General features: G+C 34.8%; 1 protein-coding gene and 1 pseudogene across 1 annotated transcript; one reads left to right on the forward strand and one right to left on the reverse strand.

The window, feature by feature from the left end:
* The first annotated feature begins 23046 nt into the window (after window positions 1-23046).
* Window positions 23047-25909, forward strand: LOC149193057 (peroxidase 21-like). The gene is made up of 4 exons (XM_089404780.1): window positions 23047-23316; window positions 23416-23604; window positions 24516-24681; window positions 25293-25909. The coding sequence occupies exons 1-4, from the start codon at window positions 23098-23100 to the stop codon at window positions 25697-25699; spliced, it is 981 nt and encodes a 326-aa protein (XP_089260906.1). The 5' UTR covers window positions 23047-23097; the 3' UTR covers window positions 25700-25909.
* A 16159-nt stretch (window positions 25910-42068) lies between these two features.
* LOC149193058 (alpha-1,6-mannosyl-glycoprotein 2-beta-N-acetylglucosaminyltransferase pseudogene) lies at window positions 42069-43461 on the reverse strand (annotated as a pseudogene).
* Between the last annotated feature and the right edge of the window lie 28628 nt (window positions 43462-72089).

A 72089-nucleotide genomic window follows, 5' to 3' on the forward strand; every position in this document is an offset into this window, starting at 1 on the left:
GCAATCCTCATAATGATTATGAAGAATTGTTAAACTAGGTCTAAAGGAACACAAAGTGTAGTGTAGATTATTGTTTGCGCAAAAGGGGTACTATTCTCACATGTCGGTGCAATGCTCCATGGGATCTTTGTGATGAATCAAGATTGTTCATAGATGATTAAGGAAGAAAAAAATATGATCCAACAAAAAATGATGATAGGCTCAATGTACATAACATTGACCTTCTAACAATGTTGCATGCAAATGTTGATTCCCAACCAGTGATTTCTTGGTATGTTGTCTTGAAATATATTTCTAGGTATGCATCAAAAGCAGAGAAAAGGTTTGAAAGTTATCATCATAGGTTAACTAGAATTTCGAATTCTATTGGTTATGAGGATCACACTTTATGTACATACAGAAGGTTTCTTGTAGAAACGACTATTGACTGCGAAATTGGAGCACAAGAAACGTATCATATGTTGCTTAAGATACCTCTTGTTGCTTTTAGTTGGAAATTTGTTTCCTTAAATGTTGGAAGAAAGGTTCTTAGGAAAATCTCAAGGGATGGCCTGCAATGTTCATCTAAGAATACTGTTGTTCAACATTATCAGAAGACACCTTTTTTCCTTCAACATATATCTTTAATGGAAACAACATGATCTTGGACATTTGATAACAAGCATAAATAAGATCCATGGAAGCCTATAGATGTTCATGCTATTGTTCGGGTTGACCATGTTTTATTCTATTCCTAGTGAGGCTTAAGATGAATTTGAAACCTCTTGTTGGAAAAAATTACTCTTGTACAAGCCATTTCATGACATCCTTGCAGAAATTGGCATTTCAACTGAAATTATTATTGAAAATTGGAGGAATTTCCTATTTTGAGCATGGCATATTGATCAAAATCCATCAATTGTCGACAATATTGAAGATGAATAAGATGGTGATTTTTCTAACTAGGAAATGAATCTTGAAGATGGTTTTCAAGAATGGAAACTTTTCTCTTGCTTGGTTCCACCAAATGATGTGAATGTTTATGATCTTCACACCCTTGGTTGAAGGGACTTTGATATATCCTTTGACCAGCAAAGTACAACTATTTCTAATGATGTTGCAGAAGAAGATATTAATTTTATAAGGAATGGACAATAAAGGGGTGATATTGTTTACATTTCAAATAAAACATTTGCATCTCCAGATATATTGGAAGAAAAACAACGACTTTCTTTTGAAATTGGTTTAAGGCAATTTGCTTAATATGCGAGTAGTGAACCTCTTCTTATGATTGTTTAAGGCACTGGGAAGTATTTCCTTATCAATCGTATTTCTGAAGCTCTTTCTAATTTGTCAAGTAATGGAAGAAGTCCTTTCCTTCTTCTTTCCCCAACATGAATATATGCTTTTAAAATACATGAAAAAACAATACACTCAGATCTAAAAATTCCAATTAAAGATATGTAACCACTACAAGGGCAATCACTAGCAGTATTCCAAGAATAAATGAGATATATTTGATATATATTGATTGATGAAATGAGTTTTCTAGGATCAAGGTTATTCCTGAAAATATATGCTTGATTACGAGAAGCATTTCTAGAGAAAATGAATTGTCCTTTTGGTGGAAGATCTGTCATCCTTGTGGTTGACCTTGGCCAACAACCTCTTGTGAGAGATAATCCTTTGCATGTAGGTAATACAACATGGAAAGTCTTATGTAAAAAATTCAACATTGTTGTCACTCTTGACACAATCTTTCCCCAATAAGGGAATAATAAGAAACAATATTGTTTTTGTAGAGTCCTCAATAACATAAGAAATGCAAAACCTATTCTTGAAGATTGGGAGTTTCTTATGTCACAAGCTGATATGAGGTTTCATTCTAGAGAAAGGGATTTATTTAATGCAGTTGTTCACATGTTTCCAACAAATAATTTGGTCTCCTTCCATAACATGCATATGCTAAAATCATTGAATTCTCCAATTGTACGATGTATTGTTGAGCATTCAAGGTGTTCAGAAATCATTGGTGCTGATGATGATCAATTGGATCATGAAGTTTTATTGGATCATGGTAAGCATGTTAAGTTGACATGTAATTTGTGGGTTGAAGTTGGCTTGGTGAATGGTGCACTTCGTTATTTGAAGGATATATTTTATATGCCTACCTCTAAGCCACCTCAACTTCCAAAGTTCACAACTGTTGTTTTTGATAAGTATGTTCGCATTCCATTTGATGCAAGCAATCCAAACATTGTACCTATCACACTAGTGATAAGTGGAAATAGAAAACAAATTCCTTTGAATATGGCATGGGCTCTTACAATCCACAAGTCATAGGGATTGACTTTAGAACGTGCATCAATTTATATAAGGAACAAAGAGCAGTAAGGTCTAACCTTCATAGCCATATCAAGAGTGAAATCAATAGAGGGTTTACACTTTGCACCATCTTTCTCTTTTTAGTGTTATGCCAAGATGAAATATAGTGCATATGTTACAATTAGGAAGAAATAAGAGGAGCGATTGAAGTCCATATCGCTATGACATGCAACTAATAATATTGTGACCTATTTATAGAATGTTTTTTGAATTTCTTTTATTGTCCTCTTTATTTACTTTTAATATAATAATGATTTTCATATATTAATGAGATGAATACATTCATCATATTCATAGTAATATTTGAGAAAGTTGTTTACATCATTTTTCATGTTGTTCAATTTACTTTTTTTTAAAGTGGTTATTGTTCTTTTGTTTACAATGAACCATTCAGACATAAACAATAGTTATATGAACCAATCATTAAAAATCAATTTAATAATTGGTTCATATTGATATTAATATTGCGAATTCATATTATATCATGAAATACAAAATTATGGGCTAAATGCTATTAATATTAATATTACCAATGATATCCAATATTAATGAAAAAATTGGCCACCATACCGAAAATTACCAATATTAATATTGGTAATTAGTATGTTTATTAATATGTCTATTAATTAATATTGATATTGATATTAATATTAATGATGTTTAATATTAATATTAAACAAATATTGTGTCTATACATTAATATGAACATTAGCATTAAACATCGATATAAATATTTTGATTGAAGATTAGGTTTAATAACTTTAGGTTTATTTAGGTTCAATGACATCAGGTTTATATTTGTAGAGATTTTTATATCATTTGGTTCATGTAGCATTAGGTTATTTTATAACATGAGGTTTATAAGATTAAGTTTTTTAATATTAATAAAAATGATTTTAATGTTAATATTTATATCAAACAGAAACATTGATATTAATATTAAACAAAAATATTAATATAAACATTAACATTAATTTAAATACAAATATAGGCTTACTAACATTAATAATATTTGATTTTAAACATTAAGTTTACAAAATTGTGAAATTTTGTTGACTATTGTAATAAGGGTCATATCACTCATTTCATGTATACAATATGTATTGCTAATGAGGTTTATATTTGTAGAAATTTTTATATTATCTCATTTATGTAGCATTAAATTATTTTATAGCATGAAGTTTATAAGATAAGTTTTTTAACATTAATAAAAATGGAGTGTTATGTTTTATGTATATATATCTATATATGTGTATGCTTAGGTGTTTGTGTGTGTGTGTATTAATTCTGATTTTGCTGTTTTGTCTTTTAAATGTAGATATGGACAATAATGATGTCATCTATTATGCTAAAGAGGTGCACAATATTGCTGGAGCGATAAGTTTTCCTTCGTATCTTCGGAACAAGTTTGATATAAAACATGGCTTCCATCCTGCTTTTATTGATGAGCATCTTCCTATTCTAGATGAAATGAAAATGGGTGTAGAACACTTGTTGCATGTGCACCAAAGGGAGTCTAGGAGGAAAATAAGATGGGTTTGGTTGGGAAGCGTTAAGTATCATGATCATTATCCTGTTGATTTAAATTGGTGTTGATTTTTTCATCAGTCTGGTTGTGTTTTGGAAGAGGCTATTCGATAGATGAATTTTGATGGAGTGTTTCAAGTTCAGTTTTGTAGTGGAATTATTTGATGTAAAGAAAACAAAAAATATATGTTAATTTCAATGTTCTTTCTCTGGTTGCAATGTTGGTGAAATTGATTTTTTTTCTCATTGTTGTTGTTATGTAGAAAATTGTATATCCCTGGTCTTAAAATGTCTGATCATGTTGTTATTCTTTAAATCCAATATGTACAATTTAGATATTTTTTTTTCCTTTCTTGTTTCAACTTTGTGTTCTCTCAAAATACATATTTCTCAATTTTTTGCATTTATGTTCCTTTGCTCCAATGATGGTGTTACTATTTTATTTTTTTCTCTTGGATTTGTAATTGTTTTGGTTTTTTTGTATGGGCCCCTTTGCTTTGTTGATGTCTTTCATAAATGAAAATATTATTGAGGTTTATAATATTAATGTTGGGCCTTCATGTTCTTGCTATTTATATCAATATTCTTGAGATTTATACTATTAATATATTCATGTATTGATATTAATGTATTTATGCTTTAAAATTTATTAATTGTTTATAATGTATTGATATAAATGTGTTATTATTAATGTGTTGATGGTTTATCATGTTTTAATGGTTTATAGTGTATTATTATTAATGTATTCATATTAATTTTTTGTATTGATGTCTTAATGGTTTGCAATGTGGTTCTTATATTGATTGTGGTTTATGTTTATTATTATTGTTTTGTATTATTGCATTATTTACATTTATAATATTGATGTTAGGGATTTAGGGCTTAAGGGGTTTAAAATATTTAATATGACATATATTCTCTCATTTTGAAAACCAACCATTGTGATCCTTGTCGAACATTGCATTATAATGAGGATTGTCTTTATATGAAAACCATAATAAACCATGGTTCAACGTCCCATTGTAACAAATATTGTCTCAATATGAAATTCAATGATGATTAAGCATGGTCAATGATGTTTATTTTTTGATTTATAATATTTATCTTGGGGTTTAAACAACTTGGGTTTATAATATTAATCCATTGGGGTTAATATTATTCCCTTGTGTTTATAATCCCTTGGGTTTTGTAGTATTTATATGTTGGGATTATTACTACCTTGGGTTTATAATATCAATCCCTTGTTTTTATTGATCTAAGGATTTGTATTCCTAAGGTTTATAATCTTAATCCATGGATGTGATATAAATCCCTTGGGTTTATAATGATGGTCAACCCTTACGTTCATAAATTGTTTGGGTTTAAAATGATGGGTGCAATATCAATTTCTTGTGTTTATCTATCTAAGGGTTCAATTTACTAAGGTATAATATTATTCAAAGGGTTTATAATATTAATCCTACGGTTTAATATTAATTTGATGTGTTTATAGTCTTGTTCAACCATGGTCCAATCTCACATTGTGACAAAGATTGTCTTAATATGACAATCAACTATTGTGAACCATGGTCAAATGTCGGATTGTGACAAAGATTGTCTCAATATAAATATGAACCATGGTCCAATGTCACATTATGACAAATATTGTCTCAATATGAAAATCAACCATGACTTGGGTTTATTGATCCCTTGTATTTATACTATTAATAATCCCTTGGGTTTATAATAATAATAATCCCTTGGGGTTTATTAAACCCCAATATTAAGGGTTAAATATTAGTCTTAGGGTTTAATATTAATCCCTTGTTTTCTAATTCTTTGGGTTGGTAATATTAATCCCTTGGGTTTTTAATATTAATAATTAGTTGGGTTTATTAGACCCTAATATTAAGGGTTAAATATTAGTCCTAGGGTTTAATATTAATCCGATAGGTTTATAATGCTTATCGTTTTAGTTTATTAATTCGCTCAGTTTATAATATTAACAATCCCTATGGTTTATTGATCGCTTGGGTTTATAATATTAATAATCATGTGAGTTTATCAATCCTTTGCGTTTAAAATATTAATTCCTAGGCTTTATTAATGTCTTGTGTTTTTAATAATGATCCCTTGGGCTTGTTGATTCCTTAAGTTTTTAGTATATCCCTTGGGTTTATAATATTAAACCCTTGGGTTTATAATATTAATAATCCATTGGGTTTATCAATCCCTTGAGTTTAAAATATTGCTTCTTAGGGTTTATTAATCTTTTAGGTTTTTGATATTAGTTTGTTGGGTTTATTGATTCCTCGGGTTTATTTATTGCTTGGGTTTATTAATCATTTGTATTTATAATATTAATATGTTGGGTTTATAATATTAATAATCCCTTGGGTTTATTGATGCTTTGTGTTTATAATATTAATAATTCCCTAGGTTTGTTGATCCATTGGGTTTATAACATTGATCCCTTGAGTTTTCCAATTCTTTGGGTTGGTAATATTAATATTAGTGATTCTATATTAATATTGTACCAAGTAGAATATGTATGAATATTGTCTCAGTCAGATCTAATGGAAGGGAACATTCATCATTTGAAGGGAAAATCGATAAAGATAAATGAATATTTTTTGATGAAACATGATTTGTTTTGTTTTGTTTTTTTTTTAGTTTAGTTAAATGCGGTTTATGGTTCACTAAGATCAGTGACCACTAAGTCCACCGAATATTGAATCATTGAGATCCACTTGAAGGGATCATTTCCCGCCACTTAATATTGTACCAATCAATTCAGATCCAACCAACAGGATCACTTATCCTTTCCCCAAAGGTAAAACACATTAATGGATTGCCACTTATATTCCTCACATTAAGTGAATTATGTGAAAAAACAATGTTAGATTTATAAAGAGGACCACATTTGCTTTTGTCTTCCTGATCCTATATGAGAGCTTTCATTTCTCCATTTCTCCCTACTCCATCCCTCTTTGTTGACATAGTTATGCCTTCAGCCTCTTCACTCAGTTCTGTTGCTGCAAGCATGTTCTACATTTGATCTGTATGTGAAGATAGGCTTTCCTTCTCACCAAACAGTAATTCATCAACAATATGTTTTTCAATCATCAAATTGATCCACTCATCGTGAGGTATATAAGTCTCATCAAAATTGATTTCTACATCTGGAAAAATTTCAGGTTCTACAATAATGGATGTGTTTTCATAATCACAAGTTTCAGTTACAAATACCATTCAACACCCATCATTGCATCTTCAATTTCACAATCAAATATGGGATCATTTTTAAGAGCAATATCTTCAGGATCATTGCCCTCATTCAAACAGTATTTCATTTCTAAAACATCCCATAAGAATTTTGTACTAAGAATCTCTCCATATTCATATATTATGCTGAGTATGATGTTGTCATCTAATGCAGATGTTATAAGACTTAATGCTGATGCATCTCCACTATCATTAATAACATCTTCAACATAATCCAATAAATTTACCTTCCATAATACTGTTTTCATTTCATTTTCCCATATTTCATAATTCATACCTGAAAAAGACGGTAAATTTAACCATTTAATAATCTCACCAAATTCCAAATCTGCATCTTGATCAGCTACTGGTCCATCAACGTCAACCTAAAACACATCACTAAATTCAGCAAAACAATATTTTGCATTTCTCCTTTGATGCTTTCTCCTTAGTTTTCTACGAGACTCTTTCAGTTTACTTTGAAGACCCATTTTCTCCCCTATCAATTTCGGATCTAGAAATCGATCCACCACAGTCAAATTCTCCACCAACACTCGGATATCTCCACTGGCTCTATGGATCCACAGACAGATCAAGCAATCTCCTCTTCAGGCAAATACGTCTCTCTAGCACAAGCCAAGCATCACATAGATTCAGTGTTGCCATCAACGCCTCAATCACCACACTGGATTGATTTGGGGCTAAATTCCACTCTTAGGCCTCGTGTGATCTTGGTCTTCCTCGGGCTATTTGCAACAAGTTGCATGCAAATCTGGCCTCCTTGGTCTCCACAGAATTCACTCAGATTGCACAGGCCCAGATCTTGATTTTGCTACACCGATCTCACGCAGTCCTCTTGGCATCCTGAATGCTAATCTCCTCATAGCCTCCTCCTCTCAGATGGCAGAGAACTAAAAATAAACACGCGACCTTCAGGTTGCTTGTGGTTGCTCATGCTACCACTGCAATTTGCAGCCTGTTTTCCACTCTATGCAGCCACCAAAATCACCACTGAGAAAAAATAATAAAGTCAGTGTGAAATTTTTGATGCACTGCGCTGATCTCCGGCCTCCACCACGTGGCCTTCTCCATCCAGTGATTATGGATTCCAAGAATCCTCCACAAAGAATTCTCCACAACCACTTTACCTCGGCAATCCAGCAGACAGTGGTCCAGCTAGACAACGGCCTTCGTGGCAAGTGTGCGGCCTCCAACACAGAGCCAATCCACAGAGGCAGTGATCCACCTTGAGTCTTCGACGTCTTTCACGCGGCCTCTACCACGACCTTAGCTTTGGAGTTCTTAGCATTGAACAGACATGCACACCACCACTGAATGTAGCAAGAAATGGTGTTGATATGGTGCCACGCCAACTTACTCTCCTGCCAATAAATCACCACTCTCTGCACCGATCCCACTATTATTGAAACTAAGGAAAACTCCTTCGATGTTCGGAAAGCTCACACAGGTGATTCAACAAGCTTCCATTACACTTCTCCAGAAACACGATACATCAGCCTCCACTACTTTCTCCTCATGAGATCTCCGCTAGAATCGATCCTCACAACAACGAGAAATCTACGTAGGCCACCCCCACTGATTGCAGACTGCTACCACGGCTGCACCCGCTTAGCCTCTGTAATCAGATTGATGTCTACATTTTTTTTTAAGATGTGATTGCAAACGAACCAGCATGAACTCGACAAATTCACTATGCCACCTCCGTACTTCTGCTACAAACCACAAGCCTCTCCTCACGCAGATGGGCTCCATAAAACCAACATATTCGCCTCAACCAATCGATCAGTAATTTAGTGCCACAGAGTTTTGGGGCTGAATTTGGAAAGTCACACACAAGAATCTCGCAGCACCCAAAATACAATCCTCTTCCATGCTGACGATAGATGTTTAAGGTCTCTTCTTAATTCAACGCAGCAACAAACATACAGTTTTCACACCTTCATCGTACCAGGATCATGTATCATTTAACGACCTCCCCTATGGCCTCAAAACCAATACTTCACAGTTGCGATTATGGATTGCCACACCGCCGATGGCAGATCCCCAGAAATTTGTGATGGGATGTAGGTGGGCTTTAGATTCCCAGACAAAATGACACGAAGATTTTATGTGCGAGCTTCTTTGAAACAGTCAAGTTGACACTGCAATCTCCTAGCAGATGCACCAGTTTGGTCGAGCTCCTCGGATCTTCAGCCTCTTCCACAACTGAAGAAGTAGTAAGCAAAAACATGCCCCTCCTTCCACACTCGCAGGCTCTCCAATAAACAAAAAACACGCAGCCATTTTTTAAGTTTCCACGGTCAGTGCGATTTACCACAGCAGACTCGCAAAGTTCATCATCTGTATATAGCATGGATTCACGACATTCTAACCACACCCGCGCCAATCGTCACGTTTGTGCACCTAAAACATGTGACAATTTCGCCTCAGTCATGCCCTTCACTCAGCGTACAAGATCGACAACCCTGAAGCTCTGATACCATGATAAAAAGTGAATATATTAACTATATATTAAATGGCTCTCCAGGTGAGATACCTGGAGAGTGTACAAACACTCATACAAGCCCTATTACATTGAGTCAGATGAGCCTCAAATATATAGGCTTTCACACTAATGGGATGGTTTCAACCACTCCCTAGATATTAGGATCTGAGGTCTAAGATTAGAGTCTCAATCCTATCTTCATCATAACAATACTCTAAGTTTAGCTTTCTCCATTACTTCCAACATTGCACGTAGTTTTGTTGAAAGTTTGTAGATTTCTTGTTGAAATTGAGTTTATGCACATGTTTTCTTAGTTCCCTGATTCAACTTTGGTGAGGCAAATGGGTCAAGAGTTTCGCCTGGCATGAGAAAATACTTGGCTCATTTGTAGAATGTTGGTGTAATTTTCTCAGTGAGTCAATCTTTTTATTTCCTGTCAATGGCTTGCAAGTATTTGTCGGTTAAGGATTCCCTTGGCAATCCAACTTATTGAAGGTGAATTTGACCTATTGGTTGTTTGTAATGAAGATTTGTATTCAAGCATTGGGGCTCCATGTAGAGAAATTCATGTAATTTTATGGTTGTTTATTTCTTGAGCTATAATATGCCATGCCCAATTTGATTTCTTTTTAATTTTCTTTGAGTAGTAGTTTAGCAGTTTCTAGCCTTGAAGTTTTCAAAGGCCTGGTAATTTCTCTTTATAGCAAAGGATTGTTTTAAATGATATAGTGTAACAAGCATGCCATCTTTCAATTACACAAATGATGTACATTATCCATATCATTTCCATTGATAATTTGTTGATGCTGTTGGTGATGCGTGTAGCATGGAATCTATTTGTTGCTGATGTTTTCTTGAGGAGTGTTGCCCGTGATATGGTATAAATGGATATGAGGGCATAAATTGATTTGAACACATGCGATTATTTGCAAGAGTAAGAAATAGGCCATCTAGTTTGAATCTTTTCCTCGTTGTTCTGTTTCTTGACTCTCCCAAACAAGATTAAGAGTGAGAAGGTATTAATGTGGATAGACACATGTTGAAGTAGTATTTTCCATGTTGCTTTAGTAGTAGACTGTTTGAAATTACCATCATTAATAGTTGAAATCAGTTGGTTTTATATTGTAAAAATCTATTGTGTTATTGCTTGAAAATTGCTGCAAAGCTGAAATGTGAGTTAATTACTCTATATATTTAGTATATGTAAGATGAGCTTATGGGTTTTATTATATATTCTAGATTTGGAATGATGCCACACGATATTTATAAGACAATTTTCTTAAGGATTATGAATATCATTTCTATTTGGTGAGAACTGCCTTTTGTATAATGCATAATATTTAAATAAATGCTTTATTGGAGGCCTAAATGTGTGTTTTATCAGTTGTAAAATGTGGCAGATCTTTAAGTATTTGAATCTATTTAGTTTATGTAACATGATGCTTTTGGATTTTATTGTGCATGCTAGAATTGGAAAAATTCTATGGGATATCCTTTTACAAATTTCCTCTTAAGCATCATATATAATATTTCTATTTGGTTGATGCCTCACTATGCCGAAGATGATGTCATTTGAGTATATGCCTGATTGTTAACTTGAATGTGTGGTTTTTTAAATGTGTCTGACACCCTTTTGTTATGTTAACTTAGATGAATTAGTTGTTCAGTATGGATGTGTCATGCATCATTTAAGATGATTAGCTCTCTTGACTCCACGGATTAGATTTTTGTTATCTGTATTTCCCATTCATAATATCAATGGATTATTCAAAATATAAAATGAATTTGTGCATTTGATTGTCATGCATTGGGTGCTCAACCAAGAGTTTACTAACCATGTTTTAGAATGCCTAATTGAAATTCGAACATTATCTTGGTCAGCCAATAAGGCAGTTGAAATAATCGTTACAACTTCTCATGAATTCGTTGAGATATCATGCTTTGTATTATGATTATTTATATTCCTCAACTATAATGCAAAGGTACAAATTTATCATGACACACATTATTCATTTTGAGTACAAAGATGGATGCCCTTTTATATAGGTGTGAAGTTATTCATCCTTGATTATGATCTTGAGTGATTATGTCAATCATAGTTGAAAAAATTGTCGATTTGTTAGCTTCGTATGGAGTCTGACTCTCTGCTAATAAGTCAAACTTCCAATGACCAAGAGATTTGCATGCACTTGCGAAGTTGCTAGTCAGATATTAACCTGTGAGTAACTTGGAGATTATTTGCTACCTGGGAGTCGAACTTGTGGGTAGATTGAACAAATCTTTGGTGTCATAAATGCCAAAAAAGGTTTATGAATGGAACTTAGATCTTTCTGATTGTTTCAACATTGCTGTCAATCATGAGAAAAAAATATTCTCACATTGTAGCCTTAATAATATGGTATTTGTCTCAATATTGTATTTCTAGAATGTCATGGGGAAAATATTGTTGAACCATGATTTTAGTATGGTATTTAATTTGGGTTAGAATTGAATATAAGTAATTGTAGGGTAGACCACTCACCACCTAAGAGATACCGTTAGTATATGTTAATCCATTTAGAAGGTTGTATTTTTTATTGGCTTGGCAAGATCCTATCAAGGTCAGATTTGGTGAAATTGGTGGTGACATCAATGAGTCTCTATTGCAGGTTCTATTTGGCAATGCTATGAAGAAAATAATAGAATGTTGATATGATGATTCTCAAGGAAATGAATTTTGAAAATTTCCATTGTAGGTTAGGACCACATCCAAGTTTTATCAGGAGCATGATTTTGAAACTGGATAGATGGTCATATCCTGACAAAGAGTATACATGTAATATGAATTGGTGTGCAAGAACCAACTCTAAAAATTGTGTTTACCTAGTAGTTGTAGGTTTATCAACTCAAAATTTAGGAGAATTCATGGCAGGAAGTAGTGAATCAAATTTCAACTGAAGGCATTGTTAGTTTCTGATTGATAAAAATGCATGCATTTTCTGAGGTGTGTGCTTATTGATAGAGAATCTATTGTACATGTTGCAACATAAATAAATCAACATGATACGAGGGCACTTCTCTTAGGATTAAGAGTGAAGTCCATATTTTGTTTGGGTTATTGTGATTTTATTTTTGAGCATATTAAACGCAATATATCACATTGTTTTTGTCAATCCCTCTATGAGTGTAGAATATGGTCCTTTATGTTAACTCTTTATCTTATCTGCTTTTCCCTAGTAATAGACAACCTCAACCATTTCTTTGTATTTCACTTCTTTAGTGACAGGGATAGGTTACCCAGCCTGAAATGGGGCAAAGTCAAGTCATCATACCAAAGAGTGGTTAGTTAAGGTTGTGCGTCCAGTGCAGGATGGATAATGTCCTCATATGGTAAACATACTCAAATGTCTTGGATAATGTCCTAATATGGTGACATGCTCAAGCTTATTGTTGCCATAATTCTGTTTGCTTTCCAGTAGTGATATTGGTTCAACTTTACTATTCCTTTAAGTTTTTCATCAATTGTATTGTCATACAGGCATGCACATCCCAAACTAGCTCTTCATCGACACAAGAGAACTTGCCATCTATAGTAACTCGAATGAATATGCCCACAATTACAACTATCACATTCAACGTGCTCAATCCCTACCCAAAGTATTGGTCAATCCAAAGTACACCATCTACAAAGAGACGCTCATAAGATTGTTAAATTGGAAAAAAAAAATGTTTTTGGTTTCTATAATCAAACTAGTAATCATTGATATTAGAATAGAATTTTTGTTTTCTTTGTTTTGTATATCACTAAACATATGAGTTATCTTTGATGCTTTGAATTATGATCTCTGTTTTCAAATATGGGAAATGAGTCAATGACACTTCAACCCAATATTAAAAGGGCTAAAAATTATTTTTAAACGTTAACGATACAATTTGAATTTTTAGGAAAGTCAATGAAGGTTGGAAATGTATATAAAATCCTAAAAAAAAAATAAAAATAGAATTTCTTATCTCTGACATGAGGGTATAAATGCATCCGAGACTTGGAAAATAGTTAGAGATGCATTCTTAAGCAAACTAAAGAGGGATAAATTTTTGGGTTCCAAGAAAAACCCAAAAGAGCGTTGAAGATTACATCTGATGCATGACTTTCCATCTTCAAAGGTTGACTTTGCTACCTTCGAAAGCCACTAACCCCACCCATAACAAACACTAAACAATGGACACACCTCCAAATCAAACCCAAGATGATACACCATAATCCTTATATACAAAATGCAAAACATATGACATATATATCTACAAATAAATTCCTCATACAACTTTTCCAATTTAACAAACCTATAAAAATCTCTTTGTACCTAAAACAATTACTAATACAAAACTCATAACTAACCACTATATGAATATAGTCTCGACCATTACTTGCATTGTCCATGGATCATATCCGAATCGTATCAAATGACACGTGCAAATGAGAACCTCTTATCAATATCTTTTTACGGTTCATAAACCTCACAGACTAAACCTAATAATAGGAATAAATGGGTGACAAAGTCAACTTCCTCTTGGTGAGGTTATTTCTTTTTTGGGATGTAAACCTTTGACTCGTGAGTTTTAAAGTAATGAGTAGTCCAAATTTATCTTAAAAGGAAAGTTTCAATGATCCAGAATGGATATGTGTAATTTTTTATTTTTCTCGAAAAAGCTAAAATGTTCAAAGTATACTTGTTTTAATGTTCAGAAAAATATATTTACCTTTTTTTGTTATTGAGACGGTGAAGTGCTTTGGGATTGGAAGTTTTTGGGTTTTTTTTGTGTATATATTGAAATAAAAAATAAAATTATTTATTGGAAAAGGTATTTTAATAATAACTATAAATAAAATATTTTAATCTTTATTTTAAGTATAGTAATTTAATATCAATTTAATATATATAAAGAAATAAAATAATTGAAAATATTAAATTTTAATTATTTTTTAATATAATTGATGTGTAATTGTTCAATTTTTAATATAGAGTTGAGATGTGATATTTAACTACTATAGATCCATCTTAATCATAAATTTATCAAGTTTAAAAGAGGTATAAATTTTTTGATATTCAAAATTTTTTAGAGTGCCAAATTTGAAAAAAAGTTTATACAACAAATTTAACCCTCACGGGGCTTCATAAATCCATGGTTAAAATGGATATATATATATATATATATATATATATATATATATATATATATATATAATTTTTTTAATGCATAAATATATACAATAACTTGAAAGTCATCTTTCACACTTGTTTAGACTTCACAACTTAAACTTGCATTTCCAACAAATATTTGCAAAATTAGCCTAAAATGTATACTTGAAAAATTTGCCAAAATGTAAAATAGCAAAACTACTTCAAATGTTTTAACCATTTAACACGGTTATTAAAATATTTTATATATGATGGATCCATATTAAAATATTTTCTTTACTATTTATATATTTTTAAATACATGTCAAAATTACCTAACCTTCCATAATGGAATATTTTATTTATGATCTTGGTTGGATTTTTTTCTTTTTTTATTGTTATTAATATTTTTAAATGCTACATATCAATTTGGTATTAAAAATTGGATGAATTATACATGTCCTCATAATTGGATGAATTATATATTTCCTCATTAGAATTGAAATATATACATTTTTAAACGTTCTCTATATATACATAGGCTTTTTCTAACTTATAGATGGAACTGACTTTTTCAAGTGAAAGTGAAAAAAAATTTCAAGAAAGATTTTGATTTTTTGTTCTTTAAAATGCATGCTTGAATGCATAAATTGATTGAGCACCTTGAAAAACCCCACGGGGCACTATAATTCTATAGTTTAAACAATTTAAACTCAAGTCTTTAAAAATCTTTACCAGATTCTGATTAAAATTAGACATGAAAAAGGCAATTTCCTCTAGACTATGCCTATATACATATATATGAAATTTATTTTGAAATATATAATATAACATGGATATTCAAATGAAATTTATTTTGAAATATATAATATAACATGGATATTCAAATGATTTAAGTTCTATATTGAAATGTATAAGTTCTTTCTCTTCTTTTGATCATAGAAAGAAGATTTTGAAGAATCACAATTATATTCTTATTTTCTTAGGGTGTGATAGATTGCATTGGATGTTAATCAATCATCATCATCATTGACATCATAAAAGGAGAATATAAACTTTTTTATTTTGTATTTTTTACTTTATTTTTACTACTTTATCCTTCTAAATTGATACATCAAATATCTTATTTATGGTTGTGTGAAAATGCGTGAAAAGTGAAATATTTTTACCACATCTCCTTCATACTGGATTTGTAATATTAACAAAGAACCTAGGGCAAACAACAGAGCCAAAACACATATAATGAGAATGGGATTATTGATATTTTATTATGTTTTTAATTAAAACTAACCAAATATGTATATTCATTTCTATTTTTAATATACCTAACATATGCGTTTTTATTTAGAGTATATTTTATTTTTATTTTAAAAGGAACCAGTGTCAACTAATGAGATTATTGATATTTTATTATGGTTTTAATTAAAACTAACCAAATATATACATTCATTTCTATTTTTATTATAGCTAATATCATTTTTTTATTTATTTAGAGTATATTTTATTTTTATTTTAAAAGGAACCAATGTCAAGTAATGATTGAGCATGGAAATAATGCAACTCTAGACATACCAACAAATGAGAACAAGAACAATGAGTTTGAGATTATTGATATTTTATAATGCTTTTAATTAAAAAAAAAAAAAAAATTGTATTCGTTTTTATTTTTATCATAATCAATATTTTTCTTATTTAGAGTATATTTTATATTTATTTTTAAAAGGGACATGTGGCACTAAGGGTTGAGCACTAATACATCTCTCTCACTATAGAATGCACTTCTACGAACAAAAAATATTTCAATATGAATCATAAATGAAATATTTCAATTTCAACTAAGTGTATTATATAAAGTAAATGAAAATAAAAAAATTCTTGTTACAACATTTTATTGGTGTGTTACTGAAAATGAAGGAGATGTCCCCATCCCTGGTTGTTGTTCAAATTGCTTTGCCCAGGCTTTCCATCATTATGAAAAACAAGAAATGTGACATAGGGTCCCCTTCGCATATTCCCTGGGAGGGGAAAACTGGTTTTGTAGGAGCCCCATTTAGAAAAATCGAAAAAATGGGAGAGGAGACCAAGGCCATTATCCAATTGATCCATCTATTATTAAAACCAAGGGACGTTAAAAATGCCTCCATGTATTCCTAACTGATTTTATCAAATGCCTTTGAAAGGTTAAGCTAAATTATCATTCTTTCCTTCCCCAAGCTCTTTAGAGAATGTGCAATCTCATGGGCATGGGTCACATTATCCAAAATTTTCCTACCCTCCACAAAACCTAATTGTTCTTCTGAGATCAAAATAGGATGCACCATTTTCATCTAGTTGGCTACCACTTTTGATATAATCTTGTATAACGCATGTCAAAGAGCAATCAGTAGAAGCCTCTCAGGGGTACCTTCCTTTTCCTCTTTTGGAATAAGAGTAATAAACAAAGATTTTAGAGATTTAAGGATTGTAGCTGAGTCCTGGGAGTCAACCAACATCTTAAACACATCTGTCTTTACTATTTCCTAATAGGATTTGAAGAAATCTATGGTAAAGCCATGAGGACCTAATGCCTTAACATTAGGCATCTCATTTATCACTTGGGAAACTTATTCCATAGAGATGGTTTTATTTATATATTTTTTATGCTCATTTATTATCACTCTTAGAATATGCTTCACTATCTTCTGAATGGCATCTGATCTATCAAGCAGGGGTTCTTCAATCTTCTGAAAGTGCTGAACCAATATGTCCTCATTGTCTCAATGCAAGATTGTCGAGTTGTGTCCTTAATCATGAGAATTATTTTATAGTTTCAATGCTCAATTACATATCTATGAAATAATTTAGTATTCTTTTTACCTTCTTGGAGCCACAAGACTCTTGACTTCTGTTTCCATAATATTTCTTCATGAAGGCATCTTTCCTCCCATTGATTTAGAAGATCTATTTCCGTGCTCTTCCTCTCCTCAGTATACCCTTCTTAAATCAACAATTTATGTAATGCCTCTATCTTCAGTTCCAAATCTGTGTTTTCTTGGAAGATATTACCGAAATCTATTTTATTCCACTGCCTTAGCTAGGATTTAATATATCCCAACCTGGTCTGCACCCAAATTGGGAGTAAATATTCCCACCATTTTTTATATTCTTCATAAATGATGGGTGATTTATCCAGAAGGCCTCAAATCTAAACGTTCTATTTTTAGGTGTACCCAATATTTCAATTGTTAACATCACCAACCAATGATCTGAGCCCCCACAACAGAAAATATTAGCTTCCATTTCCAGCGCTTACATCAACAAATCCTTCGAAGTTAGGAATCTGTCCAACCTTGATGCAACTTGATGCTCCCCTCCTTGCTTGTTGCTATAGGTAAAGATTCCATAACCTATTTCCATATATATTATATTTACGTCTTCAATGAACCATTTAAAGGTCTTAAAATCTCTATCAATACGTCTTTGACCACCCTTCTTTTCTTCTAAAGAAGTGATCATATTAAAGCCTGCCCCTATATTCCAAGGGAGATGATGTTTTCTTTCTTTGAGATCCTCTACGTCCTACATGAAACTTAATATTTCATCTATCCTATGCAGACCATAAACATTTGTGAACATAATCGACCCAGGGGCTCCTCTTATCTGCATCTCCATAGATAGGAAACATCTAGTGGCTTTTGCATCTACTAGATTCATAACCTATGGGTTCCACCAGGTAACCAATCCTCCTGTAGTACTTTGGGCTTCTACATCTAAGTATATAAAAGACCTTCCTAATTTCCTATTCACTTCCTTAATCTTCTCTATTGAGCATTTCATTTCTTGTAGGATCATAAGATCTGGATTTTTCATTTTTAACTTTTTCTTTAAAAATATTTGTTTTCATAGGCTATTAAAGACTCTTGTGTTCCAAGTTGCAACTTTCGTTTTTAACTACATATATTAGGTGGTGCGCTTAAAGCTCTCATCTTGCTTGAGTTAATAAGAATTGCTCCCAATTACTCAAGGGCTATGTTGTTTGACTTCCTTTGTCATTTACTTCACGTTTTCTTTGGTACTAAGAGGGTCTGATAGTTTGAAGCCTTGAAATCCATCTCCCCAATTTCTTGATGTGATTGTTTCTTTGCTCGAAGTTTGCTTCCACTCGCATTAGGTAGAGGTATTGGATTCGATCCATCTGCCTTGCTGGGATGGCCTCCAAACCATTTTTTCACCACTATTCCATCACATTTTATAAGTTTATCCCTTCCCTTTCCACTATATCTTGAAAATCCAGGTCCTCTGTTCCCACTTCACTTGGGGCCATTTTGGAATCCACTTCAAATTCTTTACCTAGATCTAGTATTTCCATATTTTTAACAGGGTCTTTTGGGGCTTCCATCATTGCTTCCTCTTTTTCCTCCTCCTAATTATTAATTTTATCTTCTCCATTACAATTATCCTTAGGACACTGCTCCGAAAGAATCCCAAAACTATTCTTCGATGTCGCTCTCCCTCCTTGATTTCATTGCTATTGTCTCTCGTTGGTACATCCTCTTGGGTTTGGATTTACAAAACCTTATGCATCCTTCTGCTCTTGTTCTATACCTCTCTCCTCAAATCTATTCAAGGGAAAATACTTGATCAAATGTCTGTGCTTATGGAAGCATATGCATCTGAAGGGAATCTACTCATGATCAACATGTTGCAGTTATATTTCATCCTATAATTCCAATTTGATTGCTTCTCGTAGCGCTCCTCACACATCTATCTCCACACAAATCTTTGCATATGATGTGTACTTGCCCTGCATGGTCACCTCTGAAATCTTTTCAAACTTCCCTAGCATATCCCTTATAAGCTTTAAGGTTGAGGGTAGCTAATAATCCAAGGTTAGGGAATACAACCTGACCCAAACCAACACATTGGTGAATGTCTCTTTTTTTAGAAAAGTTCTCTTGCCACAACTGCATGTATGGTCTAGTAGAGGCAAAGAAATAGAGTCCTCCATCAAAGACTCACCCCTTGTCCTCCATATCATAAAATACTGTTGTAAAGAAAACTTTGGACCCTAAATGTAGCTCAATCTCACCACACGACTTCCAGTGATGCTTTATCTAGTCACTTAATGCTTTCTCTATGGGCCATGAACCCATGAACTTGCAAACAATCGCATAGGTTCACATTCATTCCTTGAAGGCTTGGGTCTGGGGATCCATGATTAATGTTGTTGGAATTACTATTGTTTTGGGCATGTATAGGCCATTCCCATTAGCCCCTTTTGACTTTTGCTACTGATCTGATTCATCGCCTGTTGTACCTCTATCCTCATCTCTTCTCTGACTATTTTCGCCTTGATGACCTACCCTTGTTGCTCCTGGACTTGTGCATGTTGACCCTTTTGCCAAAATTTTAAATCCTGCCTTGGAACCTTTACCTTTAACAACTACCACATTTCTATTGGAGGGAGCCCCACTCCCTCCCCCTCTAAAAACTATCTGAACTAGAACCTACTTGTAATTGCTCAGAAAACCCTATCTATCGCACCTCGTGTCACCCCCCAACAATAAATCAATTACTTACTGATATTCAAATTTTTAATATGATTAGTTAATTGATAAAAGTTATTGTTTAGCTTAATACTTTAACATTGAAATAAATCACACTTTAAAATTGTTTTACTTTTTGGAAAACATAAATATTTATGATAAATGCTGTTTTTTTTTTCAATACTAAGTTGAGCTTAAGCCATGACTAGTCTACATGTTGGATTGTATTAGTTAATTGATCAAAACTATTGTTTAGTTTTAATATTTCAATATTGAAATAAATCACACTTTAAAGTTGTTATACTTTTTGACAAACATAAATATTTATGATAAAAGATGTTTTTTTATTCAATACTAAGTTGAGCCTAAGCCATGACTAATCTACATGTTGGATTGTGTAAAAGTTGATTAAGTTTGGACACCCTTTAGAACATTATAATCGAATTTACACTTCTCTTATCCATTTTGTGGACGAACCATCCAGTGTGGTTCATAGTTAGGACAACATGAAAAGCAAGATCTTGGCATAAAGTTAAATAGATGAAGAGAAAAAAAAAATAGCCTTTTATATTTCACTAAATAAATAATATTTTCATATAAAGAAAACAGTTAGATTTGACTAAATAAATAATATTTTAATATAAATAAATAATTGTTAATATTAAATTAAGGAAAATAATTAATTGAGAGAAAATTTTAATGAAATGAATATCTAAAAATAAAAATAATATTTAGGTCAAACCTAAACAATAAAACAATTAATATAATTAATATAATAATAATACTATTTAGGTCAAACAATTAATTCTAAAAGCTTAAAAATAAATAAAAATAACAAATGGTCAACTTTATATCTATCTATCTATCTATCTATCCATCTATCTATATATATATTAAATTAATGATGAAAAATGAATTAATTGTTTATTAGTAATCAAGATAAAAATACAAATAAATAATAAAAATTAAGAAATTAGAAATATATATATATATATATATATATATATATATATATATATAAACTTAAGAAGAAATGGCATGATCCAACAAGCGCTATTTTCCATCTCATCTCTATTCAGATTACTTGACCTCTTTCAATCGCTATAGCTTCCCTACAGTGATGGAAATGATCAATCTTAGCAATGACTCAAGCTTCTTCAATGCATATGTAGCATGGATCCAACAACCGCTAATTTTCCATCCATCATCTCTATTCAGATTGCTTGGTCTCTTTCAATCTCTATACCTTCCCTAAAATTTACACTGATGGAAATGATCAATCTTAGCAATGACTCAGTATTCTTCAATGCATATGTAATGTTTTGTCGGCTTCCTTAATGCATATGTGATGTCGCTAAAACTTACAGTGATGGAAATGATTAATCTTAGCAATGACTCAGGATTCTTCAATGCATATGTAATGTTTTGTCGGCTTCCTCAATGCATATGTGATGTTTTGTCTTTTTCGCATATTTTAACAGGTCCTGCCATGTTAAAATTCACTATCACTATGAACCTCTTGAAATAAAATTTAAACACAAAACCTAATGAAAACTAAACTCTACATAAACCAATGCCTTTACACTTCATCAATTTTAAAATATTCCAATTAAAATTACAATACTTCACTCGTAAAATTCACTATCACTATGAACCTCTTGAAATAAAATTTAAACACAAAACCTAATGAAAACTAAACTCTACACAAACCAATGCCTTTACACTTCATCAATTTTAAAATATTCCAATTAAAATTACAATACTTCACTCGTAACCATTGCGATCTAAAAACTTTTAAACTAATAAAAGCATTTACTTACACTAATAATTTCCCAGTTAAAATTTTAACAATCTTTTACTAACTAAATACATCTTTAGATCTTATTTATTTAAATATTAACAACTTTCTACTTCTATAGATACCTTGAAAACTACTCCAAACATGATTTCTTCAATTGGGAAAAAAGCTTTCCACTTAAAACTTTAATAATTTTTCACAAACTAAATACAACGTTCCATCTTACCCATTTAATTGTATCAATTACTTTTTAAGAGTGGATGACAACTTCACTCTTACCAAGTGAGTGGATTTTGCATACTCAAAAAATGTTATTAGCAACGTTTAATTGTAAAGAAGAGTAGGGAATAACCCTTCCCAAGGTGGGTAAAGAAGAGCCCTAATTATTCTCCTATATGGGTTAGCAAATCGGTATAAAAATAATATAATCTGGATCGATTTTAGTGTCCCATTGGGCTAATGAATCCAAGTCAACATGGAAATGGATATGGTATAACAACATATTAGCTGGACGATATGCACAAAGTAGCCTCAACTGGATAAGGTGGGCATGGCCAGACTGTTTAATACGTGTAAAGTTATTATGGGCCAGCTGATGGGTAGCAGAGGGAAGGAAGTAGAAGAGGCTGCTGAAGACAAATGCCCGCAAAGAAAGGTTATTTCTCAAAGGGAACTAACTAATTTACTAAATTTCAAAAACCTTTGTTAACACAAACCAAGTGATTTACTTAGTAGATCTGAAGGAAACTTAAAAGTATGTATTACAGACCATGATTAATAGGGCTGAGTTAGAGGGGGCGGCACGCATGTTCCGAACCAGTCAATATCGGTGGCGCAGCATCTGATCTGTACGCGATATAAAATATAAGTAACCGGAAATATTACGCAACTCGTATCGTTATAAATGGTCCGTACAGGATAAGTACATTAGATATCAATATAGATTTGGCAAACTAAATCAATTCGCAGCCTCCCTCTATGGCGAAATTAGGGATACCTCTCGGCTCACTCAGCCTGCTCCTCCTTTTCTTCTTCTGCTGCGCACAAAGGAGTGTGGGACTGCAGGAAAATTACTACGCAACGTCGTGCCCGAGAGCAGAGGAAATAGTGAAGGAGCAGGTCTACAATCTCTACCAGGAGCACGGCAACACTGCCGTTTCATGGATCAGACTTATCTTCCATGACTGCATAGTTCAGGTACCCAATTTAATTTATTTTTTCTCAGAATTCCTATTGCTAACCTTGGGAGTTCGTATTTTTAAGCGGATTTTAACTATACGGGAATTCTCTGCACAGTCGTGCGATGCCTCCATTCTATTAGACAGTAGTGGAGACGTGCAGACGGAGAAACAATCGGACCGGAACTTCGGAATGCGAAACTTCAAGTATGTGGACACCATTAAGGAGGCCATCCAGGTGGAATGTCCTGGAGTGGTGTCGTGTGCTGACATTATTGTTCTCGCCGCAAAGGAGGCAGCTGCAATGGTGTGTGGTTAGCTAATGTTTTATTTTGATTGGGGAGTCTAATTTATTGATTAAATAGTTTTAGTAATACAATTTCAATAACACATTTTTGAATACATAAATGGATTCAATATTCTAAAAATTTTTAGAATATTTTAATTATATAGATTAAACAATTTCAGTTTAGATTTTTTAAAATCTAGTGAAAAAATATCATTTAGTGTATAAATTAGACTAGGCTATTATTTTTATTCAGCAGAATCAAATAATAAAGTAAATGGTGTTTTTTTTTGTTTTTTGGAATTTAGCAATATGATTTTTAAGTGAGGTTGAGATTTTGATTTATTGTTTAAAATGCACTTTTAAATACATAAATGAATTCAACATCAGATATTTATAATTTTACAAATTAAACTACTCAAACTTATAATTTTAAGAAAAATTAATAGAAAATAATACCATTTATTAATTAAATTATAATTCCCAAATTCACTTTGGTCAATTATCCTTACCCTTACCCAACAGGGCAAGCCAAAGCAACAAGCACTTTGATTCACATTATAACTAAATTTAGTACTTTTATTCTGATTACAACTAAATTTGGTAAATTTTAAAATATATAAATGAAAGTTTTTATCATTCTTATACTTTTTCTATTATTACTTCAATATAATACAATTATGCTTTTTCGTTCTAAATATTTTTGAAATATATTAATTATTTTTTCTAAATTGAGAAATATAATATCAATTCAAATCTGAACCTGGTGACCCTGAATTAAACTACACTATTTTTATTTTATCTTCTTCCTATGCATTGACCATTAAATTAATGTTGATTTCATCTTCTTCCTATGCATTGACAATTAAATTAATGTTGATCTCATCTTCTTCTTCTTCCTATGCATTGACCATTACATTAATGTTTCGCAGCTAGGAGGTCCACGCATCGCGGTGAAAACAGGGAGACGAGACAGCAGAAAAAGCAGCGCAGCAGTGGTGGACAAATACATTCCGCTGCATAATGGCAGAATCTCATCTCTTCTCTCCGCCTTTGCCTCTGTGGGCATCGATGCGGAAGGAGCTGTGGCCCTTTTAGGTTTGATATTTATCCATTCTGTATTACCTAAATAAAGAAGGGGAAAAAAATAGTAGGGTACTTTTAGATAGATGGTTTCTTGAGTTTAAGTAGATTGCAGGTTTTTTGAATATTCGGGAATTGGGTTTGGTTAAAAAAATTGAGCAAATCCATGTCGGTCTTATTTTTGAATATCAGGGGAATCTGCAATTTATTTAAAGATGTTTTAGATAGTTAATTTTGAAAATATTTTGGAATTTAATGATAAAAAATTTGGTAGAAAAATAAATTATTGATTATCTATAAATAATTAAAAGTTTACAGTCTTCATAAATTATATTTATCTAAATTGCTGATTCACTAAATATTGAGCAATAAGAGGGATATAGGATATTCGGTAATTAAAATAATTAAAAATTTATAGTTTTCATAAATTATATTTATCTAAATTACTGATTCACTAAATATTCAGCAATAAGAGGGATATAGGATATTCGGTAATTAACATAGCCCATATCACTCTGAACAAATATTGCAGGAATCAACAATCAATATAAGCTCAAAATTCTGAATCAACAATCAAGATAAGCTCAAAATTGTGAACTAGTAATTGTGATGAATTGTGGGTGCAGGAGCGCATAGTGTGGGCAGAACCCACTGTGTAAATCTGGTTGAGCGGCTTTACCCCGAGGTGGACCCGAATTTTGATCCCGACTACGCTGTATACCTGAAAGGCCGATGCCCGACCCCCAATCCGGACCCCAACGAAGTCCTCTATGCACGAAACGATCGCGTGACTCCGATGAAATTGGACAACAATTATTTCAAGAACTTGATTAAGCACAGGGGACTGCTGCTCGTCGACCAGGGCCTGCTCTCGGATTCCAGAACTACGCCCTATGTCACTCAAATGGCCCAAGATAACAACTATTTCTTTGCTCAATTCTCAAGAGCTTTCACTATCCTCTCAGAGAACAATCCTCTTACTGGCGGCGACGGAGAAATCAGAAACCATTGCCGTTTTGTGAATCGGCCCTGAAACCTGTATTCTTGGGCCAAAGCATAACTCTGGTCATTAATGGGCGCAAAGTTGTCATCAATAATAATTCATGCAGGCTTGTCTCTACTATGCCAAGATTCTTTAGAGCTAAATTTATGTCCTAATATAAGTTGCCTTCCAGCAAGTTCTGTATTTTACAAAATTCGTAACTGACCACTGTATTAATATATATCTTGGCCTTTGCTAGCATTGCCCATATCCGAAATGGGGCACCTCTCATCAATATTCTATTACTGTTCATAAACCTCACACTAGGGAATAAATGGGTTACAAAGTCAACTTATAAAGTAATTAAAGTTATCAAATTTCAACTACATTTTAATAATAACTTTTTAATAATATAAAGGGATGTGTAATAATTCAATTTTTATTATGCATTTGATCTGTGATATTCAAAAAAATATTTCAATGTTTAATGTCAACCGGGATACATTATATAAAATAATTGAAAAAAAAATTATTATAATATTTTATTGATGTGTAATTATAAATAAAATAAAAAAAATGGGTATTTTTTTCCATATATATATATATATATTCATAATTTCTCGTTATAACATTTTATTGATGCTTTGCTCAAAATGAAGGAGATGTGTAATTCTTTCCATGTTTAATATGATATGTGGTAAATTGATACATGGTATGTGTGTATAACCAATCTAGATCCCTCTTAACCCTAGATATGTCAAGCCTCTAATAGGATGCAATCATTCAAGTGCAAACCTTCTTTTATATTTTTCTTTCTAAAAGAGATTTGTACTTCTAGACGTTTGATCCTATGGGTGTTTAATAGATACATAGTTAAGACACATGCTCTATACACAAGTATGAGGGAGATGTTTAATCCTTGTATGTTCAACTTGGAGTTGATATGTATCCTTATTAAAATAAAAATATTTTTTTTAGTAAATAAAAAATTATGTCGACTATAATAAAAAACATAAATTAATTTTAATTAAAATCATTATTGATCGCTGGCAAGAATATTATATAGAACAATATGAAGGGGATGTGCAATTTAATACATGCTCAACTCATTGACATGTATACATTTTAAAATAAAAATAAAATATTCACTAAATTAAAAAACCTATTAAGGGGTGAGTTCTACAACCTAGTATTAGGGAGATGTGTACTTCCTTCCATGCTCAACATGGAGTTAACAAGTGTCAATTTTAAAATAGAATTAAAATATCTTACTAAATAAAAAACAATGTTAGTTATAGTAAAAATAAATAAATAAATGTACATAATGGTTAATTTTAAATGAAAGCAATATTTGTATTAGGAAGAGTCCAACTCATAAGAAATGATTTTCTTCACTAGAATCTACCAATACAATCTATAGTAAGCTTGTGATTTCTTCTTGTTTAAAATACATGTTTGAATGCATAAATGGATTCAACACCCAACACTTAAACTTAGTAGATTAAACAGCTAAACTTAGTAAATTAAAAAACTAGCTTATAATCCTTGGAAATATGGCTTAGATTTTTAGCAACATTGACCAAAAAATGTGCTCGGTGTCATTTAATTTATTAGTTAGATTATGCATTTATATTATAGCCCAATACTGAAGAAGAGGTGTATATATATATATATATATATATATGGGTCATAAATACAATATTTTAATATATTTTACTTCTTAAGAATATTTTAATGTAGGTCTTAAATAAAATATTTAAATATCTATGTTAACTAATATATTTCAATATCAATTATATACATAATTATATAGAGAGAAAATAGAGAAAAAGATTTTAATATTGAATATAAATAAGATATTTCAATGCTGGCTTTAAATAAAATAATTTTATATCAATTTGACATATATAAAAGGAAAAAGTAACTGAAAGTAACAAATTTCAATTTCAATTAGGATGGGGAATTCCTTAAGATTTTTACATGGAATTGATAGGTGACATTGAAAAATTATTTAGATGTGGGCAATAAATAAAATATTTCAATAAACATGGAATTGACATGTGACATTGAAAAATTATTTAGATGTGGAAAATAAATAAATTATTTCAATGTCAACTATGTATATTAAGTTGAAATTTTAAAGATGGAGAACCTCTCTTCATCCCCCACATATACAATCTCTTTAATTTGGCAATGAAGGAAGGTTTCCCTAACCCTTGGACACAAAGATTTATTGCGCCTCTCTTTAAGAGCGAGGATAAAATCATTCTCTCTAATTACAAGACCATTATGAGTAGTCACATTTTATCAAAGTTGTAGAAGCTTATTTTGGAAAAGAAGATTAGCCTTTAGTTTGAAATCCATGACAAAAGAGTTGAAGACCAAGCAAGGTTTACCATATATTGTTGATTTCAGGTAGCATCGGATGTGCTCTAAGCCTGAAAACTTGCAGGGAGGCTAAGACACATGTATTCCACTATACCCAGAAATCGGTTTGGGAAATTCCACATAGAGACAATTTTATTAAAATAATTAATTATTTTTAATGGGTGCCTAAGTCTAAACTTAGGAAATTAAAATAATTAAGGAGTATTAATCAAGCTGAGGGTGAAACTTCTAGAAGAAGATGGAGATCGAGTCCAAATGATCTAAGTCATTTATTAGAATTTAATCTAGGCTGTTGATTACTCAAATGGAGGATTATAAGGACTTCGATGGGCATTTGGAAAACACATCGGAGAGAGATCAAGAGATTGAATTTCTCAGAGAGGGTAGTGCAGAAGTTGCTAGAGAATTGGTCAAGGTGATTTACTGCAGTGAGGGGTAGGGATAGTAGACAAGGGGAAGCTTTCCAAATCCAAGGAGTGCAAGGTAGAGAGGGCAGAGAGAAATTCAGTGAGGTAGTGTAGTGCCATGCAAATGCAGCGCAGAGCTTCAGAGGGAGTTTGAATTCCAGCTAGGAGAGATGAGATTTAGTGCAAGAAGCTGGGGTACGAGACGTGAAGGCCTCGAGATCAAATTTCTAGTTAGTAGGAGGTCAACAAAGGGATTGATGCAGAGCCCAGTCAGAGTGACATAGTTCTGTGTAGGGTTGATGCAGAAGCTGCATAGAGGTAGCATGTGTCTAGTCAAGAAGGCCCTCATCAGAATCGAATCTCCCAGAACAATGTGGGATTTCTCTCATTAACATTTCCTCTAGTTTCTCTCTGTATCAGATAGCTAGTTGGACATCGAATGAATTGTACTGAGATTTACTACTGCATAATAATTAAAACCCTTCGCTGCTGCACCAACTTTCCTGCATTGGGTCTTTCCGCAGACATTTTTCCAACAATAACGGTGTCATGTGTTGTGTATTTATTTCTTTCTCAGTTTCTTGCTTCCACATTTAATTTAGTTAGTGAATATTGCAATGTATTAGTTTCATTATTTTCTATAGGATGCATGGCATAATTTGTTCAATAATTTAACAAACAGAAGATACTTAATTAGTTGTTGCAGTAGAAATTTGGGTTTCCAATTTTTCACATGGTATCAGAGCATGGGTGAAGCAAGAGAGCAGAGCTAGAAGAGCTCATCGTTGAAGAGAAGGAGGGAAGTTGAAGTGTTGCGTAGGCAACAAATCGAATCCACAGAACAATTGCACAGTCTAGGCGAGGAGGGAAATTTTTTTGAGGAAAGTCTCTCTCTAAGTGAGTCGATAGAGAGAAATATTTCGAGATTGAAGTGTTCTAGTAACAAAGGGAGTATCGTAAAGCAATTTTCTAGTGAGAGGAATTTTTCTGCAATAGTTGCTGGGGAAGAAAAATGTCAGAAGAAGGAAGGAGACACTAGAGGGAATTTCTTCCTTAGAGAATTCGTAGCTAGGGAATTTGATTTCTCTATTACTAAGTAGCAACAAAGAGGAGAATATCTAATAACTCCAACAGGGATTGCGTAGGCTAGCCTAGGGATGCATAGAGGAGAGAGGAGGTAGTTCAACATTTCTTGGCAGAGATGGCATATAGCAGGTTAAGAGATCATGATTGGTTGGATGATGCATTCAACTATGTGATATGGAAGGCAAGGATCTCATTCCTTCTGGGTGAACACGATCTCAAAACCTATGTCAACAGTGTGGTAGCTGTACCCACGGATCCCGATCTGCTTAAGTAGTACAAGGGTGAAATTGAAAAGGCAAAGCGATTCATCCTCGACGGAGTTAGATATCACATAGTATGTCACATTTCCGGCAAGGACACTGCCAAAAGGGAACACATTGATATACTCCTAACGAAGCTTCAGGAAATCTATGACTTGTTGGCAGTTTTGGGGTTAACACCTCAGGCTAGAGAGATGGTTAGGTTGGACCTGAATTCAATCTCAGAAGAATGCCATGTATTTGTCTAGATATCTTGGGCAGGGAGAGATTGCCAAATTTGAAAGGGATGTGGGCCACTCTTTAGCAGAAGGAAATGAGGAGAGAATTAGTCAAGTGCAAACTTGATGGTAGCAACAACAGTGAGATGAAGCCCAAGGAGGAGGAAGAGAATGCAACGCTTGTATCTAAGGGGCGTCAGGAATAGCGAAGAAAGAAGAAGGATGTCTCAAAGATCTAATGTTTCCGGTGTGGTGAATTTTATCACTATGCTACACAGTGTCCTCTCAAGAAGAAGGAAAATGATGCAAAACATGATCCGCAGGTTGCAACTGCAAAGATTGAGGAAGAGGATTTTTCCATGATTGTCGAGATACCTCTAGGGGAGAGGTGGGGTGATCTAGTACTGTAGTTTTAAAGAACCGTAGATGGGCAAGATCCTTGAGGAGTCCACCTCTTGGATCAATACGTTGCTACGTGAGCCCATATTAGAAGTAGCAGGATGGACTGTGTCAGTTGATGTAAAGGAGTGTTAGAGTGATAGTTGCAGTGGCTAGGATAACCAAAATTAGAGCAACACTGAGTTAGTATTGGCAGCAGTGCAGTTGGCAAAAAGTAGAGTAAGAATCAATGTAGTGGCTTCAGTAGAAGTGCAAAGAATAGTAGGAGTCAAAACTCCACCAACAGATGCATCATGTTGAACACATGTTCAATAATTTTGGATGCTTTTTTGTTGCCAATGCAGTAGCAACAACAATTGGAGAATGTTGGATTGTTGGTAGTGGAAGTGCTAGCAGCAACACAGAGGCAGAACTTATGAGGGTTTCAAGACATATCCAATGTTGGCAGTGGCAGGTTCAGTAGCCATAGAGATGCAACATTTGTGCAGTAGTTGGTGGGTAGTGATGTTAGACATCAACAACATAGAGGGAGATGTTATAGAGAAGGGTGATGCTTCAGCATGTTGCATTACTAGAGCACATTCCTCACTAAGAGCGAGTGTTGATTTATGGTAGCATAAGATGTGCTCTATGCCTCAAAATTTGCAGGGAGCCTAAGAAACATGTGTTCCATTATACTTAAAATTAGTTTTGGGAAATTTCACTCGGAGACAGTTTTATTAAGATAATTAATTATTTTTAATGGGTGCCTAAGTATAAACTTAGAAAATTAAAATAATTAAAGGGTATTAATCAAGTTGAGGGTGAAAATTCTAGAAGAATATGAAGATTGAGTCAAAATTATCTGAGCCATTGATTAGAATTTAATCTGGGTTGCTAATTACTCAACTAGAGGATTATAAGAAGGACTTCGATGGGCATTTGGAAAACACATTGGAGAGAGATCAAGAGATCAAATTTCTCAGAGAGGGCACTGCAGAAGTTGCTAGAGAATTGATCAAGGTGATTTCTTGCGGTGAGGGGCATGTATAATAGACCAGAGGAAGCTTTCCAGATCCGGAGAGTGCAAGGTAGAGAAGGCAGAGTAGTTCAGTGAGGTAGCGCAATGCCACATAGAGGTAGTGTATAGCTTCAAAAGGAAGTTTGAATTCCAACTAGGAGAGACGATATTTAGTGCAGGAAGTTGGGGTGTGAGACCAGAAGGCCTGGAGATCGAATTTGCAGTCAAGAAGAGGTCAACAGAGGGATTGACATGGAGCCTAGCCAGAGTGACACAGTTTTGTGTAGGGTTAATGCAAAAGCTGCTTAGAGGCCGGGGCCAGTCAACAAGCCCCCAATTGGAATCGAATCTCCGAGAACCGTGTGAGATTTCTCTCACTAACCTTTCTACTAGTTCACTTTGTATCAGATAGCCAGTTGGGAATCCATCAAATTGTACTCATATTCACTACTACATAACAATTAAAACTCTTAGTGGCTACACTATTTTTCCCACATTGGGTTTTTTCATGGACACTTGTCCAAAAATAACGGTGTCATGTCTTGTGTATTTATTTATTTCTCAGTTTCTTACATCCACATTTAATTTAATTGGTGAAGACTACAATGTATTAGTTTCAGTATTTTCTGTAGGACACAGTGAATAATTTGTTCAGTAATTTAACAAATAGAATATACTTAATCAGTTGTTGTAGAAGAAATTTGGGTCTCCAATTTTTCACAGACATCACTCAATTGTGGACCATCTTGTTACTCTTAGGATAATTACAGAGGAATGCCATAATAATAAAACTAATCTCTTATGTTGTTTTGTTGACTTTATAAAATATTTTGACATTGTTCATCGAACAAAGATATTGGTGCAATTCTTACTTAGCATGGGCATATAATGGCTTACCATAGTGAGACACTTTTATACATAGTCCTAAAGTACCCCACTTCTGACAAAGAAATGTATTTCATTGTGCAAGCCTATAGTTAATGGAAGCATTACATTCTAAGGAAGGAAACGGTCATCCACACATGCCACCGACCTCTACATTTCATATAGACATAGGGGAAGTTGTAGAACAATTTCCATAAGAAATGGTCTACCTATTTGCAATCATTACATTTGAACATTAAGTATAAAAAGGGAAGCACCAATAACATTGTTGATTGCCTCAACCAACCACTGGTCATGGCACTGATCACGGTGATCGACTCCTGTGGGCACGAGACATCGGGGTGGCCGCATATTTACAAGAGCGATCCAAAATTTGGTAGCATATACCAGACACTCCTGGAAGGGAAGCAAGTTCCAAATTTTCACCTTCAAGATGCACTGTTATGCCACCTGGGACACATATGTGTTCTTTCAAGTGAGCGTGCAAAAATGATTTGAGAGGCGCACTATAGTCGGGTCGCTGGACATTTCAAAGTAGTTAAAATAGTGGCGATATTGCAAAAGTATTTTTATTGGCCGAAACTTCGTTAGGGTGTTGGGAAGTACATTAGATCTTGCACTGCTTGCGCCATTGCCAGACCAACCATCAAGAAGCAAGGCCTGTATACTCCTCTACCTACTCCTAGCTGGCCTTGGGAATCTATCTCCATGGATTACATGTCAAGACTTCCTTCTACTAAGCATGACAACGATTGCATTTTTGTGGTCGTTGCCATATTCTCTAAGATGGCCATCATGGTGGCCTACAAGAAGAGTATCACAATAGGGACCACTATTAAGCTCTTCTTTGAGTGAGTACGGGCACATTTTGGGATCCCACAATCCATTGTATCAGATTGGGACAAAAGATTCCTGAGTTCATTTTGGTTAAGTCTCTGGTCGATGCTAGATACAAAACTTACTAAGTCCACGACTTTCCATCCCCAAACTTATGGAAAAATAGAGGTTGTCAACAAGATGATCATACACATTCTGTGCATGTACAAATCGAAGCATCAATACATGTGGGATGAAAGTCTCCCCTATGTCCAACATAGCTACAATAGAGCTCTCCATAGCTCAACAGGCCATCGCCCCTTTTAGGTAAAATTGGGATTTCAACCATTATGACTCATTGATGTGGCCATACCATTTTGATCCACTTAGGTAGATTTGGCTCACGTTCAATTCGAAGTTGAAAGGGCTAACAAATTCATTGAGCACATTCAACACATCCACCAGTAGGTCCATGACATATTGGATAGAGCCAATGCTAAGTACAAGTAGCACCATGATTAGCATCAAGTGCCACAAAAGTTCTAGGTGGGCGATAAAGTTTGGCTACATTTGTGGAAGGAATGCCTTGCTAGACCCCATAGCAAGCTTCACCCAGTCTGATATGGGCCATATACCATCACCAAGGACATCGGTGACAATGCCTTTGAGCTCAGAATCCCACCGTTCCTTGGTCTACACCCAGTGTTTAATGTAGATCACCTTCAGCCATACTTTCCACCATTGTTGGGCACATATGACATTGCAGAATAGCTCACACCAACAAAGCTTAACCCAGACTTTGAGCTCATCATTCCATCGTTCCTTGGTTTGCACCCAGTGTTCAATGTAGATTTCATTCGGCCATACTTTCCACCATTGTTGGACACATCTCACATTGCAAAACAGCTCACACCAACGTAGCTCAACCCGAACTGTAAGAGCCCTATCCTAGGGTCTTCTAACAGATCTATTTCTCTAGAATTTAAATGCAATAAGATACAATAATTTACATTCTTACAAGACTTTTAAACAATGAAAATTTTACCATTTACATTTTAATCCTTATAACTTATGGTGAACATTTTATTTTAATAAATTTACATGAGTAATCTATAGAGGATACCTGTACTGGTGGCTGGTGGAGATGCCTTTGAGCTGCTGCTCCTACTGAAAACTCTTGACTAACCCAACTGGATTTACCTCCCAGCCAACTAGGAAATAATTCCTAGCCCAGGAAACCTCCACAGGTGTCTTAGCCCTCCGAGCTGAAGTCCAACTAGATGTAGTGTGTGTGTCCAAGATGAATGATCCAGACCAAGGTAAACAATATTTCCCTCCTCTTAATGCCCAAGAAAACTCCATAGGTTCCTAAGGTCTCCAAAATCACAACAAATCCTAAAATCACAGCCAACCCAAATCACAGCCAATCCCTAAAATCAAGCAAGACCCCACCTCTCTTTTCTCCCTTCCTCCTTCCCTTTTATATCCTCCCTCTCTTCTCCATCTCAACCACCTCTCATTAATGTCATTAACTTCTCATCCATCCTTACAGTTGACTTCTCTTCTCCCAAATAAATCTAGGAGTACATTTGGAAATGTGATATGAATATAAAATTGGAAAATTAATGGGAGAGGACCATGTCTTCTCCCAAGTAAATTTGAAAGTACATTTGGGAATGTGAGATATATATATATATATATATATATATATATATATATATATATATATATATATATGGAGAGGACTATGTCTTCTCCCAAGTAAATGTGAGAGTACATTTGGGAATGAGATGTAATTAAATGGAGAGGACCATGTCTTCTCCCAAGTAAATGTGAGAGTACATTTGGGAGTGTGATATATATATATATATATATATATATATATATATATATATATATATATATATATATATATATATATAATTTGAAATAATGGGAGACCATATCCTACCTAAGATTAAATTTGAGAAGGCAAGTTGGGAATTTGAATAAAATAGAAATAATGAATTTTATATTAGTAAATAAATTTATAGTTTCCAAAATGGAGGTATTCACCAATATTTCTCAATATTTTTAGGTAATGTAAACATTAATAAATTTGCATGATAAGATTTAAGTGGGGAATTACATACACCCCTCCAAAAAAACTTCATCCCGAAGTTAGAATGAAAAGATACAAGGAGTTCGAAAGCATAGCAAACCAAAGAGAGTTATAGCAGTAAAATTTGATAAGCTATACAATGACATTACTTCCCATTAAGAGTCTCCAACTGATCTATATCCCCCTATCCATCCAGACCTACTTCCATTCCCCCCCTATCCATCCTCTGTTGCTTTATCAGTGGCAATTGCCATACTAACCACTGATAAAACCGACATGGTGGAAGCATCGACTATATCGACCTAACTTCCCCAGTAGGCAACTGGAAATCGTCATCACACGTCTAAGGGAGCGTGTCGACCACTGCCCCCCGCCCCCCACAATTCTAGGTTTCGAAGGATACACGGTGGCAAATGCCTCCACCCCTCCTTCACAATTAGGGTCAATGCCCTAACACAAACCACACTACAAAGCTGGTTGGACTTGTCATTGAATAATCCAGTCAGGCTGTCTTGCCACCTGTCATTTGCATTTTAATCATGTCATAAGAGTGCATATAAAGTAAATACCAAATGTAATAGAACAATGTGCATTATACCTTCCCCATGAGATGTCTCGAACTTCCCTCAATGGAAGAGTAGCACTCAGCTATCATATAGTTCTTTCCCCCTACGGGTTAGCTCTCATTCATGCATTTATATAACAGCGAGACATATAATCATCACATTATTAAGTCTAGTATACACGTGTCAATTTTGTAGTTCATATTGGAAACAATCATAATTTCACTACATCATTCATTAGATAAATCATACCCACTTAAGCCATACATGAAACAACAATATCTTTGACAAGTCATGTACTAGATAAATCATCACCAAGTAAGTCATACATCAAATATTTCCATCATCAAAATCAAACCTAAGTAGTTTCACATGTTCAACCAAATGCATCAATATTACATAATGTTCATAAATAAATAACATGGAACTGCAAAATAAAACCTTAACATAGGTAGCTATCTAAGTCAAAATGGGCATCATAAAGGCTCATGTGACATCCTTGTGGAACTCCTCAATAACAATTAGAGTTGAAATAGATTCAATTTTCTGTCATGGAAAGTAGCATTTGAACCTGGATATGCTATAAGGTGGTACCAAAACCAAAATAATGGCAAGCAACGGATTAGTGCACTATCAATTCCACTAGAAGGTGTTAGTATAAGTTTCATGAATATAGCTTCTTTAAAATCTTAGTGAATATAAAAGTCCCACTCTTCCAATTTGATGGTTTTTCATCTTCCAAATCAATTAGTAATCTTGAAAATAAAAGACTCAAAACTTAAGAACTGTTTCCAGCATGATTTTCATTTTTTATTTTTTTGTAAATTGAGAGAAATGTCCCCTAAATGTTAAAGGTTCAAACTTATTATATATTTAATCATTGTTTACTAGTATTAAAACAATTTCAAGATATATAATGCAGCTCACAATATGACGAGACAAATGATAAATAATTGAACGAATGGAATAATTGCCTTTGCCCTATTGCTATTAGTATTTCCCTTCTAAATGGCACTGCATCTCTAAAGATGCCTACTCCTTTCACAAGTGGCTAGTGACCACAAAAGTTGCGAAGAAAGTTGAGGGTCCTTTTATCCAAAACTAGAGACAAATTATTTTTCACGACATTTTTATTCAACACTAGAATAAGGGTAAAAATGTATTCTGATATTTTCACTTCTCTTTTATTGACTAAATAAGCTTTCATTCTAAAATCCAAAATTCTCTACGAATTGATCTTCTCATTTTTTTTTTAAAGATCATTTAAAACAACTATCACAATAAGCCTCACACAAGTCCATGGTATTAAATCTATGTTTTCACTAGAAAATTCCACCACCCATAGAATAATCATTAACGTGACATATATGATATTTCAACACATCCTAATCCGAATTCCCATGCTTCATAGAATATGCAATGAGACTAGAAAAGTCATGCAAAGGTTCAATTTACCAGTCATGTATGTTTACCTAACTAGATTGCTTTGGCTTTGGCACAACCTCAAATTATTGTGATAAATACAAGCAATATTATTGACACTTTGGGTTTAGGTAATGTTATCAAAATAATGGTGATAATATCGCAATAAGTATACCTAGTCTTAAGGCTTGGAAGGGAGAAAAATTTTGGCTATGGATTTGTCTTCATGTTAAAATGAATTTTTATATATGTGCAAGGTAGTTTTAGTATCATTGTGTTGATGATCTTGGTGAATTTGTATAATCACAATGGAGAAAACCTTTCTCTAGGATGTCATCATGATATTATGGGCTTTAAAAGTTTCCAAACAAAGTTGTGTTATATTTTCCATTTATCTATGCAGGGAATCAAAGCACCACTGCTAAGGATCACATCCAAATCACACTCAATCCAGGGGAAATCTCTTACTCTAAGCATTACTGTTATGGACTAACACTAACAACAGAGTTGATGCTTGGAGCTCAGAAAACATCTTAGGATAGAGGATGAGATGTTTCTTTATGTTGGAAAACTTTCATACCATGATGGCCTACATGTGAAGTAAAAGAAAATACATTCGAAACGAAAAGGGGCTTGGAGGAAATTGATTCTCTTACCTGTGTAACTGAAGAAGCAATGCCTCTTGAGTATGGTACTTGTCAATTTATTTTTCTAAATTAGTTGGACATGGTATTTGCTGATCAGATTTCTATGTTAATGGCATAAGATAGTGTAGTAGCTACCAACTTATCTTTGCTAGATTCTAATAGTTGTGATTTTTTTGTTGTGGCAGTAAATAGTAGGGGCAACGAGATTCCTGGGAGAGTGTTTTGTTATTACCAAAGAGGGGTTCGAACAAAAGGAGGCTCGTTGCTATGTTGGTTTTCTTGCTGCCATTTTTTTGTTGTTTAGTACTTGATGGGAGAATAATCAATAGAGGAGAGGGAAGCTTAGTAAAAGGCAAGCCAAGAAGGAGAACTTTTGTGGTGTATGAAGGGAATTGCTAATAGCATCCTTGGTGATCATTACAAGAGTTAAGGGCTCTTCTTGCTAATGCATTAAAAGGATGAGAATCATTAAGTATATGGAGGGTGCTATGGAATTTGTCTGTTATTTTTGCAAGAACAGAGTCATCATGGCAGGCATTCCAATCTATAACAAAGCCTCTAAATTTCTAGGAGAAATTCTCAAAACTTTTTAGGCTAGAGACAAATAAAAAAAAACTGCAGAAATGTTTGTTGAACATGTCAATCTTTGTGACATTATAATCGTACATAAGGAAGAGCCAAATTTGTAGTAGAAGGGAGCATTACCAAAATCTGCATTAAAATTATTTCTAGCCAAGACAATAGCAAATTGTGTTTTTAACCAAAGCTCTAGTATAATGTGTCTTTTTCCCAATAGGCATTAGAAGCATGTTGAGAGCACTATCAACTATAGCAGACTAATCGATTAGTGGCGAATGCTATAGCGAGTTAGATTAATGATGCCAATTGAATCCTAAAATTGTAGCAGAACATGAATATTTCTATGAAGTCAAAATGTCTAGTTGAAGTCGGCAAGCCAGCAAGAGCTAGGGCCGTGTCTATTCATTTTATATATTCCTATGCTTTATCAAACAAGATTATAATCCATGGTTCTCTAGTCCATTATCATTATCAACGTCTGTAAAGGAATAATACTTTATGTAAAGCTTAACAACCCTCAAATACTGAAATATGCTTGCTTATTTCCAACTCCATTGGAAACTTACCATAAGCATATATATAATCAAAGGAAACGGCTTCACAACCAAAGTGCTTGCAATATCTTTATAGCCCTAATCAAAAGCATTTTGTCAAGCAAGACAACAGCCACAGGAGAGCATATTCGTATGTCTTGTGTATTTCTAAAATGAATATCAAAGAGTCTACAAGTGAAAGTTTCTGAAAACTTTCCTTGAGACGATAAAATAAGACATTGAACAAATACGACCTCTAATGAATAGTCAAGATGCGACCCACATATTGATGGCATTTTTAGTTTCAGGAATAGCCAAGTGGATTTTTTCTTTTATTCGTTATAGCATTTTTGCCTTATTTATATTACATTCAGCTCCATAAAGGGTATGGTAGTCACCAGGGAAGACATTTTTTTTTCCAACCTCCCAATCTCCATCAATCTGATGAAAAATAACTATAGTAAAAGGAATAACATAGTTTTAACACCAACAAACACAAATACAGACAAAATTGTGCTACTAAAGGGAAGAATGCCTGTTTGACTAAGACACACAAGATATCCTTTATCTTGTCAAGTGTCAACATATCTAACACCGAGTAACAAAATATTAAACAAATATCAACATTAGACACTAGAATATCTAGAATGCACTCGTGGTAAGGAGCAAAAATGTTGCAAAGCACAATGGTTCTCCCAGTTAATGATAGGATGATCAACATGATCGGAAATTTCCTGTAAAGTGGCTCATAAAAGTCCTGAAAATATCAGCCCTAAAGCATTGGTAATTCCATGAAAAAAGAGACTGAAGGAAACTAGATGGTAGCGACTTTGATAAGCAGAAACCACTTTTCATTGGCACGGAACTGAATGTCAGCCCTATATTGAGATGGAAGTGTGATCTATCGACAACCTGAAAGGTTCCCCCTATTTTCGTGAATCCAGCCTAATTCACAGCTTGAAGCATTGAACACACCCAGTGAAATATGGGGATTGATTTACTACAGTCGAGCACACACAACTAAAATCACAGTTGGAGGCATTAAGCATAGCGAACAAGACATAGGGACAGAAATGAAACATGACCTCAGATTTAAGTGCAACGCATGCACATTAAAATATACAAGGTGAAATTGTGGCTACCCCAATTCATATTCTGGAAAAATAAACATAGGCAACAAAATATAAACATCGAAACAAAGGCTGGAACAATCCACAAGTATATAAAAATATTGAAACTAAGGTCCATTTAGACACGATATCTGGCTTGTATATCATCGTTCCTACCATATATAGCTACTCGTGATGAGAATGAATGTTTCATTCAAATCAAGGATAGCGAGTGGGCAAGCATGGGAACATTAATGAGTTCAAACATAAACTAAAAAGACACACTTTGGTGAGATCAAGCTATTCCTCTTCCATCGAAATATCAAAGAGTTTTTTTTTTAAGTTCCTCAGCATACTGTACATATATACATATATACATGAATGAGAGTATGAATTATGTGAATTGGATCAACGCCCAAAGATCTTTGCAGTCAAATACTCAAATCCTTCTACAAATAAACGTGCATATGCAAGATAATTATTAAGGACGTCACTTGTGGTTTAATTAGAATATTTAGGTGCTAACACATGTTTTATTTTTGTTATATTTCAACGTTGAAAATATAGGACTCATGAATAACTCATAGTGGGTAAGAAAATTGCCAAACATTTAAAAAAAATCAGTTCTTTAAAACTTTTCTTTTATGTTTTTTTTTTTTTTCGGCTTTGGCAATTTTTGAAAAATATATGATTTTTTTTTTTTCCTGATGGAATTGCAAATTAATAAACTTTATGCAGCATAATCCGGCCCTGCTCAATTATAATACATTCTAGTTAATGTCTGAACAATAGTGAAGGACAAAAGATAAAATCAAGTTCTACCAAGACAAAAGGAGAGATAGGAACGTGTTATTTAAGGAATGCCGATCTCAAACACCCAAAGGTCTGCTGTTGGTCATATGTACTAGCCAACATGTGGCATGTCATTAGAATGTTGAGTGCCATATCGTATCTATACTCCACTGAGTTTTGGGAGCGGGGAGGGGGATAGAAGAAGGATGCCACCTATAAATAACCATCTATCCTACATATTAAATCATGTTAAGTTATTACTTTTAATTCTCCTATGGAAAGACTCGCTTCTAATTGGCAAAAGTTGGGTACAGAGAGATTTTTAAGTGTTACAGTTGTAAATACTCTTCTGAATCTACCCATTTCTCTTATGCATTGAATTCTGAAAATCTACATAAATTTTGTGAATGAACCCAGGAATATAACTATGTGTGAAGCAAATTTTATCAATGCAGTTTTTGCAACAGAGTTATACGGTATAGGAATTTCTAAATGTTTATTGTATATCTGATACCGGCCAGAATTAGGATCTCTCAAACCCTGGTCCGAGCATTCATTCAAACAATTGATGTTTAATATATTTAGTCTCTGGGGGCTGAGTCAATCTCAAATTCTGGTTCTATCTAGTTTTCTTCTTTGTTATTAACATCACTAAAACCAAACCATAAGAAAGCCTTTGAGACCTTTCATTCCCCATTTTGAAGCATCACAAACAGAGAAAGTTTGCCATAAAACCCTCGAAATGTCTCCCTCTGCGATGAGGTTACATATGTTGACATTCCATGGGGCCAGATCAAGAAGATCCATCTCTTCAGGTTATTGATTCACTAAACTAACATAATCCCCATTTTAGAAACATAAGATGCTGGTCAAAGATAAAAATGTAGATTCAATGCGAGATTGTATGATGTGTTTTCTTCTGTGAATCGATGAAACACAATATGCGTTTGTTTCACTAAAAAAAGGAATTACAGATGATGGTTACTACACTTTCCCATATGAAAGTGAAAGGCATAGAGATAAGATATTTGTTTTCCACCAATACAAGCAATAACTATTCCTTAAATTTTATGATAACGTAAGAACCAGTGGAGGAATATGCTTTAATAAGCAGGACCATAATTTCAGTAACTCTGGAAGAGACAATCTCAGACATTCAGTTGCTAGTGCTCTAGTCAAGTAATACTTAACGATTAGACAATTTACTTGGTTGAGTTATGAGAGAGCTGCAATATGGTACATTGAGGCAAAATCAAGACACAGACCATGATCTCTTTCATCAGGCCCACTCAAAGTGTAAACTGGAGTGCCAAATGAAGGATACACTACTGCCCACATGGTGATATCCCAGTTGTAATCATCAAAAGCACAAAACTCTCTTGCCTTAGAATGGATTTTTCTCCAAACTGTTCTATTGAAAGCATACCCAATATTGCCCATCTTCTCGGCAATCAAATTCTCTGACTGTCCCGCCTTATAATTCACATCAGAAGGAGCCAAATTTGCAGCATAGCACTCAACACATTTATGTTACTTCAATGCAGATAAAATTTGAATATTTCTGTAAGCATTGGGAAAATAAAATGGTCCTCTTCTATGAAAAGTATATGTCCATTGTGTCGTTTGGTTTCTTCCATTCCAGCCCAAATCCAATTCATCATCCACCACCAATGGTGCTTCAGAGACACTATTTTGGGAGACCTATGGTTTCCATACTGATCAACATTTCCCTTGCACTTTTTAATCAAGGTATCATACTTACCCTGGCAATCTCCAGGTGACACGCCTGGAAATGAATCAACAAACAAGTGAGGGAAAAAGGGGGCAAAAATTTGTTTTACCTGGCAAAACCTTATTCCATCTACTATCTTATTCATTCCTTCAAAATACCCGTCATGGCTTACAATCGGTGAAGTCTCATCGATGCCCTCTACTTTGAAAAGGCTATCTACAACTAACTGCAAATACTGTGGCCTATTGTGCACATACAGACCAATCTTTATATGATTTTTGGCCAGCTTTGGATGAAGATCTATGTTAAGAGGTGGCAAGGAGTTTCCCTTTTGAAGCTCTCTAGATAAACAATTTTGTGAGTTCCTTACTAAAAGAAAGAGATCCACGCTGGTAATTAAATTCTTCTACCTCTTCTTCTAAGGTGGCTATAAAGGTTGTATCTTTTTTTTAAATAGCCGGAAATATTACGCAACTCGTATCGTTATAAATAGTCCGTACAGGATAAGTACATTAGATATCAATATAGATTTGGCAAACTAAATCAATTCACAGCCTCCCTCTATGGCGACATTAGGGATCCCTCTCGGCTCACTCAGTCTGCTCCTCCTCTTCTTCTGCTGCGCACAACGGAGTGTGGGACTGCAGGAAAATTACTACGCAACGTCGTGTCCGAGAGCAGAGGACATAGTGAAGGAGCAGGTCTACAATCTCTACGAGGAGCACGGCAACACTGCTCTCGGATTCCAGAACTAGGCCCTATGTCACTAAAATGGCCCAAGATAACAACTATTTCTTCGCTCAATTCTCAAAAGCTTTCACTATCCTCTCAGAGAACAATCCTCTTACTGGCAGCGACGGAGAAATCAGAAACCATTACCGTTTTGTGAATCGGCCCTGAAACCTGTATTCTTGCGCCAAAGCATAACTCTGGTCATTAATGGGCGCAAAGTTGTTGTCAATAATAATTCATGCAGGGTTGTCTCTACTATGCCAAGATTCTTTAGAGCTAAATTTATGTCCCAATATAAGTTGCCTTCCAGCAAGTTCAGTGTTTTACAAAATTCGTAACTGACCACTGTATTAATAGATATCTTGGCCTTTGCTAGCATTGTCCACGATCATATTCGAAATGGCGCACCTCTGATCAATATTCTATTACTGTTCAAAAACCTCACAACAGGGAATAAATGGGTTACAAAGTCAACTTGCTCTAAGTGAGGGAAGTAAATCTTTGATTCATGAATTTCAAAGTAATGGCTAGTCAAAATTTATTTTAAAAGAAAGTTTCTATGATTCCAGATTCACTTTCTTCTTTTGTTGTTGTTAAAAAAAAATCAAAATACCATTGTTTAAAAGTTCAGAAAAAGAAATTGACGTATATATATTACATATTTTATTTATAAAAGATTTGAAAAAACTTTTACGTTTTTATATTTAGGGAAAGGATATGTGGTTTGATTTGTTTTTATATTTGCTTTATTTATATATATATTTTTAATAAAAAAAAAATAATTTATTGGAAATCTATTTTTATATTTACTATAAAATAGTTTAAGTCTATTTAATAAAAAAATATATATATATATATATATATATATATAATTAATTAATAATCAAAATTATCAAATTGAAATTACTTTTTAACATAAAGGATGTGTAATTGTTCAATTTTTATTATTTGTTTGATAGTGATATTCAAAATATATTTTAAAGTTTAATGTCAACTTTATATATTATATAAATTGATTGAAAAAAGTAAAAATTATTATAGTATTTTATTAATGTGTTACTCAAAATGAAGGAGATATGTAATTCGTTCCATATATATATTCAAAATTTCTTGTTATAACATTTTATTGGTTCATTGCTCAAAATGAAGGGGATGTGTAATTCCTTCCATATTTAATATGATAGTGGTAAGTTGATACATGGTGTGTGTATAACTGATCCAAATTCCTATTAACCCTAGATATGTCAAGAGTCTAATTGGATGCAATAGTGCAAACCTTCTTTTATATTTTTCTTTCTAAAAGAGATTTGTACTTCCATATTTTTTATCCTATGGGTGCTTGATAGATACAAAGTTAAGACACATGTTCTACACCCAAGTATCCTTTCAGATCCCTATTAACCCTAGATATGTGAAGAGTCTGATGGGATGCAATCTTTCAAGTGCAAACCTTCTTTTATATTTTTCTTTCTCAAAGAGATTTGTACTTCCATATATTTGATCCTATGGGTGCTTAATAGATACAAAATTAAGACACATGTTCTACACCAAGTATCCTTTCGTGTTCAACATGGAGTTGACACGTATCCTTATTAACATAAAAATACTTTTTTTAGTAAATAAAAAGGTAATGTCCACTATAATAATAAAAAAAATAATTCTAATTAAAAGAATTATTGATCGCATTGATCCATAGAACAATATGAAGAGATGTGCAATTTAATCTATGTTCAACCCACTGACATGGATACATTTTAAAATAAAATAAAATATTCACTAAATTTAAAAAATGTATGCTATAGATAAAAAGAAAAACAAACATACATGTTGGTTAATTTTAATTAAAAGCATTACTGATTGTATCAAGAGGTGCATTCTATAACCTAGTATTAGGGAGATGTGTATTTCCTTCTATGCTCAACATGGAATTAACAAGTGTCCATTTTAAAATAGAATTAAAATATTTCAGGAAATAAAAAACAATGTCAGTTATAATAAGCATTCTATAACCTAGTATGAAGGAGATGTGTATTTCCTTCTATGCTCAACATGGAATTAACAAGTGTCCATTTTAAAATAGAATTAAAATATTTCAGTAAATAAAAAACATGTCAGTTATAATAAAAATAAATAAATTATTGTACATAACGGTTAATTTTAAATGAAATCATTATTTATATTAGGAAGAGTCCAACTAATAGAAGAAATGATTTTTTTCACTGGAATCTACCAATACAATTTATAGTAAGATTGTCATTTATTGTTTAAAATACACGTTTGAATGCATAAATGGATTCAACACCCAACACTTACACTTAGTAGATTAAAAAACTTTAACTTATGATTCTTGGAAATATCGGTTAAATTTTGAGGAAAATTGACCAAAAAATGTGGTCAGGCTCATTTCATTCATTAGTTAGATTATGCATATATATTATAGCCCGATATTAATTGAAAGTAATAAATTTCAATTAGGATGCGTAGTTCCTTAAATTTCTTACATGTACTTGATGTGACATTGAAAAATTATTTAGATGTGGACAATAAATAAAATATTTCAACATCAACTATGTATATTTAAGGCTACTAAGCTGAAATTTTAAAGTTGGAGAACCTCTTTTCATCCCCCACATATACAAGCTCTTTAATTTGGCAATGAAGGAAGGTTTCCCTAACCCTTGGACGCAAAGCCTTATTGCGCCTCTCTTTAAGAGTGAGGATAAAATCATTCTCTCTAATTACAAGACCATTATGATTAGTCACATTTTATCAAAGTTGTAGAAGCTTATTTTGTAAAAGAATATTAGCCTTTAGCTTAAAATCCAAGGCAAAAGAGTTGAAGGCCAAGCTAGGTTTACCATATATTGTTGATTTCTATTAGCATAGGATGTGCTCTAAGCCTCAAAATTTGCAAGGAGGCTAAGACACATGTATTTCACAATACCCGGAAATCATTTCAGGAAATTCCACCCGGAGATAGATTTTTTTAAATAATTAATTATTTTTAATGGGTGCCTAAGTCTAAACTTGGGAAATTAAAATAATTAAAGGGTATTAATCAAATTGAGGGTGAAATTTCTAGAAGAAGATAAAGATCGAGTCCAAATGATCTAAGCCATTGATTAGAATCTAATTTAGGCCATTGATTAATCAACGGGAGGATTATAAGAAGGACTTCGATGGGCATTTGGAAAACACATTTGAGAGAGATCATGAGATCAAATTTCTCAAAGAGGGCAGTGCAACAGTTGCTAGAGAATCAATCAAGGTGATTTCTTGCAGTAAGGGACATGGATAGTATATCAGAGGAAATTTTCCAGATCTAGGGAGTGCAAGGTAGAGAAGGCAAAGAGGAGTTGAGTGAGACAATGCAGTGCCACAGAGAGGAAGCGTAGAGCTTGAAGGGACTTTGAATTCCAACTAAGAGAGACGAGATTCAGTGCAGGAAGCTTGGGTGTGAGACCAGAAGGCCTGGAGATTGAATTTCCAGTTAGTAGGAGGTCAACTGAGGGATTGATGCAGTGCCCAGCCATAGTGAAGTAGTTCTATGTAAGGTTGATGCAGAAGCTACGCAAGGTAGCATGGGGCTAATCAGCAAGCCCCTGATCATAATCAAATCTCCCAGAATAGTGTGAGATCTCTCTCACTAACCTTTCTACTAGTGTCTCTCTATATCGGATAGCTAGTTGGGCATCCAACACATTGTAATCAGATTTACTATTGCATAATAATTAAAACCCGTAGCTATTGCACCAGTTTTTCCGCATTGGGTTTTTCCGAGGAAATTTGTCCAAAAGTAATAGTGTCATGTGTTGTGTATTTATTTCTTGCTCAGTTTAATTTTTCCGCATTTAATTTAATTGGTGAAGACTATAGTGTATTAGTTTCGATATTTGCTATAGGATGCAACAAATAATTTATTCAGTAATTTAACAAGTAGAATATACTTAATCAGTTGTTGTAGTAGAAATTTAGATCTCCAATTTTTCACATGGTATCAAAGCATAGGTGAAGCAAGAGAGCAGAGGTGAAAGAGCCCAGTGTTGAAGATAAGGAGGGAAGTCGAAGCACTGCATAGGCAACAAATCAAATCCTTAAAAGGATTGCGCAGTACAGGCCAGGAAGATTCTTTTTTCAAGGAAAGACTCTCTCTGAGTGAGTCGACAGAGAGAAATATTTTCAGATCAAAGTTTTCCAGTGACAGAGGGAGAAACACAGAAGCTTTAGAGCAGAGCAATTTTCTGGTGAGACAAAGTTTTCTACATCAGTGGCTGGGGCAAAAAAACATCAGAAGAAGGAAGGCGACAGTTGAGGGAATTTCTTCCTCAGAGAATTCCTAGCCAGGGAATTCGATTTCTCTATTGTTGAGCAACAACATAGAGGAGTAGATCTACTAACTCCAGCATGGAGTGCATAGGCTAGCCTAGTGCTGCATAGAGGAGAGAGGAGGCAACTTGACATTTCGTTGGCAGAGATGATAGCTAGTGGGTTAAGAGATCATGGTTGGTTGGATGATGCATCAAATTATGTGATCTGGAAGGCAAGGATCTCATGCCTTTTGGATGAGCATGATCTCAAAACCTATGTCAATAGTGTGGTAGCTGTACCCACATATCGTGATCTGCTCAAGAAGTACAAGGGTGAGATGGCAAAGGCTAAGCGATTGATCCTTGACGGAGTGAGAGATCACATAGTGTGTCACATTGCCGACAAGGATACTGCTCGGTAGATATGGGAAGCATTGGCTGCACTATACGAAGGATATTTTGAGCAGCGAAAGATGTACTTGGAACAGAATATGAGATCCACGCAAATGTAGAAGGGGGAACACATTGATCTGTTCCTAACAAAGCTTTAGGAAATCTGAGGCTCATTGGCAGTTGTGGGGTCAACACCTCAGGCTATCGAGATGGTTAGGCTCATCCTGAATTCAATCTCAGAAGAATGGCAAGTGTTTGGCCAGAGTGTCCTGGGTAGAGAGATATTTCTAGATTAGGAAGGGATGTGGGCCGCTCTTTAGTAGGAAGAGATGAGGAGAGACTTAGTAAAGTGAAAACTGGATGGTAACAACAACAATGAGACGAAGCCCAAGCAGGAGGAAGAAAATGTAGCGACTACATCTAATGGGCAACATGAGCAGCGAAGAAAGAATAAGGATGTATCAAAGATCAAATGTTTCCAGTGTGGTGAATTTGGTCACCACGTTTTGCAGTGTTTACTCAAGAAGAAGGACAAGGATGCGAAACATGATCCGCAGGCTACAACTGAAAATATCAAGGAAGAGGAGTTTGCCATGATTTCCTAGATACCTTTAGGGGAGAGGTGGGGTGATCAAGTACTATAGTTCAAAAGAACTGCAGATGGGCAGGATCCTTGAGGAGTCCACCTCTTGGATCAAGACCTTGTTACAAGAGCCCATATTAGAAGTAGAAGGATGGACAGGGTTAGTTGATGCAGAGGAGTGTAAGAGTGACAATTGCAGTGGCTAGGAGCACCAAAATCAGAGAAGCGTAGAGCTAGTTTTGGCAGTAGTGTAGTTGGCACAGAGAAGAGTCAACAATAGTGTAGCAGCGTTAATGATAGTGCAGAGACTAGCAACAATCATAACTCCAACAACAAATGCATCATGTTGAACACCTGTTCAATAATTTTGGATGTTTTTCCGTTGCTAATGCAATAGTATTAGTAGTTGGAGAAGGTTGTAGTGAAGATGAAGTGCTGGCAGTGGCAGTGCCAGCAACAACACAAATGCAGAACTTATGAGGTTTGCAGTACAGATGCAGTGTTTGCAGTGACACGGTTAGCAGCAGCACATATGCAACATTTGCATGATAGTTGATGGGAAGTGACGTCATACATCAACAATGTAGAGGGAGATGTTATAGAGAAGGGTGATGCTTTAGCAGGTTACATTACTAGAGCACATTCCTCGCAAAGAGGGAGTGTTGATTTATGGTAGCATCGGATGTGCTCTAAGCCTAAAAATTTGCAGGGAGTCTAATACACATGTATTCCATAATACCCATAAATCATTTTCAGAAATTCCACTCGGAGATAGTTTTATTAAAATAATTAATTATTTTTTATGGGTGCCTAAGTCTAAACTTAGGAAATTAAAATAGTTAAAGGGTATTAATCAAACTGAGGGTGAAACTTCTAGAAGAAGATGGATATCAAGTCTAAATGATTTGATCGATTGATTAGAATCTAATATAGGCCAATTGGCTTAATGGGGCCTGACTCGGGTTCATAACTATTTAGCCAACAAATCCCGACACTACCGACCCTTTCGACAACAGTCTGTGGAGCACAGACTAAAGTCTCACCCGAGGTAGTATGGGAGGGTGCTGGAACCAGGTTTCCACACCCTAGGGATGTCTTGATGTGGCCTGGGTTTTTGCGGAGTGATCCTACATGTTGCGTTTCTTTCACATAGCTGTCTTCTCTGGGCAACTACCTTAGTCAAGCACGAATGCTATTTACCCTTTTCTATGCTTATTATTATTATAGATATTTGGTTACTTACGAAGGTACAAAACTTTCAGTTATTATTCAACATAAACAGACATGCGCATAATCATAAATCAAGAATAGATGCATAAACTAGAATCTAGAACAGATACACAATATTTCAGAATCAACTTTATTAATGATTTTATCTGGTTACAATCCACTTCCCCCCCTGCGCACATAGCTGCAGGGGTTCGCACACACAGCTGCGAACTCTAACCAGGCATCCATGCACACAGCTACGGAGCCTCTATCTCCTATTACAACCCACACTTGCACCTACAGACTCAGATCTACTATCACGTTTAGACATCCATATTACTTCTATTACCAAAAGGATGCCTCTTACACTTAGAGCCTTGCTCTTATTTATATATTCCCATGGTCTGCGGACCATGGGCAGGTTGACACATTTTAGATTAATTTATAATATTTTACGGCGGACTACCCTTAGACTTGACCCATTACAATTCACGCTCTGCGCACTTCTCGGAGCTTTTACAATACAATTCCCAAAAATGTGGGCTTCAAGCCCTAAAGCCATTACGCGGGGGATCCACTGCCCAACAGGCCCCCAACACAATCATCGTGACTCGTCCCAAGTCACTCATCGGTGCGGCGAGACGTGCTGCCAAGGCTTCACAGTTCACCATCCCTTGGAGTGATGTACTGCACTTCATTGCTCCATTCTTGCTTCTTGCAACACTTCTTCAAGATCCTGCTCCATTGCCCCTACTAGTTCGCCTAACCAATGATGCTCATTTTGATCTGCTCGGTTAACACAAAGCGACTCCTCATAAGATTTTAGCTCTGGCTGAGATTCCAAAGCCATGAAATCTCTGTGCAAGTGCAGCAAGTTTGCAATCTTTGGTCCCGTATACTTAATATCTGCTGCAGCTTGTGTTGCTTTTTTGCAAGAGAGATGTTGTTGTCCGTGAGGTCCCAATCTTCAAGGTTTGTCATGGGCACGTAGCCTAGGGTTGCACTTGTCCACGATATCCCAAGATTCACCATCTCGCCCTTATCTTTCATAGAGCGCTTACCCGACCATAGGTTTCGCGGTGACATTTGGACCATTCCTGCTATCTATTTGGGAATTTACGATATGTCTCTTACCACTGGTGTTGAGCTCAGCACGACGACTTCGGCCGTCGGCATTACACTGTCCCAAAGGTCCTGCAAATCATTGAAGTTGGACGGGTCCATATCTATCAAGTAACTCAATAACTTAAGTCTCATAGTGCCATGGTTTGTCTGGTAGATGACCAGCTATGATTTATAAGCCAGCCAATATTCAAATTCGTCCGTTCCCTCCTTTTCTAGTTCATTAATGCTATATGTACTGGAGATAGTTTCAAATCCAGCACTGACTTCCTGTCTTAAATGCCCGTCATCTACTCCTTGCTACCTTGGATTGACCATCTTGTCATGAACAGTGGCCTCAACGGTCACTTTCCCACCTTTCTACACAGCAACGCAACCCTTTATACGTGACTGCGCTTCCTGTAATAATGCTTCTTACGTGGAACCTTGTTTCCACGCAGCTTTCCTACAGACTCATTTATAGTTCTGCGCTTTCTTTCAACTGCTTAAAGTGCCGAGACTATACTTTAGTCATCTAGTTAGTCAGTCAGCCCACTCGTGTAGAGCTTTAGGCAACTGCCATTTACCTTTCCTGGGAAGGGCTCTCCATTAAGCTTACCTAGCTGGACCGTGCCCCCATCGGTGACCTCTTTGACTACATATGGTCCCACTCAATGCATTCAGATTTTTCTAAGGAATTTTTCGAACTTGCTATCATACATTAATACCAAATCGTTGAATTTGAATGTGCGCAACTTGATGTGGCTATCGTGCCAAGATTTCTCGCTTTGTTTCTATACTTGCTGATGGAAGCCTGCCAGAAATCATTCTTCCTCTAGTTCTTCTAGTTGCGCAAGCCTCTCTTCCAAGGCTTCGTGGTCGGCCATGCCTGTCATCGCTGCTATCTGCAAACTAGGTACAATGTATTCCATTAACATGATGACTTCTGTGCCCTAGACTAATCTGAATGGTGTCTACGCTGTCAATTTTATGCACGTGGTTTTTTATGCCCATAACACGGCAGGTGTGTAAATCCCAATCGATTCACTGCACATTACATACTTTGGTCAACACAGTCTCCAAAATCTTGTTGAATGCTTCTATGGTCCCGTTTTCTTGCGGATGGTACAACATGCTTTGCTGATGATACACCTGGAATTCTTCAATAAATGCGCTGATAGTTTCATTTAGGAAGTTTGTTCCACGGTCACTCATTAGAGTTTTTGGGCATCCAAACCACGTCAAGACGTTATCAAATAAAAATTTCACAGCTGTAGCAACCGTGCAGTCCTTAACCAGTTGTGCTTCCGCCCATCTAATTAAGTATTCCATCACAGTGATGATATAGCGTGCACCTGTCTTCCCTTGAGGGGTGATAAGCCCCACAAAGTCTATGGCCCATTTTTTGAATGGCTTCAGTGTCATCTGTGGATTGAGTGGCATCTCATCCCTTCACGATGGTTTCCCAGTCCGTTGACATACGTCACAGGCTCGAAAGTATGCTTTTGAGTCTTGAAGTAGGGTTGGCCACCATAGTCCAGCGGGAAGAATCTTTTGTGCTATAGCTCGTCCGGCATAATGTCCTCCTGAAACCCCCTCCTATGCTTCTATGAGGATATGTCCTCGTTCAAATTCTGTACATATCTTCGTAATATTTCGTCATTCCCCATTTTGTAGAGGTGCCCTGCGATAATAGTAAAATCCGCCGCGTGTACCACCAATTCTTTCTTCTGCTAAATTGAATACCCCTGTGGTGTGGTCCCTGTGGTTAAGAAGTGGATTATATCCTCGAAGTGGCCATTCGCGATGCACACTTCATAGAGCTGTGCATCAGGTAGTCCTTCCTCCAAATTTGTTGGCTCCTCACCGTTCTTAATTCGTGATAGGTGATCTAGGCCTGCGTTTAGGCGTATTAGCTTTAGGATGACCTCCAAATAATATTCTTGAAACAGTAACAACCATCTACAAATGCATCCCCCCCAACACAGGCTTGTTCACCAGGTATTTCAACGCAGAGTGATCGGTATACATTTTAAAGTGCCCCCCGAGTAGATAGTGGTAGTATTTCTGGAGTGCATATACCATCGCCAAACCCTACTCTCAGTAGTGGAGTAGTTCTTTTATGCTTTAGACAATCGTTGACTTGCGAACATGATCAGGTGATCAATTCCTTCTGCACCTTCCTGCGTGAGTATAGCACCCAGCATGATACACGACGCGTCAACATGTACATGAAATTCAATGTCCCATTTTGGGAAAACCAAAATGGGGGCAGATGCCATCTTTTCCTTTAGAATCTCCAGACTCTTCTTACAGTCATCATTCCAACAATATGTAGCGTCCTTTTTCAACAACTGTTCCATTGGTGCCATGATTTGTGTGTAGCCTTTAATAAACTTTCAATAGTAGCCAGTGTGTCCCAACATGGTACGGAGTTGTTTGACACTACGTGGCACTTGCAGATTGAGTATGACAACAATCTTTGCAGGGTCCACCATCAGGCCTTGTCTGCAGACTACATGGCTGAGCAAGTTGCCAAAAGGGACGAGGAATGTACACTTTTTAAGATTTAGCACAATCTAGTGTCATCGACATGTATCTAGCATCAACCATAAGCTCGCTACATGTTTCTTGACTAGCCCAAATACAGTCCAATCATCAAAATAAACCTCCAAAAACTTATGAATGAATTCTTTGAACGTGACCACTACTACACACGAAAATATCGTTGGCACGTTCTTCAACCCGAAGGGCATAACAATGTACTGAAAACATCCCCATTCGGTCATGAAGGTGGTCTTGATCCTATCTTCTAGCGTGATCTTCATCTAATGGTACCCCGAGAACCCATCCGTGAATGAGTATGCTTCCTATCCACCAAAATTCTCCAGGACTTCATCTGTAAACATGGTTGGGAACAGGGCATGAACGCACACATCATTCAATTTTCAGAGGTCCATGCAGATCCAAATTTCGCCCTTCTATTTTTTCTCTTGCACTATCATAGGACTCACCTATTCAGACTCTTCCACAGGTTCAATAATTCCTGCTGCAAGCATTTTGTCCAATTCTTCACAGACTTTTTCCTTATACTTCGGATTCAAATGGTAAGGATGCTGCTTAACTGGCTTTGCCTCTAGTTTGAGAGTTATCTTCATCATCCCCAGGTCACCGAGAATCCCATTTAACTCTGTTATTTTGGTCGGGAATAAGTCTTGATATTCGCGCAGTAACTCGATGACTTTATCCACTATGGCATCATCGCAATAGTCCCTGAGGGTCGTGTACTTCGTCTCCTCATCTGTACCAATGTTCACCTGTTTTATTTTTAGTGGTGCTATGATGTCGGGGTCCTCAATCATTGGTCCTTGAATTTCGCGACTCCCTTCTGTTTCCAGAACGTTAATGTTTCAGGGGTCATCATCATCATCCTCCGCTTGCATGTTGTAACTTTCTAAGGCATGGCTTAACTGATGTGACCATTCTGGTTGAACTACTTCTAGTTCCTGTGGTATTTTAAAGATAGAGGATTTCACAATTTGCAGCGCATCGTCAATAGTATCCATCCATTGGTCTTCAAATAAGAACACCATTAAAAACCCTTCACGCAAGATATCGCATTCGCCTGTAGCATGTCGGAGCTCTATCTCAGTATACCAGTTTCTCAGGATGACATCCAGAGTATTATAGAATAAGTGTACCCAGTCAGGCTAGGGCTCTTTGCCATAGGCTTTGGTCCATTTTGCAAGGTGCATGCGTGGGTCATCGCATCCATCATATTTCTTGGTTATTCATAGCTCTGGCTTCCCAAAACTTAGTTGCATCATCCTTCTGCAATCACACCAATTTTCAAAATTCCCTTCATGTGTTCCCCACCAATGCGCAGGTGTTGCGTGCAGCACCCACTTAAATGCATCGAACCTCTAGTGCTTTGGTACTGCACTCTCAAACTTGCTAAAGAATTCATCTACCGCTGTTAGTCCATAATATGTTAGTAGATCTCGAGCCTAGGCAGTTACTTAACGCAGCGATTTGGTCATCATATTACAATTTAGTGTTGTCACTTCACTCAATCGATTGTGCCATCGCTCATCTTCTTTGTCAGACTCCGACAGGCAGAATTTTGCATGCTTCCACAGGGTCCTTTCATCTGCAGTTGGATTTAGCCAATCCTGGTTTCACGTGGTTCTTTTGTAGATACAATCTAACTCCTCTTCGCTTCCATCGTCATGCACGGGTTCTATGTAACGCTTTCCTTCAACAGGATCAAATAGAACTATCACATGTAGGGACTTTTTCTTGAAAATCATTTTCCACTTCTTTAGATTGATGAATCCATTCATATCCATTGTCCAGTCTATTCCGATTAATGTGGGGTAAGGGTTACTATCATCTTCAATCTCTATTACCTCAAAATCTGTCTGCGTGCTCACACCATCGATATCCACTATTACTCCTATCAATCTTCCCATGGGCAAGATATTTTGTTGGTTCGCCATCCGCAATTGAATGGGAGACCACTGTAGTGTGGACCTGCCCATGCGTTCCCAAGTCTGCTTTGGTAATACATTCACGTCTGAACCCAGGTCTAAGATTACTTGATCCATCTCATATTCGCCAATTTGCGCTGTCAACCACATTTCCCATCTGGTGTGCATAGCATGCTTCCCTATTTTTCAAACTATGTGCGGCTCCCCTGACCCTGCGCACCTAGTGATCAGCTCTTGAAGTCATTTAACTGCCTTATTGTCTCGTAGCAGCTTCATGCATGTCTCTAAAAAGGTAGTAAGCATAGACGGATCCGTTTCTGGTTCTGGTTGGTCCTTACTACCCAAGGTAGAGACCTCCGCGAAGCTCTTCTTAGCTTCCATAAACATTTCTTTTGTGTGGTCCAAGTCAAACTCAGGTTCCTTTATAGGAGCCTTACGTACCCATTTATTCTCTTCAGGCTTCTTCCCCTTATCTTACCCCGTGTTCATGCCACTTCTAGGCATCATGTTTATGTTGGTGTCCTCTTCATGTGGTTCAGACCTCATCATTTGGATATTTTGCGTCGGAGTGGGCTGCAGCACCCCTTTTTTGCGCATTTGTGTGATCAACGTCGGACAATCTATCATTTCATGATCAAACTATTCACAGTACGGGCAAGATAGTCTCATCAGGTTGGTACAATCACAAGCATAGTGCCTAGGTACTCCGCAATTGTAACAAATTAGCTATCTGTGACCCCTTCTGGGCCCCATTTCCCCGCGACCTTGACCTCACCCTTGGAAGCCGCCCCCGGCTATTGCTGCAGCTAGATCGAGGCCTCACGTTTCTGTCTGCATTCGATAATCTGGGTTCCTATCCATCATTAGTTCATAGCTCCAACACGTTCACTCATCATGACCCATAGATCTATAGAAATTATAGTACATTTGCTGTGGAGTTTGGATATATTTCTGAAACAAGTGACAATTGTCTGTTGCGTGCTTTCCTCCCACTTGACAAATCATGCACCAGAGAGTGGTGGATGCACTCGGACTTGCTTGTGCCTCTGGTCTCAATAGCATCGGTCCCCCTCCTACCAAATAGTTCGCGAATACAGGACAATGATCCTTATCATGACCTTGGCCCTTACATTTTATACACCACACTTCTTCGTGCGCCTCTGGTCAGGGCACCCTATCTTGCTTCAAACTCTGCATCTCCAAGCATAGGTTTTGTAGTTGCACGTGGATTTGTTGGACTCCTAGCCCCAGATCCTATATTAGTGTTTCGTGCAACCTCATTTCAATTTCCAATGCCTCTGCCTGGGTTGAGAGCTTCTGTTGTGACAATGTCGTCCTCAGGTGTGGTGTTAAAGACGCCACAAACCATGTGCGGTGCTGCGCATCCGTCAGTGTCATATTAGCCTCGAGAATCGTACTTTTTAGCCTTGATCCAGGTCCCAGGGGGTTTCACCTAGAAGCATCGTGATCTCCTTGAATCCTATAATTGACTGTGTCTCCGATTTCGGTCGACTAAACTCTTTGTTCAATGCACTCTGAATTTCAGCTATTCTGGCATTCGGGTGATCATTTGAGTGCTTGATATACCAAGTCAGCACGTGATCCTATAGCACACTTACCAATTTGGCCTTCTTAATGTTATCATCTGTAACATCGTGCGCTTCCCACACTGCTCATACTACGAACCAACACTGATTAGGATCTTCGTTTCCTACTCCTCTGAATATAGGCAACTTGATCGTGCTCGCCATGCTAAATTACTGGTTTGGTGGAGGTGGAGTGGGTGAATTTGGAGGTGAAGAAGGTGATGGGAGTGGTGGTGTTAGCGGAGATGATAATTGTAGAATGTGTTGCCTAATCAAACTGACCGCACTCCTTGGAGAAACCCAAGCATGCTCTTCTCCACTTTCTCGCGGTGGTGAAATTAAAGGACTATTTCCTAACCCTTCGATCCCTTTGAAGATCCTTCCACTTTGCATCGTTCTGCTCATTAATGTATGCACATCACCCATTTTTCACATAACAGCAACTTAACCCAAGTATTCAAAGACTTGATGTACTTACCTCACGGTCCTTTGAGAAAGCGTCTTTCGGCTTCGCTGTATCTAAAAATCGTGTCTATCGAAAATTTAGTGATAAATCCTCCTATTATCCGATCCAGCCAATGATCTACAGCCCGCATGATCTTATCTTCAGATGACTCTAGCCTGCGCACTAACTCCGGAGTCCACACTATCAGCTGATCAAGCTTGCACCTCCCTTGGCTGTCTGCTAGCCTCGCGATCCAAGCATATAGTTCCGAAGAGAATGTCACAAAGAAGACCTCGTGGATTTCCATATATATGAAGCGACCCAATGACCTTCTCTCGAATATTTGTGGGGTTTTGTTTTCCTGTATCATGAACTCGTGCAGCTTCTGATCCAACCAATCTTTAAGTTCTTTCTTTGTAGGGTTCCAACGTCTCGACATTAGACATCCCTTAGGTAGATCTTGGTCCCGACAATGGAACCATTTGTTGGCTTAATGGGGCTTGACCCAAGTTAAGAAATGTTTAGCCAAACAAATCCCAACACTACCAGCCCTTTCGGCAACAATCCGTGGAGTGTAGACTGAAATCTCACTTGAGGTAGTATGGGAGGGTGCTGGAAGCAGGTTTCTGCACCCTAGGGATGTCTTGATGTGGTCTGGGTTTTCACATAGTGATCCTACGTGCTGCGTCACTTTCGCACAACTTTCTTCTCGGGGAAACTACCTTAGTCAAGCGCGAATACTATTTACCCTTTTATGTGATTATTATTATTATATATCTTTGGTTACTTGTGAAGGTACAACACTTTCAATTATTATTCACAATAAACAGACATGCGCGTAATCATAAATCAGGAATAGATGCATAAACCAGAATCTGGAATAGATACACGATATATCAGAATCAACTTTATTAATGCTTTTATCCAGTTACAATCCACTTCGTGCCCTGTACACATAGCTGCAGGGGTCCGCACACACAGCTACGGACTCTAACCAGCCCTCAACACACACAGCTGCAGAGCCTCTATCTCCTATTACAACCCACACTTGCACTTACAGACTCAGATCTACTATCACGTTCAGACACCCATATTACTTCTATTACCAAAAAAATGCCTCTTACACTTAGAGCCTTGCTCTTATTTATACATTCCCATGGTCCACAGACCATGGGCAGGTTGACACATTCTAGATTAATTTATAATATTTTAGGGTGGACTATGCTTAGACTTGACCCATTACAATTCACTCTCTACGTACTTTGCAGAGCTTTTACAATACAATTCCCAAAAATGTGGGCTTCAAGCCCCAAAGCCATTACGTGGGGGATCTGCTGCCCAACAAGGCCATTGATTACTCAATTGGAGGATTATAAGAAGGAGTTCAATGGGCATTTGGAAAACACATCAGAGAGAGATCAAGAGATCGAATTTCTTAGAGAGGGAAGTGCAATAGTTGCTATAGAATCGATCAAGGTGATTTCATGTAGTGAGGGGTATAGATAGTAGACCAGAGGAAGATTTTAAGATCCGAGGAGTGTAAGGTAAAGAAGGAAGAGAGCATCTTAGTGAGGTAGCATAGTGCCATGCAGAGGCAGTGCTGCGCTTCAAAGGGAGTTTGAATTCTAGCTAGGAGAGACATGACTTAGTGCAGGAAGCTGGGGTGTGAGACTGGAAGGCCTAGAGATCAAATTTCCAGTCAGCAAGAGGTCAACAGAGGGATTGACACAGATCCTAGCTAGAGTGATGCAGTTTTGCATAGCATTGATGCAGAGGCAGCTTGGAGTCAGTCAGTGAGCTCATGATCATAATCGAATATCCCAAAAAAGTGTGAGATTTCTCTCACTAACCTTTGTACCAGTTTCTCTCTGTATCGGGTAGCCAGTTGGGCATCCAATGAATTATAATGAGATTCACTACTACATAATAATTAAAACCCTCAGTTGTTGCACTGGTTTTCCCTTATTAGGTTTTTCCGGGGACATTTGTCCAAAAATAACAATGTCATGTGTTGTGTAATTCTTTCTTTCTTAGTTTATTGCTTCCACATCTAATTTAATTGGTGAAGACTGAAATGTATTAGTTTTGGTACTTTCTATAAGATGTAATGAATAATTTGTTGAGTAATTTAACAAACAGAAGATACTTAATCAGTTGCTGGAGTAGAAATTTGGGTCTCCAAATTTTCGCAGATATCACTCAATTATGGACCATCTTGTTACTCTTAGGATAATTACAAAGGAATGCCACAATAATAAAACTAATCTCTTATGTTGTTTTATTGACTTTAGAAAATATTTTGACATTGTTCATAGAACAAATTTATGGAAGAGGCTAGAATAGATAACTAATTTCTTATATTGTTGTGTTGACTTTAGAAAATATTTTGACATTGTTCCTATGAAAAATCTATGTAAGAGGTTAGAAGAGATACTAATTCCTCTTGAGTTAAGGGTTGATGTGATGAGGCTATACGAGAATGTCATTGCCAAGATTAGGACCACTGAGGGTTGGTTGAAAGAAATTAAATGCCATATTGGAGTAAAAAAAGACTGTTCCTTATCCCCTACTCCTATTGGCATATACATTAATAAGTTAAAATAGTGTTTGGAAGAAGAAGGTTGTGTTGACTCCATGTTCACTAGTATTGTCATAACTCTTCTCCTTTATACTAATAATTTTTCTATTGTAAAGTAGTCATTACAATATTCACAAGAAAATAAAAATCCTCCAAGATTTATGCTCTAAGATAGATATGACTATTGATACCAATAAAATAAAAGTCATGATAATTAAATTAGAAAAGGTCACCTATAATAGTTTCGGTCGTGCCAATAACTCATTGGAGGAAGTTCCTTCATACAAATATTTGGGAATCAACTTCTATCAGAAGCTCTATTGGAGTTATAACATTGAAAAAACGATAAAGGGAGGTTGGAAAACTTAGTATGGGTTTCAAAACAATTACTAGTTAGTAGACCTTTGGATTTAGGATTAAAAAATCTCCTCTTTGAGAGTCTCATCACTCTAGTTATTTTATATGCATGTGAGTTTTAGTGACAAATTAAATATTTATAGAGTCATGGAGGAATATTGAATATATCCAAAAGTAGTTTATAGCCTAAAGCCTCAAGATTAAAGGAAATATTCCATATCTTATCCACCTGATTAAAGCAAGCCCTTACCCCATTGAAGGCTTGGGTATGAATAGGTAACCTATGTTTAAGAATATGTTATACAACATGGAAACCAAGAGGCTTCCTAAACTTTCTTCTATCTCTAGCTAAAACCCCCACTTTTGGTTCAAGCAAAGGTGGCATAAGGATGCCTAGTCTTGGCTAAACCATTGGGGAATAAAGGAGGAGATCACCATGTAGAATCCATATAATATTAAAAATATTATTACTTCAAAATTTAAGGAGAAATTAGGGATAAATAAATAACTAGAAGGAAAAAAGAAACAATGATTTTATAAGGAGGTGATCAACCCCATTCTTGAAACCAAAATTATCTTTCTATCTTGACTTGTGTTAAGAAGAAAATGAACATTTCAAAGATAAGAACTAATTCTCACAGGCTTCATAGTGAAAATGGATATTGTTTAGTTTGCAAAGCACCATTAGATGAAAGAATTTTTCAGCTATGTGATCTCAAGAGAGTTGAATATGAAAAATCCTTTCTCTTAGATCGTCCATATTATACTCTCATTTGATCTAATTTTCAGAATATCTGTGACACTACTAACCTTATTGACTTTTTAATTTAGTAAAGCTATGGTGATATGGAAATACTTCTCTCATTTCTTTTTGAACATATAATAAAATGTTAATTTTTTTATTATTAATATCTTACCTTCTTAAGGTATGATAGAACATATAGGTTGTAGTAGATGGTAACCATCATATTATATAAAACAATTTAAAATAAAAATATTTCTTCTGATTATAATATTTTATTTGTGTGTTGCTCAGAATGAAGGAGGTGTGTAATTCTTTCCATGCTCAAGATGGAGTTGATATGTGTGTCTGTGTAATTCATTCCATGCTCCGCATGGAGTATATATATATATATATATATATAAAGGAAGGAAGGAAGGGAAGAAGAGGGAAAGAACCGTTGTAGGTCCATCTTAACTCTAGATGTATCAAGAGCCAAGAAGGATCAAATCTCTTGAGGTGAAAACATTTTTTTGAGTTTTCACTATAAAAGATGAGGTTTTCCGTTTGAGAGTTTTGATCCCTCTTGCATTTGATAGGTACATGGTTAATATGGATCTACCCTAGTTTCACTAAGTGACACATTCTACAACCCAATATGATGGAGATGTGAAATTCCTTCCATGCTCAAACTACAATTGACATGTGACCCTTTTAAAATAAAATTAATTTATTCACTAAATAAAACATCTTGAGATATAATAAAAAATTAAATAAATATACACATTAGTTTATGTTAATTAAAAGCTTTATTTATATTATAGCTCAATATGAATAAAATGTGTAATTCCTTCCGTACTTAACATAAAGTTGAAATGTGGTATATATATATATATATATATATATATATATATATATATATATATATATATCATTTTTAATCATAAATAGAATATTTCAATGTCCATATTAAATATATAATCCTTTTACGTTTTTATAAATATTTTAATGTAGGTCTTAAATGAATTATTTAAATATCCTTTTTAGCTAATGTATTTCAATAAACTTATATAGTTAAAGTATAAAAAAAATAAAAATAAAAGTTCTATTGCCCACTTTAAATAAAATAATTTTATATTAACATGACATATATAAAGAGAAAAAGTAATTGACGTTAATAAATTTGAAATACTTTTGAATACTAGGGATGTGTAATTAATTCAATTTCTAATATGGAGTTGATATGTTATATTTAAAAATTGTTTCAATGTGAACCATAAATAAAATATTTCTATGTCAACTATGTATATTATATAGAATAATTGAAAATAAAAAAATTCTTGTGATTATAACATTTTATTTGTGTGTTGCTCATAATGAAGGAGATGTGTAATTCCTTATGTGCTTAACACAAAGTTGACAAATAGACACACACACACACACACACACATTTCTCTCTCAATCATAGATAAAATATTTCAAGGTTAGCTACGTAAATGATATAAATCAATTGAAAGTAAAAGTTTTCTTATGATTATAACATTTTACTGAAAATGGAGGAGATGTGAAATTAGTTCTATTCTCAACATAGAGTTGACATATGTATGTATATATAGGCTAGTGCAAGGTAATTCTACCCAATTATGACATGTTAGGTGCAATGGAAATATGGAAAAACAAAAATCAAATACCTGAAAATAAATATTAGAAGTATGTATATGATATTTTAGGACATTGTGTAATAGGATAAAACTTAGAGAATTAAATTATCTTCTCGAATATATAAATTTTATTTATGGAAAATTGGTGTGACGTAAAAAATAATGATGTTTTTATAAGATTGGTATTGATCCAAAATGGATCTAAAATGGCCAAAAATTCAAACTCTTCAGATTTGAGCAAAATCAACACCATTGCATAGAGCTCGAGAAAATGAATTAAACACAACTTAAATGGGAAAAATATGACTCCATATGCATAAGTTATTCACAGTCAAAGTTTTGGTCAATTCAAACAAAAAGTCAAAGTCAAAGTTTAGGTTTCCAACAGGCACAATTCCAATAGTCAGGGTTCTATTTCATGGTTCCGGTTTAGGGTTCTGTGATCATGGTTGCAGTGCCACACAGACTAATGGAACCTTGACACGTAGCCCTACCAATGGGTGACACATAACCTTTTATTATTGGTCGAAATTTTTATGGATCCAATGGGACTCAATTTCGTGACCTCAGTCCTCCAAATCTTGACCTTTACCACTAAGCCACCAATATTTCTTGTTACATGGAGAGTGGATATATTTATTTAAAGTTTTTCAAATCCGTGTATGGGAGAGAATGTTTGTGGAGCCCGTTAGAGTTGGCGGCCCCACCAACCCTACATATTGTTTATCAATGGTCAACATAACCCATGCCATCAAATATGGTGTAACAATGAAAAATAATGTGGTCGGCCAATGGGTCACTAACGCCGGAGGGCCAAAACCACTGACACATTGTATTAAAAAATTTAATATACTTTGTTATATTGTATCACGTCCAATTGGTGGGGAGGTTGGGATTTGACCCCTCGACCTCCCATTTACTATTATAAAATTTTGACCAACTTGCCACTAAAGGAAAATTTTTATTTTTTAGGCAACGATTTGTTTTTTTATATAGATAAGACCAACTACATTACAAAATTTTGGAGGCTTATTCCGAGAGTTCTAGGAGACCTTTTTTTAGTGTTGTTAGCTGCGTTGGAATTTTGAGCTCAAGTAGAACACAAAAAGACCAGTTAGAATTGGATTTGATGTACTTTTATGGCATTAAAATTTTAATAAAGAGGAATCCTCATTGAAGACCGGGCTCAGAGATGTAGACTTTTGAGATAAGTCAAACTTTGTTATCAATTCTAGTGTCGTTTTCCTTTGTGTGAATAATTGTTATTATTTTTTTCTACAAATTTACTACGACTATCATATTTTATAAAATTTGAGCTTTTTAATGGCGATTTAAGACATGCAAAAACATTTAAATGTTTTATAAACCAAGTGTCAATTTAACGATTAGGATTTTAGATCAAGTGGTAACACAGTTGTTTTTGATAGTTTTTGATAACTTTGGTTTATAAATGTGCATGATCACCAGGAACAGTTCAAGACATGGCGAAGAAGAACTTATAGAAGGAAATCATAAAATTGGTTCAACAAGATCAAGAAAAAATCGTGGATAAGAGATGACTAAAGAAGGCAAAGGCGATCATCCTTTTGGTTCATAGGTAGGTTTTGTGGATGCATTTATGACCTTGCAAGCCATGGTTGAGGAGATGTATCATGAATCAAGGAAGGTGAAATATGAAGAATATAAACCCAAAGATGAGGAAACAAAGACTGAAAATCCTAAAGATGGAGGACTATCAAATTTGGGTAAGAAGGAAGAAACTGATGGTCATAAGAAATATCTTTTTTCTTTTTTTTTTAATTAACCCGAGATTTCCTCTTCGAAACCTTTGTTGAAATTGGATGTGAAATTTGACTTGCCAATGTATAATGGGGAAATTAATGTCGAAAGATTGGATAACTGGATCAGACAAATGGAAGTGTAATGTCGTGTGGAACAAATTACAGGTGAGGCAGTAAAAATTAGATAGTTGTCGCTTCGTCTTGAAGGCACAACATTTGTTTGGTGGCAGAGTAAAATGCAACATGTAACTCAAACAATTAGTAATATTTTTCCATCATGGAATGGATTTGTTCTTGAATTAAGAAAACAGTTATATCCCTTACGATACAAAAAGAAAGGATTAATTGAATGACAAATTCCTAAGTTAAGGAAAGGAAAAATAATGCAAGAACACACAAAGGAATTTCGAAAGAAGGCCTTAACCTTCAATATTATATTACACACTCAAGAAACCATCATGAATTATCTAGGTGGGTTACTTGAATATATTCACAATACTATATTCATGTTTAGTCCAACTAACTTAGAAAAAGTATGTGTCCAAGCTACTTATGTTGAAGCAAGGAAAACAAGAGGTGGAACAATGGAATTGAAGCCTAAAAAGGAGGTTAAAGGCAAGGGAAAGATGAAGAGAATAGATTCAATGAAAAAGGGGGAAGAGAAGCTCACTTGAAAGCACGGCAAGAAGTAGGGACATGATGAGGAACATTGTTGGCAACCATACCCAAAAAAATGACCAAAATGGTTCAAAGTAAAGAAGGGTAAGCAAAATGTTGCAGCAACAACAACACCAACATATTTGGGATCAGATTCAGGGGATGAAGGCTAAATCACAACTATTGGTTTTAAAGGTATATCATCATCACATGTTATTCCTCTAGTTCATTATCCAATTCTCTAAGAAAAATGGAATGAATTGTTTCACATGAGGGTGATTAATAAGCATGCTAAAGTAGATACTTTGTTCAACATGGGATCTCAAGCTAGTATTATATCTAAAATATTTGTGAAGAAGTTAAATATAAAACATTAGGGGAATCTTGAGGTCTAAAATAGGCCTCGTAAGGAAATTATAAATAATAGTGGAACTAATAAAATAATATTGGATTACATCATCAAATTTTAGAGGAAAAAATGAAAAACTGATTTTTCAACTCGTATTTTCAACTTATCTTCTTATTGGTTTAATCAAATTTCGAGCAGAAACACTTGTTGGATAAAAAAATTGATTCCTCATCCAAAGAGTACCCATGTTGCATACTTACGATGGACCCTACTACACGAAAAATGATAAATACATGAAAAACGTGATTGCAATCACATTTTTTCATGTATTTATCATTTTTCGTATAGAAAGGTCCATCAAAAGTATGCAACATGGGTACTCCTTAGATGAGGAATTGAATTTTTCATCCAATGAGTACTCCCACTCATAAATTGAGTAAAACCTTAGGGAGATAAGTTGAAAATACGAGTTGAAAAGGTAGTTTTATTATTTTAATATTTTTACTTTTTTACTCAAAAAATGGTGAATCATCCCCCATGGTTGACATCATCATCTTGAATCCTATTAGTTCGTATAAAGTTTATTTTGGTTGTACATTTTTCTCAAGAGGGCCATTTAAGACCTCAAAATTCCCCTAATGACAACACCACTTTCTAAACCTTATCTATTTGGATGGGTATGTGATATGCTAAGCTAGATGTGATTGAAAAATGTAAGCTTAGATTTGCTATTACATAGAAATTTGTGGATGAAGTTGAATTAGATGTGGTTCCTTTGGACATATGTGGGATTATTCTAAAAATTCCTTATTTGTTTGAAAATAAGGCTATCTAATTTAGGGAGGAAATCAAGTATCATTTTTTTAAGGACGGTGTGGAATACATTGTTCGAGCTCATCATATAAAAGATGATTCTTCACTCGTTACCACAAGGAAATTGAAAGGGCTCGTGAACGCAAGAAATACCTTTTCACTTATGTCTACAAAGGTTGATAAAGAAGATGTTTTGAAACCCAATGAGGTTTTGTTTCAGGGAGCATCATCATTGTAACATGATATTTTGTCACGGGAATCTGTTAAGAGAATCAAATATGTTGTTGGTTCATTGTTAGCATCATTGTATTTATTTATGTCGTTGATGTTTAGTGCATGGGTATTAGACGAAGTAATGAATTCATGAGGATGTAGAAAATTATAATTGGATAAAAATATACTTTTAGCCGTTATGATTTTTCTGTAACTTATTATAATGAGCTAGGTACACACAACTTGGTGGAAATATTTTGACCAAGTGGGTAGGAAATTACCTTACTTTATTTTTCTCTGAAACTTAAGCATTTTGGCAGTCCAAAAGGTCTTAGTGGGGAGGAATGATGCAAAAGGGATTTAAAATGGAAAAACATTCAATGTCTTTGTATTCAAGCAAAGTTAACACCATTACGTAGATCTCGAGAAAACGAATCTAACACAACTTGAATGAGAAAAATCTGACTTTGTGTAACAACCTGCAATTAAAATACACAACTAATTATATCAATTATGAAATTAATAATCAACACACCAACTATTCAACTAATTAGCATGGAACTTTCGGAAATCAAGAGCAGGGACGACTTACCTATAGTGATGAAGTTCCTTACTTGTGTTTTCAGTGTTGAACGATATTTCAATTCCGCTAACTGCAACAAAGTTTTGGGGACGACTCTCCACCCAACCATAGGCTCAACTGCACATAATCTTTCTATAGCTTGCCAGCCCCAGGTCCTCAATCAACATACTACTATCAGGGAATCCTTTGTCTCACAACACTTTTCTCCGAAGAGAATAGATGAGGGAATGCAAAATTCAAATAGTGTTCAACTCTAAAATCACAAATAAGAAACATCATCGCTACAGGTAAGTTGTCCCTACTCATGATTTCTGAAAATTCTATGCTAATTAGTTAAGTAATTGGTATCTTGATTATTAATGTCATAATTGATATAATTAGTTGTGTATTTTAATTATGAGTTGTTTCAACTCTATATTATCTCTAGGTAAAAACTTGAAAAAACAAAAAAAATTATTTAAAATATATTAAAAAATAAATACAATGATTTAAATTTTAACAAAATATTCATTCAAAATAATAAATATTCTTTAAATCGAATAATTACTTGGATTACTAAATAAGCACCATTATTTATTTAACTTTAGTGTCACTCCTTTCTTGCATGTATAAGGCTCTGCACAATATTAATATAATTATATACATATACCCAAAATACTATTATGATATTATTTAAAAATTCGATATGATCCATACCTCTTGTTTACATGCATGCTGATTCCAAATATATTATCATATAATATCATTTTCTGTTTTCAAATAAAGGATTCTCATCCTTACCAAGTTCTTCCTAGCTACAATCTTGCATTAAATTAACGTTTCATGGAGGAATCCGAGGCTTGTTTTGGCTTTCACAAGTTGAACAATATACATCTCTTCACCGGACACTCATTGAAGTGAATATTTATTTGGGCTTTCGTTCAATGCTGTCTCATTCGATATGTCATTTAGAATAATATTCTATCTCCATAAAGGAACAAAAATAGTCAATCATGTTTTCACCATTCCCATTCAAATTTGGACCAAAAAAAGGGAAAATTCCCAAATTCCATTAATATATCAAATTATGATAAGAGGACTCGGCATTATAGTAATTGTAAGTTTTTATTTTTATTTTTATTATTATTATTTATTACCATATTTATATTATAAAGGAATTGAGAAATAAACGTGCCCATACATTATAACATTAAAATGACACCCTCAAATACAAATTAAGTCTTTATTGGTATATAGATTTATAGATTTTTTTTTTCTCTGTTTTTTAATCTCTTAATGTCCTTGTTGGTGATAGGACATTTAAAAAACTAAACCATTTTTATGGTCTTCATATGTTTGAACACGTAAAATATTTGTAAAGAGACCTTCATTAAATACTTGGGTTACAAATTAATTCTTTATTAGTATATAGATTTATAGATTTTTTTTTCTCTGTTTTTTAGTCTCTTAATGTCCTTGCTGGTGATAGGACAATTAAAAAACTAAACCATTTTTTTGGTCTTCATATAAAATATTTGCAAAGAGACATTCATTAAATACTGGGTTGCAAGCTACTTTAATTAATTATATTAAATGTAAAAATAGTACTTTTAATGTATTTATGTAGATATGAATACAAGTGTTTGTGTATTATTTATGCAGGCATTAGTGAATTTTTATAAATATTTGTTTTAATTTTATTAATTTTGAAAATATTCAGAGTATTAAAAAATTAGTGGTTATTAATAATTTATGGTCATGTTTTAAAGTTGGTTTTGAATTACAATTTAATGATAGAATTTATATTTCATTAGTTCATCATTATGTTTATTTATTATTTAATATTATTTATGTTTTGAAATGTAAATTAGTAATAAAGTTTATAAATAGATAGTTTTTTATTATATTTTATTATTATTTAATTTTGTGAGTTTGAATTAAATTAATAGCATTGTGATTATATGGTTATTTATTTTGCCGCAATGTGTTATTTTGTGTAAGAGTGAATTTTGCTATGTAATGTTGTATTGGAAAATTCTAATATTGGAAGTGATATGGAGTTCAAACTTGGTTCTATATAGGGGAGATCATGGCTCTTAAGCGTCGAAGACAAACCCAAGTCACCCCTAAGGTGAAAAGCCCACCTCCTACCACTTTAGAGATTGGAACCCCAATTGAGCAAGCTAAATTATGCTCCCTTGGGGAAATGACAAATATTTTCAAGGATTGGGTCACAAGCCAAGGTCAAGGTAAAATAAATTATCAAGGTCAAGGAGGGGAGTTGGAACAAAAATGGAGATAAGACTTAAATTCTTAGTTCAATGCCGAAGATAGAAAAACAAACCTTGATATTATGAAAGAAGTTAAAAAATCCAAATTACCCGAGTTCACGGGTCAACATGGGGGTTCAATAGCAGAAGCTTGGGTAATCAGTGTCAACAGAGAACTTAGGTTTAAGGCATATACTTTAAGAGAAATGCCTAAATAACGACGATTCCACTGAAAGAAGAAGCTTTATTATGGTGGGTAAATGAGAAACGAAGATGCAAGTCACCCCATTGTAAGTCCCACATGGCGTTGCAACAGAGAGTCAACTTGTCTACTCTTAGAGATACGTTAGGAACCATGTAGTTTCCCCAAGGTATTTTCAGGTGTCTAGTGGACAACTACAGATCGTTTCTTTTTGTGTAGAGGAGGTTAGGTGCCTCTCACTATTATTGAATACCATTTCACACTATACTAGTGATGGGAAACACATTTGTTTCCCTCTTTTGTGTTATGTTGACTTTTTGGTGCAAAGGCCACAATGTATCAAATGGTCTACCATTTTTTAGAGGTAGTTTTGTATAGCTTTATATAGATTTCATGCTATGATACATGGGAAGGAAAATATCCATTTTGCTTCAAAGTGGTTCTATCTATTTTTTGAGAGCTTTATAGAGACAATGCCTACTTTTGACCATCACCCTCCTAGGCCAACGACTAAGGTGCAAGTGTGCATGTGGGATGAGATGATGCCCAAGAGGGGTCAACTAGAGTATCCAACTAGGATTTCCACCGATACACTGGGCTACAGGCCTGTGAGACCGAACACATGTTCGTCTTGGTGTCGTGTCCTTACAAAGGGATGGATGAGCGACAATGTCCCAAATTCCTCTTCACACAAGATGAGCTAGAAAATGATAGAGGTAACACTAGTGTTTTCTTTAAATTAAGCTAGTTTCATTTTATTATCTTAATTAATTAGAATAAAATATATTCTAGCATGTTGATGAGCCCCAGTATTGGAACAATAATGTTGCAACTCCCGAGGCTACCAACTTAAATTATCAACCTGAGGTTCGTACAAGCTCAAGAGGGGTTGACACTGTATGTGCAACAGACACCTTCCTCTTCCTAGTCTAACTCCATTTTATGCAAGTGAAAGAAGGAAATGAAAAAAATTCAAATGAACAAATATTTAAGTAAGTCGCCAATCTTAAGTTGCGAAAGGTAAATAACAATAAGAAAATCTATTCTACCTGGAAAGTAAATGGCACAGAGGGAATCTATTCTATTTGCAAAGGAAAAATAAGCAGATCTAATATATCTTACTTAAAAGGAAACAAAATTTAAAGGAGATCTATTCTATTTTACAGGAAAAGAAAGTCCTAGAGTACTCTTGTGAAAAGGAAATCACACTTTACATAAAGTAAATTGCAGAAAAGGAATCTAGGCTAATTTGCAGAAATAAACATTCAAGAAGTAAGCAATATAAGAGCTAAATAGTGGCATAACCAAACCTCATCTCAACCAAATTTGCCTCAAAGCATTCATAGGATATAAATCTACTTCCACCATGAATTTGGAGTGAATCTATGTAAGGAAAATATTGAAGACAAATTGCTACAGGTGTACTAGAGGACTGTTATAGGAGTGACAAAATTGTTATAGGAGTGAGATAACTTGCCGAATGCCCAATAACATCAAATGAAAATGAGATGGGAACAATTTTTTTATGAAGTAGGATGTACTAGAAATCCATTGCAAGTGGAATCACTCAAAAATATCCCTATTAACATGTGCTAAAATATAGCAGAAAATTACTATAAAAACTGGAAAGTCAAGAATTAGTGAGCTAGTTAACCTATCAAATTCCTAACCTAATCAAGTGAAAATGATATGGGGTAATTTGTTTTTATTAACTTGAATATTTTTATGACTCAATCCAAGTTGAATCAACTCAAATTAAGCTCATTAACATGTTGTAAAAAATAACAGAAAATTACTACTATTTTTCTACATGAGACTTCCAAAACTTCTAGATTTGTGAACTAGTAAAACAATCCAAATAGATCAATGCTGAATATGAATTTTAAGAGTTTTTTTGAGGATGAATCATGTTTTTGATTCTGTAAATAACCTATAAAACAACTCTCTTCAATCATTTAACCAATGTAACCAACAACAAAAGAGGCATGCACACTAAATGTAGAAATAAGAGATGCAAGTGAAAAAGAAATTCAAAGGAAATGAATAAATTGTAGAAGACGACATCTGAGGCTCCTAGGATGGCGAATCCCAAGGATAATTAGAGACCTATGAAGGAAACCAAGCTTTAGAAGCCAAAAATTTCAGCAGACTTCATTATTTGAATCAATCCAAGTACATCCCTGCTAGAAATGAAAGTGGAGTTGCTAAACAACAAGTTTTATCCATAAGAAGACTAAGAAATACATTTCCCTAGAGGAAAATTTGAATTGGTACTTATTCAAATTGATGGGGAAGAATTCTCCTTGAAAGTAGGAAGATTTCGCCTCCAAAATCCCTCAAATAGTAGATTTGGTTCCAACACTAAGAATCTACATTGAATGACAGGGAGCACATTCCTAGATTTTATCAATCATTGGAGCTCCACAATTTGTTCAATAATTTCACCATATCATGTTCATTTATTATCCAATATTTTCCCATCCTTTAGTGGGGA

Source organism: Pinus tabuliformis, chromosome 2_2 (genome assembly GCF_031772625.1).
Source record: "Pinus tabuliformis cultivar Carrire ecotype Pingquan chromosome 2_2, CPIR1, whole genome shotgun sequence".
NCBI classification, from domain to species: Eukaryota; Viridiplantae; Streptophyta; class Pinopsida; order Pinales; family Pinaceae; genus Pinus; species Pinus tabuliformis.

Coding starts and splice junctions, on each gene's coding strand:
- LOC149193057 (XM_089404780.1), top strand. CDS start 23,098: ATGGCGAAATTAGGGATACCTCTCGGCTCACTCAGCCTGCTCCTCCTT. Junction 23,317..23,415: donor TCCATGACTGCATAGTTCAG/GTACCCAATTTA, acceptor TTCTCTGCACAG/TCGTGCGATGCCTCCATTCT. Junction 24,682..25,292: donor AGGAGCTGTGGCCCTTTTAG/GTTTGATATTTA, acceptor TTGTGGGTGCAG/GAGCGCATAGTGTGGGCAGA.